At 41.8% G+C, this 71,380-nt stretch overlaps 3 protein-coding genes across 4 annotated transcripts; 1 reads left to right on the top strand and 2 right to left on the bottom strand.

The window, feature by feature from the left end:
• Positions 1-24,471: 24,471 nt before the first annotated feature.
• Positions 24,472-25,853, bottom strand: RNF113A (ring finger protein 113A). The gene has a single exon (XM_046674172.1). The coding sequence runs from the start codon at positions 25,554-25,556 to the stop codon at positions 24,525-24,527; it is 1,032 nt and encodes a 343-aa protein (XP_046530128.1). The 5' UTR covers positions 25,557-25,853; the 3' UTR covers positions 24,472-24,524.
• Positions 25,854-33,421: 7,568 nt separating this feature from the next.
• On the top strand, positions 33,422-48,203 carry AKAP14 (A-kinase anchoring protein 14). 2 transcript variants are annotated; one of them, XM_046673618.1, is made up of 6 exons: positions 33,422-33,549; positions 39,360-39,526; positions 39,616-39,707; positions 44,199-44,378; positions 47,443-47,495; positions 48,041-48,203. In XM_046673618.1, exons 2-6 carry the CDS (start codon positions 39,370-39,372, stop codon positions 48,123-48,125), a joined length of 567 nt encoding a protein of 188 aa, XP_046529574.1. In that variant the 5' UTR covers positions 33,422-33,549; positions 39,360-39,369; the 3' UTR covers positions 48,126-48,203. The 2 variants fall into 2 exon arrangements, with proteins under 2 accessions (XP_046529574.1, XP_046529575.1); XM_046673619.1 differs by lacking the exon at positions 33,422-33,549 and adding an exon at positions 36,086-36,229.
• NKAP (NFKB activating protein) lies at positions 48,199-66,220 on the bottom strand. The gene is made up of 9 exons (XM_046673617.1): positions 65,671-66,220; positions 63,209-63,289; positions 59,509-59,579; positions 59,188-59,328; positions 57,489-57,552; positions 55,642-55,751; positions 55,474-55,549; positions 54,337-54,486; positions 48,199-51,233 (listed from the first exon to the last, which is right to left on the bottom strand). The coding sequence occupies exons 1-9, from the start codon at positions 66,054-66,056 to the stop codon at positions 51,059-51,061; spliced, it is 1,254 nt and encodes a 417-aa protein (XP_046529573.1). The 5' UTR covers positions 66,057-66,220; the 3' UTR covers positions 48,199-51,058.
• Between the last annotated feature and the right edge of the window lie 5,160 nt (positions 66,221-71,380).

Genomic DNA, 71,380 nt, shown 5'->3' with positions numbered 1-71,380 from the left:
GCAATAACAATGAACTGATAATGTCCATCAGCGTGAATGAATCGCAAAATGATTATGCTGAGTGAAAGAATCCAGACAAAGAGAGTACATGCTGTACAATCTCATTTATATCAAATTCTACAAAAAGTAAAATTATGATAGAAAGCAGTTCAGGGGCCAGCCTGGTGGCACAGCGGTTAAGTTCGGGTGCTCCGCTTAGGGGTTTGCCGTTTGAATCCTGAGCGGGGACCTATGCACCGCTCAATAAGCCATGCTGTGGCAAGCGTCACACGTTTAAAGTAGAGGAAGATGGGCATGGATGTGAGTTCAGGGCCAGTCTTCCTCAGCAAAAAGAGGAGGATTGGCAGCAGATGTTAGCTCAGGGCTAATCTTCCTCAAAAAAAAAAATTAATTCTTGACCCAGACCAGCCCTGAATTTACCTAAATCCCAAGCAGACAATTAGGAAAGGAGTTGGATAATTTGTAAAGTATAAAAAAATTATTTCACACAAGTGTCTGCTGATTCTAATGTTTGCTGTGAAGGAAAGGATAATACTTTGTTTTATATATTAGCCAAGTTAAAGATATTTTCGAGAACTTTGAACTCCAATATAAAAAGGAGGATTACATAGTATAATTTTTGAGGTATCTTCCCATCAGTCAAGGATTATAATAAAAGTCGTTAACCAGCTGTTCCCCGTGTCTCCTGGATGACATAAAACAAGAGGTGATGGAAGATATGACACAAGCGACCCAGTTTCATGGGAAACGAAGGTGAATTTCTTAATTAAAAAAACTTTTTAGTTTAAAATCGGTGGCTGAGGCTTGGAAGAGTGACATTAGATTCTGAATGAGAATACCACACTTTTGTAAACTTGTAAGGAAATCAAATAAGCTTTAAAATCCTGAAAATGTATAATTTTCTCAGGGGAATAATTTTACAGGGTATAAAAGTCAAACGAAGAATTGAAAGTTAATCATATTCTCTAATGTGGACTTAGAAAGATCCTGTGTACTGAAAGTGAGATGAAATTTAGACGAAAGAAGACTTACAGACTTTCACAACAAAAACAATCCTGATAAAAGCTCATTTTTGCCCTGTGCTGGGCATGATAGGTGTGATAACTTATTTGGCCCTCACACCAGCCCTATGAAGTAGGTCCCTATTTTTGCAGTGGGTGAAATTAAGACATATGTTGGTGGCTCAGACTCAAAATTACATGGTTAGCAGATAATACAACTGATTCATGAACCTAAATTACATCTCTAAGGCTGGTAGTTAAAAAACATCAACCCAAAATTACATTTATTTTAAAAATACTGGTAAATTCTCAGATGTAACAGTAACGTTAAGAAAATGTTGTTTGTTATATTACAAAAATATGAAGAGATTTTATGTCAAATATTAAAGTACAGTAACACATTAAATAGATATTAAATAGATAAGTAAAGGAAGACAGTTAGAAAGAGTAATAATGGAACTTACAGAAATTCAGGTTTGTGGCATTTGGAGCTATAAAAAAAACCCCAAAGGAAAAAAAAAAGAATATATAAGAAAACAAAAACAGGGGGCCAGTGCCGTGGCCGAGTGGTTAAGTTCGCGTGCTCTGCTTTGGCGACCCAGGGTTTTGACAGTTTTGATCCTGGGCGTGGACATGGCACCGCTCATCAGGCCACGCTGAGGCTGCGTCCCACATGCCACAACTAGAAGGACCTGCAACTAAAATACACAACTATGTAATGGGGGGCTTTGGGAAGAAGGAAAAATAAAAAATAAAATAAAAATATAAAAAAATAAAGAAAACACAAGCATTAAGATCAGAAATGTTTTTTCTTTATGTATGGTAAACAACTACTAAGCAGCAACTTCTAAGGCTAAGGGGGAAAATGGTTCGAAATTAATATTTTCCTAATTTCGAGTAGGCCAGTGTCCCCAAGACAAAAAAAGTTCCAATGTTAAAAGATCTCCTAGTTCACGTTTTCTCTTTATGGACTTTATAGATCCTTTGCCTTTTGGTTGTTTGAAATACTTTAAACCATTGTTCAGATAATCATATGAGTAAAGAATAATGCTGAGTTTAAAAATGAAATCATTGAGCGTCACCAGCTAAGAACAGGGTATTCAAAATAGAAAAGCTTTATCTTGATGATGTTATGATGACTAATTTTAAATTAGTCTTTCTGCTACAATAAAAAAAATCATTTGGATTTTTTTTTCTAAATTTTAAACTCAAAACTTAAAGGTGTTTGCCTAATTAATTCCCCAAATCCTTCTCAGGATGCACACAGAAGCAAAGGTAACAATTACCTATTGAATTTTTGAAGATGAGCATTGAGTTTTCTTACAGCCACCACCTCCCACAAACACACACGTGTGGGCACACAAGTAGAGTCAGAAAGTGTATGAGAGGAGGAGTGTGGCATACAATTATTTGTACCTTCTGTCCACTCTCAATTAAAAGAGAGAAATGGAAGGGCTGGCCTGGTTCCCTAGTGGTTCAGTTTGCAGGCCGCGCTTCGGTGGCCCAGGGTTCGCAGATTTGGATCCTGGGCACGGACCTGCACAGCTCATCAAGCCATACTGTGGTGGCCTCCCACATACAAAATAGAGGAAGATTGGCACAGATGTTAGCTCAGGGACAGTCTTCCTCACAAAAAAAGAGAAAAATGGACAAAGAATATTGAACAGAGAGAAAACATTTTTTTGGAACTAAAATATTCTGTTCATTTATGTACTTTGCTATAGATTACATTTCTCTGTACTAATAAAAAAAAAAAGCTGGAGAATATTTAAGACCCTATTACCTAAATAGGAAACCTTGTTACCTGACTAATCATCTTGAAGGCAAGTTTCTTTTTTTTTAAAGATTTTATTTTTCCTTTTTCTTCCCAAAGCCCCCCAATACACGGTTGTGTATTTTTAGTTGTGGGTCCTTCTAGTTGTGGCATGTGGGATGCTGCCTCAGCACGGCCTGATGAGCAGCACCATGTCGGTGCCCAGGATCCAAACTGCGAAAACCCTGGGCCGCTGCAGCGGAGCACGTGAACTTAACCACTCGGCCATGGGGCCGGCCACCAAAGGCAAGTTTCTAAGTAAGAGTAAATTTAACTATGCTGTGTTCTTTTTCTTCCTTTTTCTTTTTTTCATGAGGAAGATTGACTCTAACACCTGTTGCCAGTCTTCCTCTTTTTACTTGAGGAAGATTCACTCTGAGCTAACATCTGTGTCAGTCTTCCTCTAGTTTTTGTATGTGGGACGCTGCCACAGCATGGCTTGATGGGCAGTGTGTAGGTCTGTGTCCATGATCCAAACCCATGAACCCTGGGCCGCGAAAGCAGAGCACGAGAACTTAACCATTACACCACTGGGTTGGCCCCAACTATGCTGTGTTCTTTATCATGAGCTACAGGAGGCCTCTCTATTGTGCCTCCCTGACATTCAGTATAAGGAGATGAGGACTCTTGTTGTGATATTTTACTAAAGAACCTGTCTTTACCCATCCTGTGTTAAGGCATGTATTCGCTCTAATAGCTCGTAAAACATGTTTTGGAGAATTTCATGGTGTCATAAACATGTCTATTGTAGAAAATAGTTTCAGCTCACAAATTTTATCCATTATTAATTACTCAAGTCATGGCAGACTGGCAAACCACAAGTACATAACAGTAGTGCTTCTGACAGGATTTATTCACAATGCAAGTCTTGATCTTGCATATACTTCCCCTTATTTCATTTAGTTATATTTTTCCTTTAAATCATAATTTACTGTTAACATTCTTATGACAATGTAAATGTTCATAGATGAGACATATAATGTACTGTTATTATGCTTCCTTTCATATATGACATTTTGTTTTTCCTGGCGTTAATGATTATTTTGATTATTTTGTTTGATTGATTTGTTTCCTTGTACCTATTACTGATTTTTCCACCAAACCCCTCCAGAGATGTAAAACCCAACTGGAGAAGGTGAAACAAATCAGGTAGTGTATTAGTTTTTGTTTTTGTTTTTGTTTTCTGTTTGGAGACATGTTGCCTCCTGCCATCTACCCTTCTGGTCCTGTAAGGATTGATTGAGCCTTAGGCCTGCTACCCAGCCTTATCCTGGGACTTCACTTTGCCTTTCTTGAGTTCTCCTATTTACTGGATGTCATTCTACCGGTTTTGCTCATTTGGGTTGTTTCCAATTTTTGGCTCTTCTATAATGTTGCTATGTACGTTCTTGTACCTGTTTCTTCATGCAAGTATTTCTGTTGGGTATATACCTAAAAGTGGAATTGCTGGGTCATAGGTTGTGCATATGTTGAACTTGTAAACTTGGATGGAAAAAAATTACATCTTTATTTTCATTAACTGTTAAATGAACTTTAGCATTCCTTCAATTATGAATGTAGGCAACAAACCATAGCACTGTTAGCACTACTTGGGAGTTTGACTGATAAAAGTCATAGATCTTATCCTAGCACATTATAGTTATTGCACATAACGTGAAATATGTACTGTTTACACTGATGCCTTCAAGTCCTGAATTTTCTGAGTTTCTACAGCACAAATTGACTTATATATATATTTTTTTTTGAAATAAAAAAATTTTTATAGCTTTTTTTTTGGCTTATATCCTTTTGATTTCTCCCATGCATGTACTTAGTTTCATAATTCTTCCATTCAGCTAAGCAAGTTTTATGTCCTTGTGGGTCCATCTATTTTTTAATTATCTATTATCATTTTAGTAGGATCTCTGAATGTTGTGGAAATGAAAACATTTTTATTCTGCCATGTTTCCAAAGTGTTCTATATGGCTTTAAGTTTAAATTGAATCTGTAGTTATGTCTTTTTAAAATATTATTTGTGTATACCCTTGATCTTTTTGATAGAGGTATGTCTATTATATTATTCTTTTCAAAGAACCACCTTTTCTGAGCCAGCCCTGATGGCCTAGTGGTTAAAGTTCAGCGCTCACCACGTTGGCAGGCTGGGTTTGCTTCCCAGTTGTGGAACCACACCACCTGTCTATCAGTTGCCATGCTGTGGTGGCAGCTCACATAGAAGAACTAGAACGATTTACAGCCAGGATATACAACCACACACTGGGGCTTTGGGGAGGAAAAAAAATTAAAAAGAAACAAAAACAGAACCACCTTTTGGTTTTGTTGATCATTTCCATTTTTTGTATATTTGTTTCATTTTATTACATTTTGCTCTTCTCTTTATTATTTTTTTCTGTCTATCTTCTCAGGTTTATTCTACTCTTTCTCTAGCTTCACAAATTGAATTATTTATGCATTACTTTGGAATATTTTTTAAAGTGCATTTAACGCTATAAATTTTCTTCATGATTCCATTTTAGATGCATCTCACATGTTTTTACACGTATTTTGTCATTCAGTTTTAACTTGTTCATGCTTTCCATTAAGATTTTCTCAGTAACTCATTGGCTATTTAGGGTTGTGTTTTAAGTTTTTAGATGTATGTTTTTGTTTGTTTTTATTGTCCTTTTTATGTTGATTTAAAATTTCAACATGCCTGTCTAATTTTTAATAAGTTTAGGGTTCATAAGTAACTTCATCATTCTTTCAAACAGTATATGGAGTTTTCAGTGCTTTAACTCCAAACCTTCATATCGCACCATCTTTTTTGTTGTTGTTGAGGAAGATTTGCTCTGAGCTAATCTGTTGCCAATCTTCCTCTATTTTGCATGTGGGCCGCCACCACAGCATGGCTTGATGATCGGTGCAGGTCTGCACCCGTGATCCCAACCCATGAACCTGGGCCGCTGAAGTGAAACATGCTGGACTCAACTACCACGCCACAGGGCTGGCCCACACTGTCTACTTTTTTATGTTACGGTTGTAAGGTATTTGGGTTTCAGTATTTTATCCTCCCCTTTTTATATTAACAGTTAGTACACGTTTAGATTTTGCAAAGTATTTGGTCATCATTTCTTTTTGCTTTTTTTTCCTTTCTGGGTTCAATTTCTTTCTTGCAAAAATCTTCATTTTAATAGTTATATCAGTGAGGGTCTATGATTACTAAACACCCAAACTCTTTATGTCTAAAAAATGCTTTTATTTCTCTCTCACTCTTAAATGAAAATTTAGCTGGATCCATTTAACTAAGTACCTCACCTCCTTCAAATCTTTACTCCAATGTTATCTTCTTAATGAGGTGACCCTGACAACCCTTTAATAACTTTCACCCCATTTCCTGCCCCAGGCAATCTCAACTCCCTTACCTGTTTTTACCTATTATATAATTCACCTATTTGTTTATTTCCTGTCTTTCTCCACTAGAATGTCAGTTCTGTGGGGGCATGGATTTCTGTCTATTTCATTTGTAATGTATCCCAAGCATTTAGAAAAATCCCTGGCAAATAGAAGGTGCTGCGTTTTTAAAAAATAAATTGCAGTTGCTGAGTTTGTTGAATGAATATAGAATTCTTTTTTTTTTCTTTTGAGGAAGATTAGCCCCAAGCTAACATCCGCCACCAATTCTCCTCATTTTTTCTTGCTGAGAAAGATTGGCCCTGAGCTAACATCCATGCTCATTTTCCTCTACTTTATATGTGGGACGCCTGCCACAGCATGGCTTGATGGGCAGTGCATAGGTCTGCACCTGGGATCCAAACTGCCGAACCCTGGGCTGCCGAAGCAGAGCATGTGAACTTAACCACTGTGCCACCAGGCTGGCCATGAATATAGAATTCTTGATCAACTTTTATTTTTCTTCATCACTTTGAAGATGTTATTCTGTCATATCTGGTATCTGTTTTTGAGAAGGCTGTGGTTATACTTCTATTGTTACTTTGTAGGTAACCTCTCTCTCTTAAGATTTTTTCTTTGTTTTTGATGCTCTGTATTTTTGCTACAATGTGCCTAGGTGTGAATTGTTTTTATTTATCTTGCTAAGTACCTGAAGTTGCTCCTTTAGCTTAAAGACTGACTTTATTTCTAAAAGTATCTGTCATTATCTCTTCAAATATTGTCTGTCTTCCATTCTCTGCTTCTTGAATCCCTATGAGATGTGTGTTGTAATGTCTCATTTTCTCTACCATGTAACCAGGTTTTCTTTCATCTTTTCTATTTCATTGTTTTACTGTGCTGGGTTGCAGGTGATTTCTTGAGATCTGTCTTCCAATTCACTGATTCTTTCCTTGGCTGTGTCTAGTCTAGTGTTCATTTTGTCTATTAATTAAATTTTTTTTTCCAAAATTTAATGATATTATTTTAAAATTTCTATTTGGATATTTTTCAAATCCATCTTTCTTAATGCTTTAATATTTTTGTTTTATGGTTCCTATTCCTTCCTTTTTCCAAAAACTCTTTTAGATTGCTCTGTTACCTCTCGTTCCTCAGGTGTAAATTATCCCATTTGTTGCCTCTTTTGACCCCTCCCCAAGGCAGATAATTTCCTGATGTGGTCTGCAACCTTGGCTGTGAGCCCATCTTCAGTGGGCTTGCTCCCTGTAAAAGTCCCATATGCCTGGATATGAAAATATCCTTACAGAGAAATTTTGTGTTTGCCTCTACTGGGCCCCATGATTTCACCAGTTCAGATCTCTTTTACTGTATTTTTGTTGTTACTATTGCTTGTTTCTCAGCTTGAGGGACCTGCACTTTGCAGGTGTGAGGAATTTAAGCCCTATTCCCAAGCACCTCTGGGCATGATGCATACTTAGTGTTGCACCCACTTTTTGCTTTAGTTTACTCTTGTGCAAACTACCTGGGATTCTGTTTTGCTCCTCAATCCAATTTCCTCTGCTTTTGGTCTTCCTAACTCAATTATTTAGGATTAAGTTTAACTGTGTTTTAAAGTAGATAAAAGTTTATTTTGTTCTGCTATAAATTAAGTCAGAAGATGAAGTCCAAAGTGAGTATGGTGACCTAATGCTCATCAGGGACACAAGCTTGTTCTTTTTTGTTTTTGTTTTTGTTTTGAGGAAGATTAGCCCTGAGCTAACATCTGATGCCAGTCCTCCTCTTTTTACTGAGGAAGACCAGCCCTGAGCTCACATCCATGCCCATCTTCCTCTACTTTATATGTGGGACGCCTACCACAGCATGGCTTGCCAAGCGGTGCCATGTCTGCACCCAGGATCTGAACCAGCAAACCCCAGGCCGCCAAAGCAGAATGTGCGCACTTAACTGCTGCGCCATCGAGCTGGCCCCAAGCTTGTTCTTTATTGTTGCTCTGCCATCCTTAGTGTGAGTCTTCTGCCTCGTAGCTCACAATAGCTGCTTGAGCTCCAGCCACTTGAGCTGCATTTCAGCCAAAAGGAAGGAGGAAGGCAAGAAGAGCATGCCTCTTCTTTTAAAGAACATGTACCACTTCCACTTACATCCCTTAGCTAAGACTTACTCTGTAAGGGAGGTTGGGAAATGTTTTTACTAGGCAGCCATCAGAACTTCTTTTATTCAAGACAAAAGGAGATAAAGGATAATGGGGGAAAGTTAACAGTTTCTATCACACCCATTAAATTGTAAACCACCCTAGAGTGAGGATCCTGCTTTAGACCCTTTATAAAATTCAGTGCTCACAAGGAGCTCAATAAAAATCTCATCATTAATTTATCATTATTAATCATTCATTAATAATGAATGATTAATAATGATGATTAATCCTTTCAGGAAACATTTATTAAGCACCTATTTTATGCCAGGGCCTGTGTTAGGCAGTGCAGCTACAGAAATGAAATGAACACAGGAAACAAAAAACTTCACTTCAAAGAAGTGTTGCTTTAAGCAAGTATTTGAATCATTAACAAAAGTTGTCAGGCAAAGGAGGAGGGGGAGAACATTCCAGGCAAAGGGAATAGGAACTGCTGGCTCATATTCGTAGACCAGTGGTCTCAACAGGGGGCTCTTTTGCCGCCTAGGGAACATTTGGCAGCATCTGGAGAATTTTTTTGGTTGTCACAACCAGGGGACTGCTACCGGCATCTAGTGGGTAGAAGACAGAGATACTGCTAAAAATCTTACAATGTGCAGGTAAACCCCCCACATCAAGGAATTATTGGGACCAAAATCACAATAGTGCTGAGGCTGAGAAATCCTAACCTGGAGTATGGAATGCAAGAGGGGCGGGGGTAGGAGTGTGTAAGATATAAAGCCAGAGAGCTAGGTCTGATCCTAAAGAATCTTGTTTTCCTGCTAAAAAAATTTGTACTTTATCCTGGATATTGGGATGGGGAAATAATTAAAGGAATTTTTTTAAAAAGTTTTTTATTATGGAAATGTTCAGGTGTGCCTAAAAGTAGAGAGAATGGTATAATGAACCCCTATTAAGCAGTCACTCAGTTTCAACAATTATCAGTATTTTTTTATGTGATCTTGGAGAGTGTGTTTATTTAAAACAGCAAGATTTTTGGGATTGGTGTTTAATGATAAGGTTAGTTTATTAGATCAAAGCATTTCATTTTGAGGAAACTAGTGAACTTGCATGATTGTTAGCATTTAAGGAAAAGCTACTTTATTCCCTGGCAGATGAAATGATATGTTAGCTGGAAGTTTCATTCTGTTGTTGGCACTCACATTTACAACTTTTTTTAATTAAAATTTTTTATTTCATTGTGGTAAGAACCCAACATGAGATCTACCCTCTTAACAGATTTTTAAGTGTACAGTACAGTATTGTTAACTATAGGCACAATGTTGTACAGCAGATTTCTAGAACTTATTCATCTTGTATACCCATTGATTAGCAACTCCCCATTTCCCCCTACCCCCAGCCCCTGGAAACCACCATTCTGTTCTCTGCTTCTATGAGTTTGACTATTTTAGATTCGTCATCTAAGTGGAATCATGCAATATTTGTCCTTTGGTTTATTTCACTTAGCATAGTGTCCTAAAGTTTCATCCATGTTGCCATATATTGCAAGATTTCCTTCTTTTTTAAGGCTGAATAATATTTCATTGTATGTATATACATTTTCCTTATCCATTCATCTGTTGATGGACATTTAGATGGTTTCTACATCTTGGCTGCTATGAATAGTGCTGCAGTGAACATGGAAGTACTATCTCATTGAGATTCTGATTTCAATTCTTTTGGATAAATACCCAAAAGTGGGATTGCTGGATTTTATGGTAGTTGTATTTTTAATTTTTTGAAGAACTTCCATACTGTTTTCTTTACAGCTGCACCAACAGTATACAAGTGTTCCAATTTTTCCACATCCTTGCTAACGCTTGTTGTCTTCTTGTTGTTGTTGTTGTTGTTAATAGCCATCCTAACAGGTTTGAGGTGATGTTGTGGTTTTGATTTGCGTTTACCTGATGATTAGTGATGTTGAATATCTTTTCATATATCTGTTGGCCATTCGTATATCTTTGAGACATGTCTAATCAAGTCCTTAGCTCAGTTTTTAATCAGGTTAATAGGTTTTTTTTACTGTTGAGTTGCAGGAATTCTTTACATATTTTGGAGATTAACCTCTTCTCAGATATATTGTTTGCAAATATGTTCTCTCATTCCTTAGATTGCCTTTTCACTCTGTCGATTGTTTCATTTGCTGTGCAGAAGGCTTTTAGTTTGATGTAGTCCCACTTGTTTATTTTTGCTTTTGTTGCCTGTGCTTTTGGTGTCATATTCATGAAATCATTGTCAAGAAATTTTCTCCCTATGTTTTCTTCTAGGAATTTTACAGTTTCAAGTCTTATATTTAAGTCTTCAATCCATTTTGAATTGATTTTTGTGTATGGTGTAAGATAAGGGTCTAATTTCATTCTTTTGCATGTAGATAGCCAGTTTTTCCAAAATCATTTGTTGAAGAGACTATCCATTCCCCATTGTATATTTTTGGCACCTTAATTTAGTAAAGTTTCAGGATACAAAATCAACATATAAAAGTCAGTTGCGTTTCTATACACTAACAACAAACTATCTGAAAAGGAAATTAGGAAAATATTTCCATTTACAGTAGCATCAAAAAATAAACCACTTAGGAATAAACTTAACTAAAGAGGTGAAAGACTTATACAGTGAAAACTGAAAAACACTGATGAAAGAAATTGAAGACACAAACAAATGGAAAGATATCCCATGTTCATGGATTGGAAGAATTAATATTGTTAAAGTGTCCATAATACCCAAAGTGATCCACAGAGTCAATGTAATCCCTATCAAAATCCCAATGGAATTTTTTACAGAAAAAACAAATTCATATGGAACCACAAAGGACCCTGAATAGCCAAAACAATCTTAAGAAAGAACAAAGTCAAAAGAACAATGCCCCATGGCATCTCCATGCCTTTGCCCATGCTGTTCCCGCTACTTGGAAGGTGCTTCCTCCTCTTAGTCAGCCTGCAAAACTCTTACTCATCCCTCAAGACCCCACCCAACTGTCACCACCTTTGTGAAGCTTCCACGTCCCCAGGCAGTGTTAGCCAGGTGACCCTGCAGCATCCTGTACATGCCTCAGTACATGTACATGCATTACACTTTCTGACTTCAAAATATATTGCAAAGCTACAGTATTTAAAACAGTATGGTACTGGCAGACAGATATTAAAAACAATGGAACAGAATAGAAAGCCCAGAAATAATAACAATGATCAATATTTTGCCAATATTTTTTCAACTATCACTGAAGAATTTTAAACAGAAGTCACATGATGACATTTGCATTTTAGAGAGATCTCTGATGGCAGTTCCCAGGATGAATAGAAGGGAGTGTGACAGTGAGGAGAGAGAGCTGAACTAGGGCAGTCTATAATTCCTTACTTCCCATTATCTTTTGAACTCACTTCAGTAAAGTTCACACCCCTACTGGGCCTCAGGATCACACTTGTCAAGGCCCTCCATGGCTTTCCCTTCCTGCTGTCACATCCAGTGGTGAGTTCTGAGTCCTCATCTTACTGGGCCTCTCAGCGGTATTTGACATGGTTGCGACCCTTGCTTGCCTTGGCTTCTGGGACACCAGGCTCTCCTGGTTTCCTTTGGACTCACTAGCCAGTCAGTCGGTCCTCAGCGCCTTTTACTGGCCTCTCTCTCCATCCTCTGGAGTCTGGAGGTTGGAGAGCCGCAGGGCTCAGGCCTTGGACTGCCTCTCTGTGTGTTCACTACTTTGAGGATCTTCTCCGGACTCAGGTCTTTCACTGCCCCCTCTGCATGGACACCTGCTGCTCTGATCCCTCCTCTGGGTTCCAGACAGACAGATGCAGCTGCCTCCTTGATCTCCCCGGGGAGGTCTCAGAGGCCTCTCAAACTTAGCCCGTCCAAATTGAAGTCTTCCTGGGCTTCCCCCAGTCTCCTCCGCAGCCCTTCATGGCATCTCCTTCCTTCAGCTGCGTAGGGAAAACCTTGGGGTCATCCTAGCACCTCACTCTCCTCTCACACCCCAACATGCAGGCTCAGCAAACGCTTCCCACCCCACTTAGAGTGAGCTCTCCACTCCTTGCTGTAGCCCACAGGGCCCTACATGATGGGGTCCTCCTCTCCCTCACCCACCCCATCTCCTATCAACTTCACCCCCCACCTCCTTGTGCTGCTTCTGTCCTCCCCCACCCCACCTGCTTGTTCCTTGATCATGCCAAGCATGCTCCCACCCCAGGGCCTTTGCACCTGCCATGCCCTCTGCCTGGCATGAGCTTTCCCTGTTCATCCACGAGGCTTGCTCCCTCACTTCATTCAGTCCTGCTCAAATGCCGCATGGTCAGGGAGGCCTTCTCTGACCACCCTGTCTAAAACAGCCCCTCTGGGCCCTCTCTCTTCCCATCCCCTGCTTTAATCGTATCCCTTTGCTCTGTGTCGATCTCTTCTCCTAGAATGTAAGCTCCATGGGTTTAGGGACTTGGCTTTTCCACTGCTGTCATCCCCACCACCTAGTGCAGTGTGTGGCACATATATATTGAGTCACAGAATGAATCAAACTGATCACATTGTTCTCCCAGGTTAAAATCCTACAATGCCCCATGGCATCTCCATGCCTTTGCCCATGCTGTTCCCGCTACTTGGAAGGTGCTTCCTCCTCTTAGTCAGCCTGGAAAACTCTTACTCATCCCTCAAGACCCCACCCAACTGTCACCACCTTTGTGAAGCTTCCACGTCCCCAGGCAGTGTTAGCCAGGTGACCCTGCAGCATCCTGTACATGCCTCAGTTAATGCTTGACTCTCACGCAATTTATCTGTGTGTCTTCTTCAGTAAACTGTGAGCTTCCTGAGGGCAGGCGCTGTGTCTTCACATCCTGGATGCCCAGAGCCTAGTCCGGTGATTGCACAGCCTTAAGTATTTGGTCAAGTTTGCTGACTGAATGAATAAATGAACCAACAGATGAGGGTGGAAGGGAGTGGAAAGGAGGGAAAGAGGAAACCATCTCTTTCCCTAGAGGTGTCCTCAGGGTGCCTGGGAGCCCCTTACCAGGGAACTTCTCCTGCTCTCCAGACTAATCCTGATACTCTGCCTCCTAATCCAAACTTTCTAGAAGCAGATGCTACCCTCTCTGCCACAATAACTTAGTTTCCAAACCCTAGAATTAGGACCCATGATCTGACAAGTTTGATTTTGCTTTTATAATGATGAGTTTAATGTTTGTAAAATGCTGGTCACATGTGTCTCAATAAATAGTAGCTGTTGTATGCTGCAGAGAGGTCAATTAAGGTAAACACTAAAAAATGTAATTAGGAGTTGGCTTGTACCTTAGCACAGGTACAAGCCTTTTGCTAAGTCTGGGTAACTTTAGCAAAAGTCATGACAGCAGAGTGGCGTATTTATCAGGATAGGTTAGGCTGTGTTGCAACTACAGACAACACCAGAAATTTCTGACCACCCTGAAGTGGTGTAAGACAACAAGAGTCTCTTTCTCCCTCACCCAAAGTGTATAGCAGGGCCAAGCAACTCTTCCAAACAGCTTCCTTCCATGGGGTGACTTAGCAATTTAACAAGCTTTGGTATTTTAGCTTCACCATCTCAACATGAGGCTTCCAGGTTCACTTCAGCAGGGAAGAGAGAAACTGGAGAACCACGTAGAGCCTTTGTGCAGGCATTGCTTCTGCTCATGTTTCTTTGGTCCGATCTAGTCGTGTGGCCTTGTGTAATGCAAGGGTATTGGGAAGTGTATTCTTCCATGTGCCCCAGAAGGAAGGGGAACAGGATATTGGTCAGCATTAATCATGTCCCTCAGAAATGGTAAGGCCAAAAGAGGGCTTTTTGGTGAGCTAAAGAGGAAATGGGAGGAGAGATTGTCTTCCAGCAGGCAGTATGAGGAGCTCCATGCACCCACCGCTCAGTGCAACTGGAGAAGATTATTAAAAAACAACAGCCACGGGGCTGGCCCCGTGGCCGAGTGGTTAAGTGCATGCGCTCCGCTGCAGGTGGCCCAGTGTTTCATCAGTTCGAATCCTGGGCGCGGACATGGCACTGCTCATCAAACCACGCTGAGGCAGCGTCCCACATGCCACAACTAGAAGGACCCACAACGAAGAATATACAACTATGTACCGGGGGGCTTTGGGGAGAAAAAGGGAAAAAAAAACAAAAAAAACCCAGCCATTTACGGTGTCTGGAAATAATCCTAAGAGTATACACCAAATTAAAAAAATATCTATTCAAGATAATCTACTAAGATTCTATAAGAACAGCAAGAGCCTGTGGTATTTGAACTAAGACCATCGTCTCCCTTTCTCTTCCCAGATCAGTGAGATGGAAGCTCCATTCTAGACTGGTGCATCTAAGAATACAGGGCTCTCTCTATGCAGCTCCTGGTTGGAGGGCTATCTTCCCAGAAGAGGCGGGATATCAGCATTTCTCATCCTGCCTCCCACTGCCTGTTGCTAGGGCTAAGTTCTGGGCTAGTGTGGCTGAGAGGTGGGGGTCCCTTCTTTCACCCATCCCCCTCAGGTGAGATAGAGGCTCTACTTTGAGCATGATGGGGCTGAAAATACTAGGGCCCTGATCACCCTTGCCCTGGCTGGTAAGGTGTTTCCACACTGGCAGAAGCAAGCTAAGAAGACCTGAGGCTACTGCCCCACCCCCACTTAGCACTCAGGTCCTAAAGTGGGGATGTCAGACAGAGAAGCAAGTCATTCACCTCACCCCCCAACTCCATAGTCTTGGTTTGGAGGTTTTTCCTTGGGGGAAAAGGAGGTCACAAAATAGATAGATCCTAATTTCTTCCCAAAGGAACTGACTTCATTTGCAACATAAGATGAGGAAGTTCAAGCTTAGAAGGATATTCTCAAACAGTGGAGGTTGTGGTGAAGGGCCATTGGGAGGCGATTGGTAGATTCAGTGGAGATATAAACTAAATTGTAGGCCAGCTAATCTGCAAGAGAGAACTGCATAAGGAGACAGCTGGGAGGAGCCCTCCTGGGGTCAGAAGGTAAAAGGATAGAAAAAGATATACCATGCAAACAGCAACCACAAGAAAGCTAAAGTAGCTACACTAATATCAGACATAATAGACCTTAGAACAAAAAATGTTATTAGAGATAAAGAGGGACATCCTATAATGATAAAACGGTCAATCCATTAGGAAGATATAACAATTATAAACATACGCACTTAGTAAAAGAACACCAATATACATGAAGGAAAGTCTAACAGAAATGAAGGGAGAAATAGACATTTCAATAATTTTTGGAGACTTCAATACCCCATTTTCAATAATGGATAGAATAACTAGGCAGAAGATTAACGAGGAAATAGAAAAACTGAACAACACTATGAACCAGCTAGACCTAAGAAACACATTCCATCCATAGAACATTACACTCAACAACAGGAGAATGTACATTCTTCTTAAGTGCACATGGAACATTTTCTAGCATGGACCAAATGACGGGCCATAAAACAAACCTCAGTAAATTTTAAAGTATTGAAAGAATACAAAGTATGTTCTCTGGCCACAATGGGATGAAGTTAGAAATCAATAACAGAAGAAAAACTGGAAAATCTACAAATATGTGGAAATTAAACAACACACTCTAAAACAATAAATGAGTCAAAGAAGAAATCAAATGGAAAATTAGAAAATACCTTGAGATGAATGAAAATGAAGATACAACATACCAAAACATATGAAATGCAGAAAAGCAGTGCTTAGAGGGAAATTTATAGCTGTAAATCCTTACATTGAAAAAAGAAGAAAGATCTCAAATTAATAACCTAACCCTTCATTCTTAAGACACTGGAAAAGTGTCTTTTCCAACTTAACCTAAAGCAGGCAGAAGGAAGGGAAGAATAAAGATTAGAGTGGAAATTAATGAAATAGAGAATAGAAAAACAATAGAGAAAATCATCAATGAAACCAAAAGCTGGTTCTTTGAAAAGATCAATAATATTGGCAAACCATTAGCTAGATTGACTAAAAAAACAAAAGCGAGAGGACTCAATTACTGGAATCAAAAGTGAAAGAGGGGACATTACTGCTGACCTTACAGAAATAAAAAGGATTATAAATGAATACCATGAACAAGTGTATGCTAACAAATTAGAAAACTTAGATGAAATGACAAATTTATAGGAACACACAAACTATGGAAACTGACTCAAGAAGAAATATACAATCTGAATAGACCTATAACAAGTAAAGAGATTGAATTAGTAATAAAAATAATACAGAAAAATAGCCCAGGCTCAGATGGCTTCTCTGCTGAATTCTACCAAACATTTAAAGAATTAGTAACAATACTTCACAACCTTCCAAAAAATAGAAGAGGAGTGGACACTTCCCAACTCATTTTATAAGGTCAGTATTACCCTGATATCAAAATTAGACAAAGACTTCACAAGAAAAGAAAATTATAGACCAATCTTTCTTATGAATATGGACGCAAAAATCTTCAACAACATACCAGCAAATTGAACCCAACAACATACAAAAATAATTACACACCAAGACCAAGTGGAATTTATACCAGGAACACAAGGTTGATGTAACATCCAAAAATCAAATAATTTAATACGCTGTATTAGTAGAATAAAAAACAAACCCTCAGAATCATCTCAGTAAACACAGAAAAAGCATTTTATAGAACTCCAATATCCTTTCAGGATAAAACACTTAAACTCAGTATAGACGGGAACTTCCTCAACGTGAAAAAGAGCATCTACAAAAACACAGCTAACAACATACCTAGTGGTCAGAGACTGGATGCTTTCCTCCTAAGAGCAGGACCAAGACAAGGAGGTCTGCTCTCACCACTTCTATTCAGCATAGTACTGGAGGTTCCAGCCATGGCGATTGGTGAAGACAATGACTAAAAGACATCCAGACTAGAAAGGAAGTAAAGCTATCTCTCTTGGCAAATGCAGTGATCATGTGCACAGAAAATCCTAAGGAGTCCAGCATGGTTACAGGCTACCAGATCAAGATAAAAAATCAATCGCATTTCTATACACTTGAAATGAACAATCTGAAAACGAAATTAAGAAAACAATTTTATTTCCAATGGCATAAAAGATAATAAAGTATTAGGAATAAAGCTAATAAAATAAATTTAATACTTACAATCTGAAAACTAAAAAACATTGTTGAAAGAAATTACAGATTAAAATAAGTGGAAAAACATCCTGTGTTCAATTGGAAGATTAATATTAACATTAATTAATATTAAGATGGCAATGCTCCCTAAGTTGATTTGTAGATTCAATGACATCTCTGGCAGAATGCCAGCTGATTTGGTTATAGAAATTGACAAGCTGGTTTGAAAATTCATAAGGAATTGTAAGAGATCCAAAATATCCCAAACTGTAGGAGGATTCACAGTTCTTGACTTTAAAACTTACTACAAAACAACAGTAATAAAGACCTTATGGTACTGGCATAAGGATGGACAGATAGATAAATAGAATAGAAGTGAGAGTCCAGAAATAAACCCATGTGTCTATGTTCAACTGATATTTTACAAGAGTGCTAAGAACATTCAGTTGTCTTTTCAAGAAATGGTGCTGGGTCACTGGATAGTCACAGGCAAAAGAATGACATCGAACCCTTACCTCATGCTGTATACAAAAATTAACTCAAAATGGATCAAAGAGGGGGCCGGCCCCGTGGCCCAGTGGTTTAAGTTCGCGCGCTCCGCTTTGGTGGCCCAGGGTTTCTTTTTTCTTTTTTCCTAAAGATTGGCACCTGGGCTAACAACTGTTGCCAATCTTCCTTTTTTTTTTTTTTAAGGATTGGCGCCTGGGCTAACAACTGTTGCCAATCTTTTTTTTTTTTCTGCTTTATCTCCCCAAACCCCCCCGTACACAGTTGTATATCTTAGCTGTAGGTCCTTCTAGTTGTGGCATGTGGGACACCTCCTCAACGTGGCCTGACCAGCGGTGCCATGTCCGCACCCAGGATCCGAACCCCGGGCCGCCGCAGCAGAGCGTGCGAACCTAACCACTCGGCCACAGAGCCGGCCCCTGGCCCAGGGTTTCGACAGTTCGAATCCTGGTCGTGAACATGGCACCTCTCATCAAGCCATGCTGAGGCAGTGTCCCACATGCCACAACTAGAAGGACCCACAACTAAAAATACACACTATGTACCAGGGCACTTTGGGAGAAAAAGGAAAAATAAAATCTTAAAAAAAAAATGGATCAAAGACCTAAATGTAAGAGCTAAAACTATAAACTCTTGGAAACAGGGGTAAATCTCTGTGACCTTGGATTTATCAATGTATTCTTTGATATGACACCAAAAACATGAATAACAAAAGAAAAATGGATAAATTGTACCTCATCAAAATTAAAACCTTTTGTGCTTCCAAAGAATACCAACAAGGAAGTAAAAAGACAACCCACAGAATGGGATAAAATATTTGCAAATCATATATCTGATAAGTACCCAGAATTTATAAAGAACTCTTACAAGTGAACGACCAAAAGACAAACAACCCAATTGAAAAATGGGTAAAGGGCTTGAACAGACATTTCTCCAAAGATGATATACGAATGGCTAACAAGCTCATGAAAAGATGCTCAATGTCATTAGTCATTAGGGAAGTGCAAATCCAAACCACAGTTAGATACCACCTCACATCTACAAGGATGGCTGTAAAAAAAGGAAAATAAGAAGTGTTGGTGAGGATGTGGAGAAATTGGGACTGTCTTGCATTGCTGGTGGGAATGTAAAATGGTGCAGCTGCTGTGGAAAACAGTTTGCCAGTTCTTCAAAAAGAATAAGGAGCTTTTGCTTCAAAAAGTTAAACATAGCCTTTCCATATGACCCAGCAATTCTACTCCCGGGTGAATACTCAAAAGAATTGAAAACAGGTACTCAAGTAAATATATGTACACTCCTTTTCAGAGCAGCACTATTTACAAGAGCCAAAAGGTGGCAAATGCACAAATGCCCATCAACAGATGAATGGATAATAAACAAGTCGTGGTATATACATACGATGGGATATTATTCAGCCTCAAAAAGGAAGTACTGATGGTACATGCCACAGTGTGGATAAACCTTGAAGACATTAAGTGAAAGAAGCCAGACACAAAGATTACGTATTGTATTGTTCTATTTATATGAAATATCTAGAATAGATATTTCTGCAGATATTTCTAGATAGCTACATCTGCAGAAACAGAATGCAGATTGGTGGTTGTCAGGGGGTGGAGGGAGGAGAGAATGAAGAGCATTTGTTTAAGGGTACAGCGTTTTCTTCTGGGGTGATGAAAATGTTTTGGAATTATATAGAGGTGGTAGTTTCACAACATTGTGAATATATTAAATGCCACTGAATTGTTCACTTTAAACTGATCAATGTTATGTGAATTTTACTTCAGTAAAAAAAAAAAAAACGTTTTAGAAGAAGTTAAACAGAGCATATGACTTAGCATTTCCACCTAGGTATCTCCCCAAGAGAAATGAAAACATATGCCCCCGCAAAAATGTGTACATGAATGTTCATAGCATCGTTTTTCATAATAGCCAAAATGTGGAAACAACCCAAATGTCCATCAACTGATAAGTGGATAAAAAAATAGTATATCCATACAATGGAATATTATTCAGCCATATTAAGGAATGTATTGATACATGCTACAACATGGATGAACCTTGAAAACATGCTAAGTGAAAGCAGGCAGTCACAAAAGACCACATATTATATGATTCCATTGATATGGAATGTCCGGAAAAAGCAAATAGAGAGAGACATAAAGGAGATTAGTGGTTGCCTGGGGTCGGGGGTGAGGGGGGATGATGAAGAGTGACTGCTAATGAGTATGGGTTTCTTTTGGGGGTATTAAAAATGTTCTTGAATTAGATAGTGGTGATGGTTGAACAACCTTGTGAATATACTCAAAGCCCCTCAAGTATATACTTTAAGATTGTGAATGATATATGAATTATATCTAAATAAAGTTGTTATAAAAAAAGAGTAAATGGGAGGTGAAAAAGGAAAGCCTTTAAGTATACATTATTCTTGGTTTGGTGAGAGGGAAGGAGAGAGAAATAGCTAAAGAGGAAGGCTGGGGTCAAGGAAAAAGAGCAATGGAGTGATTACCATAAAAGTCAGCCTAGAGGTTACCTGTGTCTGTGGGAGGGCCGTTGTAATCAGGAGAAGGTACATGAGTGGCTTCTTGAGTGTTGTCAGTTTTGTATTTCGTGACCTGGGTGGTAGTTATGCAGATGTTCCTGTATAATCGCTTGTTATTCTGCAAAGTTGTGTTTTCTGCATTTTTCTGTATGTCCATCTTTCCTTCTCAATATGTGGTACCACCTTCCACCCGGTTGCTCGTGTCAAAAATCTTGGGGTCACCTTGACTCTTTATTTTACGCCCCATATCTAACCCACCAGGAAACCTTGTCAGTTTTACTTTCAAAATACATCCAGAATCTGACTCCTTCTCACCACTACCTGGTTTGAGCCACTGTCATCTCTCACCTGGGCAACGGCAGTAGCCTTCCAACTGACCCATCTGCTTCATCCCTTGACCCTCCTGCCCGGGTTTATTCTCTACCTTGCAACCAGAGTTCCTTTTTTCCCCTTTGGCTTGAAGATATTTCTTAATGAGATATAATCTCATACAATGAAATGCACATTAAGTATACATTCCAGTGAGTTTGGACAAATGTAGACACTTATGTAACAAACATCCCGATTAAGATATAAAGCATTTCCACTATCCCCCAAAAGTTCCAGAAAGGTCCTTTTTAAAGCCAGTGTCAGATCATGTCACTCCTCTGCTCAACACCTCCCAGTGGCTTCCATCTCACTGAGAAGAAAAGCCCGAGTCCTTACAGTAGCTAATAAGGCTGTCCACAGTCTGCCCCTCCCTCCATTACTTACCTAATCCTAGAGTTCTTTCCTTTTCCTTGAGTCCACTCCAATTACACTTCTTCCTCACTGTTCCTAGGACATGTCAGGCACTTTCTGCCTCAGGGCCTTTGCTTGGTGTTCTCTGTCTAGAATGTTCTTCTCTCAGATACCTACTTCATTTAGGTCTCTGCTCAAATATCACCTGATCAGAAGAGGCCCTCCCTGCCCACCCTATTTAGAAGAGCATCCCCCCACACTGCACTCTTATCCTCTTGCTTTGCTTTATTGTTCCTCATAGTACTTACCTCAATCTGATATTACGTATCTGTACATACAAATCTGTTACTGTCTCTCATGTCAGTTCTGTGAGAGCAGGGACTTGAGTGCTTTTGTTATGGCTGTATCTCCAGTGAGCTTAAATCAATGCCTGGCAGGTAGTGGGTACTCAAAAACTATTCAGTGATTGTCCACAGCCTGCAATCTAGTCCCGTTTACCGTACCACCTGGACTAGTGCACCAACCCCCCCAGCTGATCCCCCCGTCTCACGTCTGGCTCCTTCCTTCCCCACGCTGCAGAATTATCTTTTTACAATTCACATCTGGTCATCTCACTCTCTTTCTGAAAACCCTTTGATGATGTCCCTTGGCCCTTCAGATAAAGTCCAGAGTCCTTCACATGACTTGCAAGGTGTCTGCTCTTTGGCCCTGACTGCTTGGCCCGCTCGTCTTTTGCCTCCAGCCATCCTGGACTGCTTTGAGTTCTCAGCTGGAGCCGGTCTCTCACTTCAGGTCGTTTGTATATGCTTCTTTCTGCCTGGGCTCCTCTTCCTCCCACTCCCCTTTCCGGTCTGTTTGAGGGTCATTTTCTAGGGGAGCCTCCTCTCACCTCTCAGACTAGGTTAGCTCCTTCCGAGTCCGGCTGCAATCTCATCTCTGCTGTTTTCTTTTTTTTCCATATTTAATTTTTTTACATTTGTAAGAACAACTGTTTACTTTCCCCCTATGAAATGAAGTTGCACCATTTAATTAAAGGAGATAAAAATAGTTCTGACTTTTAAAAATATAATCATAAACTTGTAAACATGAAAAATACTTTGAGTACACTATCAATTTATGTGCTTTTGTGAAGTTACGATACCTTTTAAGAATCTGCTGAATGTTGTGGATCCCAAGAATAATACTCATTTGCATATATTTTGAATACTCTTAAGTTTCACACACAGGTATGAAAAAATGTATGTGGAGTAGTAGACGAATATCATCTTTCGTCTTTCAGCTCTTTAAGACTTTTTTTTCCTGCTTTTTTCTCTCCAAGTAGCCCCAGTACATAGTTGTATATTCTAGTTGTGGATCCTTCTAGTTGTGGCATGTGGGACGCCGCCTCAGCGTGGCCTGATGAGCGGTGCCATGTCCGCACCCACGATTGGAACCGGGGTGAAACCCTGGGCCACCGAAGCAGAGCGCGTGAACTTAACCACTTGGCCACGGGGCTGGCCCCTAAGACTAACTTCTTGATTTATGCCTTTAATCCCACCCCCTCTCATTTCTAGACACCTTCTAGAGCTTAGTCATCAGCACCATTCTTTTTCTTTCATCTTCTTTGTTTTCTCCTGGACCTTTTCCCTCAGCTTATATAATACATAGCAATTCAATGTATATCTTTTTCCATAAAGCTTTATTACTTTTGAATAACTTTCTTAGTATAAATTCTAAAGAATAGTAAAAAATATATGTAAGAACCATTTTTTATGATTCTTTTGCTACTCGTTGCCATATTTCTTTCCATGACACTTTTTAGAACACTCTCTTCCTTTGCCTTCTGTGGCAGTGTATGCTCCTGTTTTTCTGTCTGCCTCTACAATGTTCTCTTTCTTGTTTCCTATTTGGCTGTTTCTTTGTCCCATCGGTTAATACGGTTTCCTGTGTGATGATTTCTTAAGCCCTTTTCCCAGCAGGCTTCTCATGTATCCTCTCTATACTTTATACATTCTGTTATAGAATGTCTCTCATTGTATCAAGTGAGTTTATGATTCTGAACTCCTCTAAAGCTGGGATTGGGCTAACCCTGAGAGCTCAACCCAGTGCACTTTTTTCCTTGTACTCATTACATTTGTCATTGTTTGATGTCCAGCTCCATGAGGACAAGGGCTGTGTCTGTCTTTTTTTGCTAATATCCCCTATGCCAAACATAGGCCTGACAGAGCAGCTGCTCAAAGAATATCTTTAAATGGATTAATGAATGTGAATAAAAAAACACTCTAACCCACAGTTTATTTTTGTATCTGTTTCCTGGGATCAGCCCAGATTCTAGTCAGATCAATACAAATATACTAATCATTTGGCTGAACTGGCCTCCCTGCCTATCAATCCATCCAATAGCCTGCAACCACAGTAACATAAAAAAAAGTCCGATTGTGTTCCCCTCCCCAAACCTCTGCTATCTCATTACCTACAGAATGTAGCAAAGCTCCTCAGCTTGGATTCAAGGCTTTGGCTCCAATTTCCCTTTTCAGACCTCTCTGGGTTTATTTATTAAGTTCTTATTATATGCCAAGCAGTGGGCTAGTCACTGAGGAATTCACAAACTAGTTGGGACATCCGGTACATAGATTGACTTCAATCGGGCGTGGTCAGCTCTATTACAGAGTCTGTGAGAATAGTTTCAGATAATGGCTTATAAATACTAGGTTTTTGCCCTCTGCAGGTTCACAAGTTCAGTCTAGAACTGCGATATCCAGTACCGTGGCTGCCAGCCACATTTCAAGTGCTTAACAGCTGCATGAAATAGTGGCTATCATATTGGACAGCACGGCACAGACCATTTCAGTCATCCATGGAAGGAGAGTTACCTATAGGTGCTTCAAGGAGAGCAAGGGCAGTTTCCCACACATGCACCCTGTGGTGCCAGCTACCAGTCCCCCAACCCAATTCGCCCACTCAAACCCACCCCCCGACCTTGGCTGGGGTGTGTTTGAAGTAGTACAGGCTCCCAATAGAGATAATGCATGAAAGTACTTTTGTAAACTATTAAGGATACGGAAATGTGCTAGAACAAATAGGTTCAGCTCTTGCTTTCATCACAGCTTTGGTTACTTCAGCAAAGTCTAGCCCTTTTCTCGGACTTCTCCCACCCCCAGGATTTATGCCAAAGGATTGTGAGAAGTATCTGTTACACACAGGCAGCATTTACAAAGTAAAAATTCAGATTATACCTACCTCGATGCTTTTACAAGCTATCCATCCAGGACCCTACTTCACCACCCGCCTTTTCCTCTGTCACTTTCCTTAGAAAGGAAGGACACGAATTGAGATTTCCAAAACAAAATATTTATTTTGAGATTTGAGAATAATGGGAAAACTAAGTAATGGGAATTGGACCCTCATCGGGGTCTTCTGGGAAATCGGAAGCACCACCCTCTTCCGCAGCTCGATGCTTCTCCAGTTTAGCGATCAATTCTTTCGCTGGATTGAAGACGCCATTGGTTTGCTGGTCACAGACATAGCAGCGCGGGGTGGTGCGGAAATGCTGCAGTGCACAGCTCTCGCAGAAATAATGCCTGCACTTGGTGACAACTGGGTTTTGGAAGGTCTGGCGACAGATGAAACACTTGAATGGTATTTCCTCATCATCGCTGCCCACTTCATAGTTTTCGTCCTCATAGACACCATAGCGACCCTCATCAAGCTCACGTTCGATCTGCCACCCATGCTTGTAATCTGAACGATCATGGAGGAATTTGCAGCTGTCTCCGAAGCCGCAGAAGCCAGTCTCCTTGTAGTCCTTACAAATGTCGGGCTGGTAATCCCAGCGCACGGTGGCGCGTAGATGCTCGGGAGCTCGGATGGGGCCTTTCCTCACCATCCCGGAGGACGCATTGCCCATAGACGTATCCTTGGGCTTCATGTATTTCTGATAGTTGTTGATTCCCCGATAGATCTTGTCATCTTCCTTGCCCCTCAGCTCTTCCTGGATCTTCTGGCTGCGCTCAAAGATGGCCTGTGCGTCACGCTCCTTCTCTGTGTCTAGCTCGTAGACAGCAGTCGCCCCCATATCCTCTGGCCCCACGGGTTTCGCCGAGCGGGTGGACTTATAGACCACGCCGAGAGTCTCGGGCTCCTTCTCCTCCTCTTCCTCGCTGCTCAAGTCCCCGTAAGCCGCCTTCTGTTTACCACTGCCACGGGTCTTCCGCATCATCGGATTGTGGGTCGCCCTCTTTTCCGGGCGAACCACAGTGCTGCCTTCTTCGCCGCTGCTGCTGCTGCTGTCTCCGCGCTCTTGGTCGCGGACTGGGCGCTTTCTGCGACCTGCAGCTCCTTTCCGCCCAGGCTTTTTGAAGAGGAAGGTGCACACCTGCTCTGTCATCTTTCCTGGAGAAAGTTGCTCTGCCATTTTGGAGTCCCGAGCTCCGAAACGGCTGCGGCGTGGTGGGTCGCGCGGGGCCTGTTCACGTCACTTCGCGGCGAGCGCTCGGCGGCGAGTCGCAGCAAAATAAGCTGCGGAAAGAGGACTGCGGGAGCGCGGGAGGGCGAGAGCGCGAGCATGCGCCACTCTTGAGCCCTGCCGGACTCCGTCGCTTCCTCCAGAGGCGTACGTGACCCCGCGCCGCTCGCGGGCTGCCGCGGAGCTTACCGGGAAGGGACCGAAGCTGGGTCACCTTTAAGACGCCTGGAGGGAAGCGTCTGGCGCGGGGGACCGTCCCGCGATGTGGTTCGAGATTCTCCCCGGGATGGCCGTCATGGCCGTGTGCTTGCTCATCCCCGGAGTGGCCACCGCCCGCATCCACAGGTTCACTAACGGGGGCAAGGTGAGGCAGCTTCCCCGGCCCGGCGGCTGACTCGGCGGACTGGAGTTACCAACTGGGCGGTGGGGCAGGGAGCCGGCCGACTCCGGAGCCTCTCCGGGACGGGGAGCACTGAGGGCGGCCTTCCCGTTTCTTCGTGTTGCCAAAAAGCAGAGGCTTGCGGAATGAAGCCCAACGCAGAGCACATTCTACTCCAGCAAGAAGTTGCTGGGTGAAGAGTGGGCAAGAGGGCAGAGTAGAGATTCGGGGGCTGGAAGGTAGGAGATTCGAAGAGGTAGGTCCAAACTCTTAGGCAGAGGGAGGCATCAATTAGTCTTGTCCCCGCTCGCTCGACCTCCAGTCTCCTTTCTTGCTGGATTTTGACTTTAATTTCTCGCCTCCACGTCTCGGTAGCTTCTCGGTTTTTACTTCTTCCCCACCCTTAATTAGGTTTTTACCTTGACATTTTTTTATCCCCCGCTTTCTCTTGCAATCCTTTAGGAATTTACCGCAAGCTCCTGTTATTCACATCAGGATTGTAATTTTCCTCTCTTCCTAGTACTTCACATCATCTCTGGAATACAGAGCATAACGTATTTATTTTCTGCTTTTGTGATTGTCCTTCATGTGTGATCTACCGCTTTTTCTGCTCATCAGGGTCCCAAAAGGAAACAGTCATGTCTTTAAAAAAAAAAAAAAACGTAAGGAGGAAAGGAAAAAAATGATGCTGGTTAAAATGGAAAGTGTAAGAACTCATGGTTACCATCTTAATTGTAAAATTTAGTGGTCCGATGTTATTTAGGATTATTGTCTTATTGTTAATTTGTTTTTTATTTCAGTGATGATTCCATTTTCCTATAATGTCACTTATTAAAGTTCTAGTATCCCTCTATTGGGTCACTTATCTTTATAAACTGCAATAATAATTTCTTTTAATTGTAGGAAAAAAGAGTTGCCCATTATTCATATCAGTGGAGTTTGATGGAAAGAGATAGGCGCGTCTCTGGAGTGAATCGTTATTATGTGTCAAAGGTAAGATGGCTCTGATGCTAGCCATCTGTCAGGGACGTGGGTTCTGGTAATAGTTTGCCAAAAGTCTTACAGTGCTAATTTAATTTGCATTTTCTTGTCTACTAGTGAGGTTGAGTAGCCTTTTACATATTTAATATTTGTATTTCCTTTTCTGTGGATTGTTTGCCTATATCCTTTGCTACTTTTTGATTTATAGGGGTTCTTTGTATATTATGGATATTAATGTTTTATATGTGGCAAATATTTTTCCCAGTCTGCTGTTTGTCTTTTTCAACGTATGATGTCTTTCATCAGTTTTTAATTTGATGTTCAGTTTACCATATTTTATCCTTCTGGACTTGGGGTTTTATGTCTTGCTTACAAATGACTTTACTACTCAAGATGATAAAAATGCATTCTTACAAATTTTCCAAATACTGTTACAGTTTCTTTTTTCTTTTCTGTTTTTACATTTAGTGTTTTGACCCTTCTACAGGTCGTTTTGGGGCATAATGTGAAACCAGGATTTAACTTTACTTTTTTCCGATAGCCAGTTGTCACAATTATCCATTTATAGAACAGTCCATTTTTTTATTTGAAATACCACTCTAGTAAATTTCCATATACACATGGGCCTGTTTCATCAATGCACTCTTCTGTAATCCATTGGTTTACCAATTCCTGCACCAATGCCATATATAAAGAATTACTGTAATTTTATATTTGATTGAATCATATGAAATTGTTTTTTTTTAGGTTAAAAATGGCCAAGTAGTAGCATTTTCATATGGTTCAACCTAATAGTATGTTCTTATATCTTGTAGGAGTTTGTCCTCATTATTCTTTGAAAATGTTTTAGTTACTTTTTTATATTTTCTCCTTGCTCATTCATTCTTCACAGTGAACCTAGGTAAATATTCCATTTTATAGATGAGAAAACAGAGGGTCTGAGTGACTAGATAACACGAAAGGGCTCAGCCTAGGTGGTGTGCCTCTCAGTATAGTGCTATTTGAGAATCTAATCTAATGAAGGTGATGCTAGAGATCTACAAATCGAGAGCAGTATTTCTCAAGTATGGTCCAAGAATAACTGTCAGGATCACCTGGCATATGAGATACAATGCAGATTCCTAGGCCCTTGGCCAGACCAAATGAATTAAAGTTTCTACAAGGTGGCAATTTTAATTCCTCTCAAGGTGATTCTTTCTAAAATAGTAAACAAATATCTGGACTGTGTTATTTTAACACCTGGAAGACATGTCATCACTGATTAATGTTTTACTGTATAGTTTCTCAAGTATTTGGTTGTGAACTGAGTAAGATAGAGTGGGTCTTCTGAATCAATAGTGTCATGCTTACAGGGCAAGAGTTCTGGAGTTGCGGGGGTCCCTGAACTTGAATTCTGGCTCTGCTGCTTCCTTACTGACTTGAGCAAGAGACATTAAACCTCTCTGAGCCTCTATTTCTTCATGTGTAAAACAGTGGAATGAGGCTAGTAGTATCTTCCTCATGTTGGCTGTCATTTTATAGAACAGTTTTACTATGCTGTCCCCTGACTCTCTGAGGATGCTTTATAGAAGGATCCACATGGTAACTATCTAGTTGCTTGACTTTAGTTCTGTTATGGGGGGGGTCTTTTTACATAAAGTGATGTGTTTGCTGCTGTCAGAAAAAGAAAACCAGAAATCATTATAGGTGATTTTCTTTTCGCTTTAGTGATTATAAAATTCAGTCCAGTTTATTTTTAGAGTTAGAGCAGTGTAGGATGTGCAGGTCCTTTCTTTAATAACAGAGAATGCCATTTAGTGACACTGGAAATAACACATGTACATCTTTGATGGGAGAAGAATTCTCACATTTTCCTTTTTAAACTGTTTTTCAGGGTTTGGAGAACATTGATTAAGGAAGCATTTTCCCGATTGATGAAAAATAACTCAGTTATGCTCATCTACCCCTGCTAGAAGGTTATGCAGTGTATTGTGTGTTATGTAGTATCTAATAAAAATAAAAGAAAAAAGTAAAACCAAAAGTTTTCTTTATATTTTTTCATAGTACTACACAAGATGAAGCAGTCTACCCAATGTAGCTTTATCACTTTAAAAAAACTGGAAGGCAACTGAGGCTTGTAAAACTACAGACACAATGTACACCAGGCACCTATCACTGTTCCCAATGCCTAATGTGTCATAAATGGTAGTTGGTACTATTGTAATAGATACTAATATACTAAAAACCGTTGCTGCTTCAGAGATTGCCAGGAGAATACAGAAAGAGAAGTACTTTTTTTCTAGTTCCTTTTCTGGGTGAATCCTATAGTGGTTAAAATTCCAGTTAGGATGCTTTAAAACTGAGATTGCACCTTCAACTTTCATTCATTCTGTATCTAACACACAGTCTTCGCTTAAGTGTTGACTTCTGTTTTAGTGCAGAGCAGCAGCAACAGTCATGTTTGTGAAAATGAGTGTACTGACGGCTTGAAATACAGAGTTGCATGTTCAACACTAAAGGTAACCAAATAATGTGAGGATCTGAACAGGTAACTGCTGTAAAGGCGGTGATAGTCCATGTGTACACATCCACACCCCAGATGACCACCGGACCTATAGGTGAGAAAACGAAATTGTTTTTCACCTCCATTCTTTATCTAGCATAACATTTGATCTGCTGATGACCCTTATCACACCCGTACTCTGTGGTTTCCGTCAACTGCATCTGAGAGGGCAAGACTTAGAGGGGAAGGAGGTGGCAGTCACACTTAGAGTAATATTCTATATTGTGCCACCCTGTGAGGATGAAATTGTTCAAGGAAAGCCGTGGTCAAGACTACAAACTTAGTACAACCTCTAGTCTACACTGAGTGCTGCACAGGCCTCGTTTGGTTGATCGTTAAGAGAACTGTCTCTAGAAAGGAAGAAAGAGGGCGGTGAGTACAGATAGGGATACGGAGGACTTAGTGACAACGTACTAAATCTACCAATGTTTCAGGTCTGTTACCTCTCCACTGTGCCTCTAGGCAGGGATCGTCCACTGAGTTTGCCTCCTTAGGTGAGTGTCAGGGCTGTACAGTTGGGGGCTACAAAATGACAGGTAGACCTCGCGTCAGCTTCAGCATTCGGGTCCGAGGTCTTCACCTCCCTTTTCTGTGGCACCTGCTGTGAAATTTAGCTTTATTTTTATACTCTACTGCCCGGGAGTGAACCAGATGAAAACACTTTGAAGCTAAAAGATTATAGTGGTGCTTCATAGCCTGCATTTCTCTGATTCTTTGCAAGTGCAATTAGCCAGAAGGGTTTTCATAAAGCAGCTCTGAAAGATGTGGTCCAGCCACTGACCTCGGGCCCGGAGGTTGCCTCACTTAAGGCCAGTTGAAATGATGCTTGGGAAATGATGCCACTCATTTGGTTTTATTCCCTGTCTTTAATTTTTAAATAGAGATTGTATTCACCAAAAATGCCCCAAAATCTAACAACATAAGGTATTCAGTGAAAAGACTTGTTCTAATCACCTGTCCAGCACCTTCCCTGTTGTCACACCACCCCGAAGAATCTATGCACATATAAATACAAACGTGTTCTGTCTTCCGTGATGGTAACATCTGACACACGGTTTACCTTTAACTCACTTGTTTGGAAGAATGGTTCTTGTTTGAAATTACATCCACCAGGCTGCCATAGTTATTTCTAGGGTCAAATGAAATAGTCAATAGGAAAAGACTGAAAAAGGTTAGAGGAAGCCATACACATTCACAAGGGGGAGGAAGAGATGGCCCTGCCCTTTGTTTGGGAAATATTTTTAAGTGAAATATTTATGAAAAAAGAACATTCTAGAATCAGCAGTTCCAACTTATAGGACCTTAGACATTGATTCCAAGTTTTGATTCCTCAGATGAGGAAACAAAGGGTCAGGGATGGGAAGCAGTTGCTTAGCTAGCTAGTGACAGAACTAGGTCCAGGATCTTGGTGTTTTGACTCCCAACTTAGTGTACTTTTAACTGTTCTTTGTGGTTCACTTAAACACTGCTGAGTAAATGCTACATGCCAGGCACTGTGCCGTAAATGTGAATAAGACACAGCCTTGCCCCTAAGGAGCTCACAGTCAGTAGGGGTGACAGTTAATTACAGGATGGGGTGATGAGTGCTATGACAGAAGTTGGAGGTGGGGCTTGACCTAGCCGCCTGTTGCAGGGAAGGGGGAAGGGCTTAGAGTCAGTTTCCAGGTGCTGCCCACACCAAGCCAAGGCTTGAAGGTTGGGTAGGATTTACAAGGTAACTGAGGGGAGGACATTCCACGCAAAGAAAACAACATGAGTGTGGGGACACAAACTAGCATGGCTGTGTGGGAAACATCTACAAGCAGTTGTGCAGAACTAGAGCAAAGAGTGCGAGGCAGGAAGGAGAGGGAAAAGGGACTGGAGAGGTTGGCAGGGCCCGGAATATGAAGGGGCTGGTCTATCTCCCTCAGGGTGCTGGACTTCCTCCCCAGGGCAGGGAGCAGGAGAGTGAGGTGGTGACTTGCATACATCGGCCTGGCTGCTCTGTAGAGAACGCACTGAAAGTGGTTCTCAACCAGGGTGAGTTTGTCCCCCAGGGCACATTTGGAAAATTTGGGCACGTTTTTTCATCCCCACAGCAGGGGGAGTTAGGGGAGGTGATCCTGACATCTAGTGGGTAGAGGCCAGCAATGCTTCTAAACGTCCTACAACGCACAGCACTGGCCTCTCCCAGGACAGTTTTAGGTAGCCCAAGATGTCCATAGTGCTGATTGAGAAACCCTGAAAACAGTAGCAGGATCTCCATCAAGGAATACACCAGGAAGTGGGTTTTTTAAAAATTCCTACTTAGGGGCTGGCCCCATGGCCAAGTGGTTAAGTTTGCACGCTCTGCTTCAGCGGCCCAGGGTTTTGCTGGTTCGAATCCTGGGCGCAGACATGGCACCGCTCGTCAGGTCATGCTGAGGCGGCGTCCCACACGCCACAACTAGAAGGACCCACAACTGAAAATACACAACTATGTACTGGGGGGCTTTGGGAGAAAAAGGAAAAATAAAATCTTTAAAATTCCTACTTATTCAGGAGTATACGGGAGCAATCCCCCTTCTTCCTCCCGCTCCTGGTTCTTTTTCATTAAAGTTCAGATTCCAGTAGAAAAAAGGGGGGGAAGACAGTGGAAACACTGAGCATTATTGCCACAAGAAAACAAAAACCTTTTCCAAGTGTTTAAGAGTTTCTTTGGTATACCTTGCCTATCTCCCTGTGTGCTACCTACAACATGGCCGGGGAGTGTCTCTTTCATTCAGTAGATAGATTTTTCCTTCCAGGCCTAATACCCTTTGTTTCTAGAGGCCAGAAAACAGCACAGCCCCCAGAAGCCCACTCTCCTCTTTTATGTCTAAGACCCTAGTGTTTGGGGTGGGGTGGGTCAGATCTCCAGGGCAACCCTGGAGATTTCATCCAGTGTAAGAGCGGCCCAGTGTAGTTAAGACTGTGGATCAGAAGATCAAGGCATGGCATCAGAAGTCCAGCCATCTGGGAACAGCTCTGCCATAATACTTTTGTTCTGAGCAAGGCACTGTTCACTGAGTCACTTACCCTGTGGCAGACCTGCATGCTCAGGGATGGCTGGAATGTTCTGGGAGGTCTTTGTGACGTCATGACTCTCAGGGATCTGTCCATCTGGGACTGACCAGCACAGTACTCAGGGTTTGTGGCCTTTACTGTTGGAGAAGGGGCCTTGCTACATTTGACTTGCTAGTTATCTTTTCCTGTGAGCACCCCTTATCTTCCTAGCTGGCCGATAAGTGCATTGAGGGTGGGAACCTTGTCTTACTCAGCTTCACTTCCCCACAGTGCCCGTCACCTGTGCACTTTGCAGATACTTCAACACATGTGCTGGCTGACTGGGTTCCCCTGAAAAGAGAATGTCAGCATTTAGCCAGAGCTTCATCACTGAGAGCGGACAGTCTTGCGAGGCATAGGCAGAGAGGAGGCAAGAGAAGGGAGGAAAGAGGGGGAAAGAATAAGATAACTAAGGGAAGGGGGTGACAGGTAAACATAAGGGTACAAGGGGTGAAGAGGGCAGAAACTGAGAGGGAATGAACCAGACTGAAGGGACACAGAGGGTAAAGGATATAATTCAAGGCCCAGGGTGTGGAGTCCTGAAGAGAGGGCCCTCAACTTTAGCTCTGGCCGGTCTTCCTTGTGCTGTGACGTCAACCACCCCTGCCCCCGGGGCCTCATCCCCGATTGTCCTCAATTTAGGAAGAAGCGAACAGGGTGGAGACCGGTATGGGTCTCCAATGCAGTTGTCCCTAGTGAGCACCATATCCTTGCTACAAATTCGCCCCCACTTCCCACCGGCGGGGCGAGTGAGGCGCCCGCCTGCCTCCCGCGGCGGTCGGTCCAGCCCCCAGGCGGGCGGCGCGGGGCCCGTCACATAGCCCGCCCCTCGGTCTCCCGGGGAGCGGGCAGACGCGATGCCCCCTCCCGGTGGCCTCTCCTGCGTCCTCGGCGACCGAGGCGTCCTCGGCCTGCTCCTGAAGGGTCCCCGACTTCCGCTGCGGCGCGTCTCTGAGCACAGGCTCCACGCCTTGCAGGTGACCCGGCTCGGCCACAAGCGAGGGCTTGGGCTTCGGGAGGCGGCACCCCGCCGCTGGGGGAGGCTCCAGGCGAGGCGGGGCGGGGCGGGGCGGGGCGGGGCGGGGCGGGGGGCGGCGAGGGGGGACCTGGGCTGGGGGCTTCCCAGCCTGCCCAGTCTCTTCCTTTCCTAAGCAAGGAGGGGCTGGGCCTGCAGAGCCTCTGGCCAGCTCCTCCTCCCCGACCCCACCTGCTCCTCTCCTAGCTTCCCTCCATCTCCGGGCTTCCAAGCCACTTCTCCACGCTTCCCTGCCCCGGGGAGAGCGGAAGCATCCAAGCAGGGCGCGGTTTGGAAGAACCTGCCCTCAGTACTGCCTGAGGGTTCAAAAGGCCTCTCAATCTGGACAGCCCCCAGGCCAGAATTTGTCGCTTCAATGAGGGGCTTGGCTGGGGGGGAGGAGGTAAAGTTCTGGCCCCCGGAGTTTAAGCTCCTCTTTCAAAGAAGAGCCTTTCTAATCTGCTGGGAAATCTCTCCTGGCTCCCCCCAGGGAAACATTTTGCCTACAAGGAGTTTCTCATCGCTTGCCTGCATGTCTCCCTCCCCTGCACAATTAAGAATCCCACCCCGCCCTCCCAGGCAGGTCCTCACCCCAGGCCTCTCACCAGTGGCCCCAGGGCTTCTTAGCAGAGGTCTCGCTGCCCTTGCCCACAAAAGCTTGACACAAACGAAGTTGGAGCTCTGCCTTTTTGGAATGCAGCTACTGTGGGCCTACTGCTTCCAGCTTCCCCCGACTCTCCCCCAGCGAACCCAGGAGAAGGGCAAGGCTGTGCATCAGACCTGAAGCCAGTCATCATCATCACTAGTATTTGTAGCTCTGGAGCCTGCGTGCTCACCAATGACACACAAGTCCTCCTCTTGGCTTGGCTGCTGGGTATTGGGCCTAAACAGTGGGAGCTCAAGACACACCTGCCCCTGTTGTCCCCATTGGGGAGGTGGCGGGCTCTTTCTGACTCCTCTTCTTTTTTTTTTTCAGATTTTATTTTTTTCCTTTTTCTCCCCAAAACCCCCAGTACATAGTTGTATATTCTTCGTTGTGGGTCCTTCTAGTTGTGGCATGTGGGACGCTGCCTCAGCGTGGTTTGATGAGCAGTGCCATGTCCGCCCCCAGGATTCAAACCAACGAAACACTGGGCCATCTGCAGCGGAGCGCGCGAACTTAACCACTTGGCCACGGGGCCAGCCCACTCTTCTTTTTGATTCTGTCTGTTGCAGTTAGTCTCTTCCCCATCATGATCCTGGAGCTAATGTTTATTGAGCACGTAGAGTGTGCCTGTCCTTGTTCTGAGTGCTCTACATGAATCGCCTCATTTCATCTTCTTACCAGTCTTATGAAGTGACTCCTCTTAAGATCCCCATTGTACACATGAAGCTCAGACAGGTGAAAGAACCTGCCTAAAGTCACAAAGCCATTATGTGGCACAGCAGGGATTTCAAACCTGCTGTCTATGATCAGAGTCTCTGTCCCTCCTACGAAGCCTCGCTCCCTTCCACCCTTCTCCCTTCCCAATCCGCTTCCCCTCCCTCATTCCACCATCTCAGCAGCAGGCTCTGTGTGCGGGACCTGGATGCGTGTGGTGTCTTCCAGGTAGCGAGCTCAGCATTTCACCCTGGATAAAGAGGACACTTAGCAAAGCACTGTCTTGTCTTTGGTGGCATTGAGACCAATTGTCTCAGGGTGAGAAACCATCCACTCCAGATACAAAGCACAGTGTTTAAGGGCAGGAGTTCTGAGACTTAGGCTCTTCGTAGATTAATAAAGTTAATAAAATAAAACTGGGTCCTAACGTAAGGCCAGCAACTTTTGATTTCACCATTTAAAAGAACACTATTTATACTACAATTAATAATAATACCAGAAATAATATCTAACCATTATAGAGTTTATGATGTATCAGGCGCTGTTTTCAGTCTTTACATGAGTTTTCTGATTTGGTCCTCATAAAAAAACCTATTCTGTAGGCATGATTCCCATTTTATAGACAAGGAAACATAAATGTTAAGTAAATTGTTCCTGAGTCTGTGCTGATAACCATTATAGTATAAGATCATTCTTGATTCATAAAAGACATCTTGGAGAACAATCAAGCACAGAAGGGAGGTCCTAACCTCAGAATTTGGCAATAAATAAGTAAAAAGCTCAGTCAACGGGGTCAGACAGCTCTGGGTTTGAGTTTGAGGCAACTTTCTTAACACTCTCTGTGCTTCACTTTGTTCAGCTGTAATGAAAATAGGAATACCTGCCTCAGGGGGCTGTTGTGAGGAGTAAATGACTTGACACACACTGAGCCCTTCACACAGTGACTGGCACATAATAAGGACCCCATACACATCAGCTGCAACTTTATTATTACTATTCCTCCTGGCACGGCCCTGCAAGCTCATCTCTTGCTGGAAAGAAGCTGAGTATGGACACCACAGGTGGTCCTGTTAATGAGGTCAGATTGTTGTCATGACCGACTATCCCTCTCTGTCACTAACAGAAGTCAGAAATATTTGGGCTTTGCTCCCCATTGGTTGAAACTGGTGTTGCCCTGGCAGCGCTTGTAAACATTCCGTCTGGGAATCTGGGGAAGAGCTGCGGAAAGACTCTGAGGCTTCCCCTGGCTACTACTGCTCCAAACAAGGATCTGATCAGTCAGGTATCGGGGTTGTTAAGGGTGGGAGGGCTCCACAAAAAGGACCTACAGTGGTTCTCCCCATTCATCACCGAGACCCCACACTTCACCACACCCCGGACCCTTCCCACCCATTCTGCCCATCTGGCCTCTCATTAGGAAGGGAAGGGGAGAAAAAGAACTAAGAGGCCAGTCGGAGGGAGGACAAAGAGTGATTTGTCCCCGGGGATATGTGAGGATAAGACCTGAGCTGCTTGCTGAGCCCTGCTCCCCACGTCCCCTCTCCTGGTGGAGCACAGGGCTCTCCCAGGGAAGTCCTCTGGAGGTCCTTGCATGGATAAAGCTCCCACCTCATTTGCTTGCTGTTGGAGGTCACAGATTTAGCTTCCAATCAATTCATCAATAGGCAGTTTGCTGAAAGCCAAGTCACCCAATGGGCCATTTTCTGAAGGATCAAGTTGCTGTGTGGTTAACTCACCATAGCCTACTGAATTTACCAATTTACTAAAAAACTCTGTTGTTGTCTTTAATTACAGAGTTTACAGCAAATTGCTTTGGCCAAATTGGCATGGCCCTTGGGCTGGGGGGAGCCAGTTCTCTAGGGTCAAGGACAGCCTGGGAAGATTCCATTTGCCCAGCAGATGACCCTGCCCCCCGCCCCGGGTGCAGCAACAGGGAACTGAGGCAGGGCAAACTGAGCTTAAAGTGCTGATATGAAGACCCAAATGAATACAAGTCAGCACTATCGCCGGAATGTTTAAAGGCTTTCAAACCATTCCTGGACTGACGCCATGGGAACTAGGTTGCCTTGGGCAACACCCACCACACCCTGGGACCAACAATGATGTCGAGAGAAAGGGAACAAAAGGTGAACCTTCTCTTTTGTTTTTGAGGAAGATCAGCCCTTAGCTAACATCTGCCAATCTTCCTCTTTTTTGCTGAGGAAGACTGGCCCTGAGCTAACATCCGTGCCCATCTTCCTCTACTTTATATGTGGGACGCCTGCCACGGCATGGCTTGCCAGGCGGTGCCATGTCCACACCTGGGGTCTGAACTGGCAAACCCCAGGCCACTGAAGTGGAAGGTGCGCACTTAACCGCTGCGCCACTGGCTGGCCCCCAAGGGTGAACCTTCTTGAAAGAGGCTCACAGAAAGAGCAAGCACATTCTGGACTCCAGATGGGAATGTGAGAACAGGGCACCACGATCCTTTGTGACTTTTGAAGGGAGGAGAGCAGTGTAGTTAAGAGCAGGGGCTGTGGAGCCGGACAGTCTGGGTGTGAGCTTGGCTTCCTCGTTTCACGTGATCACAAGAGTCCCTCTCTTTATGACTCAGGGTCCCAGCAGGGAACTGTTGGTCTATGAAAATTAGCATAGGTAGAGAAGGGTTGAGTAAAGGGAATATTTACAAAGGTGTGGGCAGACAGTAGGGGAACAAGGGCAAGTGCAGCTCCCCGGGTCTAGCAACGGTGGGGCCACAGGGCCGAGGGGAGAGAATGGTTACCCTTACCAGACTGCCAAGTTGTGAGAGGGCTGCCCTGGGAGAAGCAGGGGCCTTCTTCACGCAGCCAGCCACAGGTGACCCTGTAGGGAGAGATCCCTGTGGGGAATATATACCTCGACCTCACTCTCCTCCCTTCAGCCTGGTCTCCCCATTGTGTGAAACCTCCTGGAAGCCTGAAGGCATGGGAGAGCCACTGATGCGGTCCAGTCAGGTCAGCCTTCCAGGGCAGAGAGCAGGGGAGATGGGAGAGAGGGGATCTGGAAGGGCAAATGGAAGGCATCCAGTGGATGATCCCATAGGGCTGTGCAGAAGTTAAATGCAACGAGGCACATTAAACACCTCAAAATGGGGAGTTGCTAGTTATAGGAAAATAAATAGGTCCCTTTGGCAAGAGATAGCTACTTTCACACAGCACCCTCAATGCAAGGATTGCCCGCAAGAGATTTATAACTGTGCTAGAAGTAAGTGATTCCTCACAAGTGAAGAGGCTTAAGTATAGCAGGGAAAGAGAATCCAAGATTCAAGGGAAACAATGTAAAAAAGATGGAAAATGTGCAAAAGGCTCCTAGCTGTGTGATGAACCCTTGTTCACAACCCTGGTAACTCTAATTTTCACAATCTCAATAGATGTTAAAGGCACTTGGAAAATTTTAGCTATCATTTGTGATAAACATCTTACTAAAATAGGAGCAGACAAATATCTTTTTTTTCATTTTTAAAATTATTTATTTATTTTTTTGAGGAAGATTAGCCCTGAGCTAACATCTGCTGCCAGTCCTCCTCTTTTTGCTGAGGAAGACTGGCCCTGAGCTAACATCCGTGCCCATCTTCCTCTACTTTATATGTGGGACGCCTGCCACAGCATGGCTTGCCAAGCAGTGCGTAGGTCCACACATGGGATCTGAGCAGGCGAACCCCGGGCCAGCGAAGCGGAAAGTGCGAACTTAACTGCTGCGCCACCAGGTGGCCCCCCGACAAATATTTTCTTGACGTGACAAATCTTAAGGCATAAACCAGCATCATACTTAATGGAGTAACACCAGAAAGCATGCCCATTGACGTCAGACACAAAAGAAGGATGCTCATTATCTCCACTTTCACTTAACATTTTTCTGGAAGTGTTAACCAAAGCTAGTACTTCTACATTTCAGAAAAAGGTGCAGTAAAAAATAATAGTTTCTGATGGATAATATAGTCATATACTTGAAAAATCCAAGAGAAAAAACTGAAAAACCAACCCCTCCTATGCTGTATTGCCGATAATCATTTGAATTCACTTTATCCTTAAAGAGCCACGTGCCGTCCGTCACCTAAAGCAGGGACTGGGGTATGAGATACTATTAAAGCCTCAACTAGTAGTCAATGTCGTTAGACTCCAGAAGTTAGAACTCATTCTACTGGATCTTGATTGAAGTCTTCATGGTCATGAGAATCGGAAAATTCCTGGTTTTCAGGAAAAGTAGATCTTAGCAGCTAGGCACAAAGGCTAAACCGTGAGGCCTCACTCCCACCCCAACTCCTCATCGCCCCCATAGGGGCAACAACAGTTTCCTGTCTTGTGATTTTTCAAGAGATAGTCTGTACTCGTACGAGGGCGTACACACGCACACGTGCACAAGTTAAAGGCAACTTACTGAGTTTCTTTTTCCAGGCAAAAGAAAATGAAACCGAAAAAAAGAGTCAGATTTCAGGACATAGAGGATGTGAAGAAAAGTCCTGCAAGACAGGTGCCAGCTAGAGAAGACAAAAGCAAGGTGACTGAACTCGCGCTAGCTTTAGTTACGAAGGCCATCGCTGCTGCTGTTAAGACTGTGGAAGGTAGTAATCCTGTTTAGACGCCTAAAGGATTGTCTCATTACGTAATGCCACACGGCCAGGCAACTGACACATTCACAACTTGTTTGCAGACACTGATTACCCCATCAAAAACATCAAGTGGATCACACATGGTGAATTCACAGCAGAAAGGGGGCGGAGACAAATTGCGCAATTCGTTTCGGTAAGTTTGTTGACCGCTCCAGTTTGGCACACAAGGGTGAAAAACAATAAAAAGGCTCTTCTTGGATGAAAAGTTTCAAGTCTAGGAACCCTAGGAGATGATACCAAAAGGTGACTAGAGTAAGTAAACATTGTCTTCATCTGGGTTCCAAAATCAAGATGGGATAGTCTTTGACGGTGAAAAGTACAATCGTATTTCTCAATGTTGTATCATTCTGACTTTATATTTCCCTAGGAAATTCTGATATTCCAAGTTAAGCAATTTTCCCATGTTGCTGCATTAAATGGGGGGCCTAGTGGTCTAGGCAGGGAGCTGCTCCTGCAAAACAGGAGTTCTCCATCACCAACATGTGAATGTTCATATAAACAGAGGGATGTGGCTAGATCCAAAGTCTTTGACTTAGCACTGGAAGGTACTGCCCGCATACTAAGATGTACATGACGATGAACTCCTCTTTCTTTTCCTCCTGTGCCTGCCTCTGACCCATTTGTGTGGCTTATCCTGGCAGCTCTGGGGAGAGGGCCTTGGGATGTTTTGAATAACTGGTAGGGTGGATAAAGAAGAATGGCTTGAAATCCCTTCTCATTGTACTTCCATGGAACAGAGACCAGTTGAAACTGGTGGAGGCAGATCCCCCCACCTCTGTCTCTGTTCCTCTGGCCAGCCCATCAAGGCCTACAGCCCCAAGGGCACTTTCCTAGGCCCTAGGAAGCCTGATCAGGTGGGAACAAGGGAAGGTCAGGGATTTCTGGCTCCACATCCTCTCTCTGTGCTCTAGTGGGCACAACTCACCATTCCCATTACAAGAGGTATCTAGAGCATAACGCAGATGAATGGGGCAAAGTACTAGTTACTATTGGGCCTTGTTGCTCTGGAGCATACTTCCATTTGGGTTTGGACAAAAGCCCCTGCCTGCTGTACCCAGGGTTTATGAATCAGACTGGAATGGGACACAGAACAAGGAGGAAAATGTTCCCATGCAAATCTTACTGGTTATTTTGAGCAAAAGGCAAAAGTAAGTCCTGACAATGGCCTACAGGGCCCCACATGATCTGAGTCCCCTCCTCCCTCCCTACTTGCTGCTCAGACTCTATCACCTACTACCTTTTCTCCTTCACCTTGCTCACTCCGGCCACATTACCTCCTTGCTGTTCAATTGCCAGGCATGCTCCCACCTCAGGGCCTTTGCACTAGCTGTTCCTTCTGCTTGGAACTCTCTCCCCTGAGACCTATTATCATGGTTCATGTCTTACTTCTCTCCAGGTCTTTGTTAAGATGCCACCTGCTCATTGAGGTCTTTCCTTGCCACCTCATCTAAAATTGCAACCCTCTCTCCTTCTCTGATTTATTTTTCTCTCAGTACTTAGCTGTACCTAAGATACTAGATTTTACTTCATTTCCCTATTGCCTTCCTTCTTCAACCAGATCATACGGTCCATGAGGGCAGAGACTTCTGTATTTTTTTGTTTTTCGTTTTGTTTTGATTTTGGTTTGTTTTTATTATTATTATTATTATTATTATTATTATTATTTAGAGCAAGATCAGCCCTGAGCTAACATCTGCTGCCAATCCTCCTCTTTTTGCTGAAGAAGACTGTCCCTGAGCTAACATCTGGGGCGGAGACTTTTGTTCCTTGCTCTGTCCCCAGCCCCTAGAAAGGTCAGGTACGCAGTAGATGCTCTAAAAATATATGTTGAATACATGAACAGATTTAGTCTCTCCATACCATTATTTCTTCACAGATGAAAAGCTAGGTCAAAGTATTTGTCTGACCTACTTTGTAGGGCTGTCGTGTGGATAGAAATGATCAGAAAGTAGAAGGTGACTGAAAAGCTAAAAGCTCTATATAACTGCCGACATAAATCACCCTGGACCTAGCGCCACTAATGCGGCGAGCCCTAGAAGTGAGTGGACCACTTAAGTGCCAGGCATTTCTTTTTTTCATTTTTTAAAGATTTTTAAAATTTTTTTCCTTTTTCTCCCCAAAGACCCCCGGTACATAGTTGTATATTCTTCGTTGTGGGTCCTTCTAGTTGTGGCATGTGGGACGCTGCCTCAGCGTGGTTTGATGAGCAGTGCCATGTCCGCGCCCAGGATTCGAACCAACGAAACACTGGGCCGCCTGCAGCGGAGCCCGCGAACTTAACCACTCGGCCACGGGGCCAGCCCCATGCCAGGCATTTCTCATGGAGAGCTTTCTCAAGCTTATTGCAGATTTCCAGAAGTCCACCGTACACCAGAGGATGGCACTGCTAAGCACTTCACATGCATTATCTCATTTAATCCTCACAACAAACCTGTGTGTGTAAAATCAGTGCACCCATTTTACAGATGAGGAACCTTGAGGCTCAGAGAGGTTGGACAATTTGTCCAAAGTCTTTCTGATTAAGCAGCAAAGTAAAGTTTTGACCATAGGTCTGTCTGATGTATTTTTTCCACCATAGTTGGAGAGGTACTTTTTGATGAGAAAAATAATACAGAGTTTTACTATCAATGAAAAATGCAAATTCAAAATATTTTAAGGTATTGCAATGTGAATAAGAATGATTAAACCTGGTGTCAGAAGGCCTGTGTGTTTGTGGGGAGGGAATAGGTACACTTATACATTGCCAGTGGGCACACTAATAGGTTTCTTCTCTTCAGGAACACAATCCGGCAAGAAGAATATACAAATAAGTTCTTTATAAGAGAAAAACTGGAAAATCCTCAATGCCTAACACACAGATAAAATTATTTTTATAATAATAAAATAAGACATCATTATAAAAAAACCCAGTGAGTGAAAAGACACAACGCAGAAAATGAAAGTTCCCCTTCCATCCCCACAATACCCAGTTCTACTCCCTCAAAGGTCACTTACCATTGATAACAGTTTTGCGCATATACTTCCAGGGGCCTGTTGATTTTGAGCATCCAATAATATGTAATTGGCTAAGCCATCCACGGTAGAATAGCACAACGAGATACTGTTTCCTGGAAGCGAGTATATGAAGCAATGTAACGTAAAAATCACAAAACACAAGGATAACGCACACTCACTGGAGCTACAGAAAAGGTGGTTGCCCGCGCGGTGATAAAAATGGGAAGAGATTGGCCTGATGGAGATAGTTGAATTTAATGTGTCTAAGGCTGTCTTAGTTCACAAAAGGAAAAAGAAACGCTAAGAAGCCAAGTTGAGAAGAAGGAAATCTTAGAATTGAGGCCTCCAGTCGGGTGGAGAGCACGCTGAGCTGGCTGCTCCGGGGCCCTGGGTCCTAGCCCCAGCTGTTGTTTGAACTGTCCCTTCCCATAGGCCCCAGTATCCTCATATACAAAGTGAGGGACTTCCTTAGATGGTCTCTAGGGACCATTCCAATGCTACAGTCTGTGATTCTGTGACAGACTAAATATTAGGGCTGAAAAAGTATATCGAGTAATATAGAAAGGTTGGAAAAAAAGGGCATGCTCCAATGGGCCTCAAGGGGTTTCCTGTCGGCCTCTTTCGTTAAAAGGAATAATGATCTAGGTAAGAAGACACAGTCCCTAATCTCAAGGAATCTGGAGTCTGGTGCTCCTCTCTGGCTGACTAAAACAATCGACTGGGTGCAAGTTTGAAATAAAGTAAGCTGAGGCAAAAGGACAGCCTACTATTTTTTTCTAAGGAGGGCCTGAAGCCTTTTTACCGTCTCCGCTCACACTCCCTCCCCAATCCCTGGGATCGTTAGACGGCCCCACTGCCTTCCTTCTGGGCACCTCCATCTTGATTCAGAGGCTTTTTGGATTCAGAAGCTTCCCGTGCGCCAGGAGCCAGCTTGGGGGGCCTCAGCTGAATTGAACTTATTCAATACCTAGAGCATCCAAGGTCCGTGCTAAGAGTCAGGGCTGCACCATGACTTCTGTGGGCCGTAGGCATTAGGAAGATCGTGTTTTGGAGGGGAAGCTTCTCTGAGGGTGTAGACAGGGATCTGGATGATCCTGTTGCCTGCCTCATTCCTTTTGTGATCTTGTTTTCTTTACATGCCACCTATGGCTGCAATGAAGTGAGCCTGATTTTCAAAACCAGCTTGTGAAATCAGCCTCCTTACTTTCTAGTCCCACCTTCGGGTCTCCCAGAGTGCAGTGAGCAGAACACAGGTTCAAATCACTTTCTAGTTATTTTCCAATTAACCAAACTTGCTTCCCAAGTAAGGGTGTGGAAGGAGGTCAGTGTGTACGTGTGTGCGGTGTGGATGTACACAGAGGCATCTGAGCAGGCGCCTCAGCATCCCAAAGCCCCATCTCAAGTGATGTTCGCGGTATTCCCTCGTTTCATTTCAGCTCCACCTTTACTCTCCTCCGCCATGCAGATAACTAAGAGTTGACTCTAGTTTGAATTCCAATCAAAAATGTTAGAAATGGACTCCAGAAGCAGGGCTGTGATGCCTACTGTTGTGCGCTGCCTTTATCTAGAGGATGTGAACAGAAGTGTGCTTTTCTTTCTCTGTGTGCTTGTTCTTCTTTCTGCGAAACAGACTTGGGAGTGTCAGCCGCGCTGGGTGCACTACACAGATTTTAGAGAGAGGCGAGACTTGATTCACAGCTTCCACTACATCTACTGTGTACGCTGGAGCGCCCCAACTGCTCAGAAACCCCTCCTACAAGTCAGTGTCGCCGCCCGCTTCACCATCAAGATCAACAAGAACAAGCCTCCGGTAAGCTCTCCCTCTTCTGCCCTGCTCCCTTCGATGCGACCAATGAGAATGGAGACTTCTCTTGTCAAGGTCACCGATGACCCCTTTGTGTACAATAGTCATATTTCTCTCCTCATCTTGCTCGGCCCAGCTGCACATGTGCCAAAGCTCATCACTCCCTCCTCCGTGAAGCATTCCATTTGTCTTCCAGAACAACATACTCTCCTGGTTTTCCTCCTCCCTCACTGACCATTCCTTCTCATTCTCTACTACTTTCTCCTCCTCCCACCAACCTCTTCATCTTGGAATGTCCCAAAACTCAGGCCTTGGACCTCTTCTCTGTATTCACTTCCCTGATGATCTTATCCAGTCTCCTAGCTTTAAGCGCTACCTCCAGCTTATGATTCCCAAATCTATCTCCAGCCCAGACCTCTGCCACTTGGATGTTTAATACACATCTCACTTCTTGTATCCAAAACTGAACTTCTGATTTGCCCTTCCCAGCCCGACCTCCCTGCAGTCCTCCTCATCTCACCTGATGGCCAGAATCCTTGGTGTCACTCTCGACTCTCTTGCATCCCTCATCCGATCCAATCGGAAATCCTGTTGGCCCTACCTTCAAAACTAGGTCCTGAATCCAACAATTTCTTACTGTTCTACTTCTACCACCCTGGTCCAAGACACCATCATCTCTCATGAAGATTATTTCAGGGGACTGGGCCTGTGGCCGAGTGGTTAAGTTCACGCACTCCGTTTCAGTGGCCCGGGGTTTCACTGGTTCGGATCCTGGGCACGACATGGCACGGCTCATCAAGCCACGCTGAGGCGGTGTCCCACATGCCACAACCAGAGGCACCTACAACTAGAATGTACAACTATGTGATGGGGGGCTTTAGGGAGAAGAAAAAGAGGAAGAAGGAAAAAAAGGGAGATTGGCAACAGATGTTAGCTCAGGTGCCAATCTCTAAAAAAAAAAAAAAATTATTTCAGTAGCCTTCTAACAAGTCTCTCTGCTTCCACCCTTGCCCTCATCATGTGTCTTTTCAATATAGCAGCCAGCCAGAGTGAGCCTTGTAAAATGTAAAATGAATTTATGTCACTCCTCTGTTTAAAGCGTACTTCCCAAACTTCAAAGTGCATGCACATTACTTGGGGATCTTGTTAAAAGGAAGGTTCTGATTCAGCAGGTCTGGAGTGGGGTTTGAGATTCTGCCTTACTACGAAGCTCCCAGGTGATGCTGATGCTGCAGGTCCAGAAACTACATTTTGACTAGTGAGGGCCCACAAAGCCTTGTGTGATCTGGTCCCTTGCTATTTCTGCTTCCTACTATTCTTCCTCCCTCACCTACTCTGCTCCGGCAGCTCTGTTCTTGGTGCTCTTTAATAATCCTGGCAGAGTCTGCCCCAGGGCCTTTGCACTTGCTGTTCTCTCTGACTGGAACACTCTCCCCTAGCTATGTGCATGGCCTGCTCTCTTACCTCCTACATGGCACTTTCTATCACACCCACCATGCATTTGCTTTCTCCATAATACTTTATCATCTTCTGATAGCCTCTATATTATCTCGCTGTCTGCTCCCTCTACCAGACTGTCTACTCCACGAAGGCAGGGATTTTTGCCTTGCTGTAAAACAAGACCTGGCAAATAGTAGGCACTCAATAAATTCTTGAAGGAATGACTGCTTGTAGCCTCTAGGTAGACGGTGAAGATGAAATACATCGATAGCTGGTGTGAAAGGAGTCAAAATAACATCCATGAATGCAGGATTAGGGTTCTCAGAGGCCAGGGATGGTACCAAGCATAATGCCTAGAACATAGCAGACATACAAATGTTATTTGTCCTCTGCCTTCCATCCTTCCACAGGAGTTATCTGAGGCTCTGCCTGACTCTAAGGCTTTATATATGCCCACACAGTGAACCAACTATGTCCTGTATTCATTCTACCCTAGTACAAACTTATCTTTTCAGAAAGTTTGGAACCTGGAGTAATCTAAAGAGATAAAATATGTGGAGCTCTCACTTTTCCTGGTCATATATCCCACCATCAGCTGTCTTGCTAACCAGTAAGGTTAGAGATCAGAAAGTAAGGCTGTGGAGGTAAGCAAGACCATGACCGGAGACCATACAGAGAAAGGGCTTGGGAGACAGGCTCTTGCTCAGAATTCCAAGTATAATTTTGGAGTGGTGAATGTGTGGGGGCCACTGAGACAATATTACAACCTACATTTTTTTTTGTGAGGAAGATTAGCCCTGAGCTAACATCTGCTGCCAATCCTCCTCTTTTTGCTGAGGAAGACTGGCCCTGAGCTAACATCCGTGCCCATCTTCCTCTACTTTATATGTGGGACGCCTACCACAGCATGGCCTGCCAAGTGGTGCCATGTCTGCACCTGGGATCCGAACGAGCAAGCCCCAGGCCGCAGAAGCGGAATGTGCGCACTTAACCGCTGCACCACCGGGCCGGCCCCTACAACCTACATTTTTATGCTGCTTTAAAAATTTTTTGGGCTAGCCCTGGTTGCCTAGTGGTTAAGTTCAGCACGCTCCACTTTGGTGGCCTGGGTTCGGATCGCAGACACCGACCTACACCACTCGTCTGTTGGTGGCCATGCTGTAGCAGCAGCCCACATGAAAAAGAAAAAAGAAGAGGAAGACTGGCAAGGGATGTTAGCTCAGGGTGAATCTTCCTCAGCAAAAAAAAAAAAAAAAAAAAAAGTTTTTGAACCTTGTTACCTCTTTTATTTCATTCTTATGCCTTTCCTAAGAGGTCAAGTAGGTACTATCAGTTGAGTAAACTGGAACACGTAAAGGGAAATGACTTACGCTCCTATTAATGAGGAGCATAAGCCTTTCCTGTCTTGTTTCTAATATCGTGGAGATTCTTAAGGTTATCTGTTGCCAAGAAGATCTGTTGGGGAACAGAGGTTTGAAGTGACAAAGAACTAATACCTATAGACTCCGAAATCATAAAGAAAATGAATTCTAGAAACTTAAGAATATACATATGGACAAGTATAGGGACAGAAGGAATTATGAGTTGCTATGATTGCTCTAGGCTGACAGTTGTCCTGTTTCTCTCTTAGGATGCACCTATTGATGTCTCTTATGTCTTTGAGGGCCAATCACTAGTTCACAGGTAATGAACACTTGGAGACTTATTTTAAAAGGGTGGTGGAAAAAAGGTCATGACACTGCAGGAACCCAGCAGGCTATAGCCACAGATAATTGCCATAATGGTCACTTCTCCTTTTTGGACCACCTAGCCCATTAGGATGGGCTAAAAGTAGGATTCTGCCATCATTCAAGAAGTTTTTCTTTTTAGTGTTTTGTTTTTCAGTCATCAGAAACTTGAGGATTAGTTGCTGGACTACAGTTGGGCAAAGTGGGTCATGTCTATTATTTCTATGGGAAACTTCACAATCACATGCAAATAACTCATGTATAATAATCCTTTTCATCTGTATAGCAGCTCTCTTCAAGAATCTTTACTTAAGAGCTCATTAATCCTTTTATTGATTGGGCCTAAGGAATAGACAGAGAAAACCTTCGCACCCCCCCACCCCCACCCCAAAAGGCTTTTTGCTCACTAGGAATGTAAGAGAAAAACAGGAATCAATCTCTGGCTCAATGTTTTGTTTGATTTTAAAAGCTTTTGATGTGTTTGTTTTTCTTCCTCTGCAGACCAGGAACGAATCGCCCTCGAGAAAAATGGCTAAGGGACATGGTTGAAGCCAAAAATATTGTAATAGAGTCAACTGGTCTCTAATTCAATTGTGTCTGGTGCTTACAGAATGTTTTAGGATTGTATTTCTAATCGGAATGTATTAAAAATACGATACTGCACATCAAACCACAGAATATTTATTGAATAATAAACTTGTGCATTCATTCGTTTTCCATTTAGCAACTGCCATCACGTTAGCAGAGTAAGCAGTGAGTTGTTCCCTCTTTTTGTAAAGTTTCTTCCATCACTATCTGCATCACTCAGAGTCTTACAGGCACAGAAGCTGAGTTTAGAGAGTTGCTAAAATTCACCTGTCAGACCAAACTGAGGTTGGTACTCAGCTGCTTGCTCCCCCATTTGAGCCTAATTCTCCAGCCCAGATGCACCTCTTTATGCGCGTAACCGAGGGACAGAAAAATGACAACAGTTCTACAGCTCATAATATAGCAGTCTGAAGGTTTCCCTACTCACAGACCCCTTCATTAATTGCAAGTTAAGCCTCACTGTTAAACAATACAGTAAACGCTGAGACCGGGCATGCTGCCTGCCACAACACAGCATCACAACTGGATGGCAGCAGGGCAGCTTGAGGACTGGGGGCAATGAAACAGGCACGGGTTCAATCACCACCCTCACTTAGTTCTTGTCTTCTTCCCATCCTCACACCAGATCATCACTTGTTCCTACCATCCCTGTGAGGCTGTCTTGCCTGGTTGCAAAGTTTCAAAACAGCAAAGACAAAATTACGTTACAAGTGATTACCTACAGGTAGGTCAGAATGTGTCTTTACGGAGACAAGCACTGGAAGGGAACACAGAATACTAAAGACAATCGACACGCTAAGACTGTGGGTAATTTTTTCTGTCTTCTCTTTTCAACATTTGTGCAATAAATAAAAATGGAGGGGAAATCTTAGCAGAGCAACAGGCAAAGGACGTGGGAAACTAGATAAGTCTCCTCGGAGAATAAAACATATATTTCAAATACAACAGCCCTCCTGTTTGACCCATGGCTCAGGTGACTAAACACAGTTGGAAGCAGTAACTCTCATGAGCTGAAAAGAAAATACTTCTAGCCCTTCTATTCTTCCCTCCTCTTTCCCAAAGAATACGCTACTGAAGCTGTTCTTTGGCAGATCTTTCCGGAACAAACCCTGACGAAGGAAATGGTAAAGTTCTGAGATAAATTAATATATTTTCTTCCATTTACTCAACAAGCGTTTGTTGAGCATCTACTCTGTGGAGGAGACAGGAGAACACAATGAAAATCCACAATATTCATTTATCACAAAATTGTTGCATTTAAACTACCTTGCCTACTGAAAACGAGAGAAGAAATTCATTCAGTCTCTAGTTTAGGAATCAGTAACAAAAAATAATGTTCTTAGAGAACAGCATTTTTCAATGGGGATTATAAATTTAGGTTTTATTACACAGGGAAGTAGATGGATTATGACTCTCAAATTCGGGACCTAGTTTCTTTTTAACGTTTGGAAACAACAGATTTATTAGGGGAGGCAGCAATGATGAGAAATAGAAATTACTTTGAATTCAGGGGTCATAAATGTCGCTACATGCCAATTGGCTGTTTAATTAGTTGTGGATTAAAGGTAGACATTTTCCTAGAACATATGTTAAATAGTAAAACTCTTGATCTATACTTAAAATATGACTGCCTTATTTTAAAACTTTGAAAAAAACCACCTTAAACTATTATAAGGAGAGAGGGTATTTTATAACAGGAGAGTCAGAATTTCCTCATCACACAGGTGATTTAAATTTATCCTGGGCACGTGATAACAATGCAATTCAAAACCACCTTAACAAAAACAGCCAAAACTTCCACTGTCCCCGCCCCCTTCACTCTTGTGGCCTAACAACTAAAACTGAACAAAATAAGGGAAGGAAGAAGACCATGATCTCGGAGTCTCAGAATTCTCCATTTCTTCAAAACGTAAAAGTCAACAGTAGCCATAAAAAAGTGATAAAGTGAGGGGGTTCTATACAAAGTTAAACTGAATGATAGATGCAAAAAATAAACCAAAAGGTTTAACAATGTTTAAAACGAAATCTGCTTATTACATAAAGGACAGACTTAAAAATGTTTAATATCATTTTAGCTTCATCTTTATAAAACAGCTAAGTTAAAATAATGGTTCATTATATTTTTCCCTATTAAACTCCTGGTCACAGTTGACTCCCATTCATTTCTAGTATGCAAACATGATCTAAGCACAGCTTAGATGGGAATAACGTACTTACATTGGCACAACAGTAGACTTTCCAATATTTTGTAATTTCAAGGAACCATTTTTAAGTAACCTATTAAGAATTTTAAAAACTAACATTCACATTTTCAATTCAGTGAGTCCGTGGGTTAGTTTGCTTTTTGGTTTGTTTGTTGGTTTTGGGATGGAGGTAGGGACTAAAACCAAAACACATTATTTCCAGGGCAGACTATATATGATACAAGCCAATCTTCAAATTCCAGATTAACTTTTTTCAGCAATGCCTTCATTTTGTTAACAAAAGTGGCCTCCTGTATGTTTCTGTCAAGTCCATTTATAACACATTCAACGTAGAGGAATGATAATTTCCCACAAGTTCGGCTGGGGTGGGGTTGGGGGGCGGGCATCACGTAGAGCTGATAGGAGCCTGGTCGCACGGTGTGAGAGTTCGGTTTCTCACATCTCACTGACACTTTCTCTCAATGCCACTCCCCCAATATAGTAGGATTGCATTCACAATTTGGATTTATAAACCAGAAATTCATATTGGTCAATCCAAAATAACCCGAAGAACTTGCTCAAGTTACATCAATGAGCAGCTTTTTATTGAAGGACTGAAAAAATTAAATAGAAGGCACAGTAGCACTGTAAAGCTTTTTCAGATCATCATAATCCTTTTGTACGTATATATGGAACCAAGACTTCCTTTCCTGTTGTTAAAAATGTCTGCTGAACAATCAGAAAATCCTTATTTGTCATCTTTCCCTTTAGTTTTCCTGTATACCATCTCTCGAAAACTGGCCAGAATCTTGTTTTCTCTCTTTCGTCTCTCCTCCTGGTTAAAGGATGCAAGGGCTCTCTTCTCGTCAGCACTGTAGATCTGGTTCTCTTTCCGCAGTCGCACAGCCTCCATTCGGCGATGCCTGGAGATAATTTTATTTTTAGCTTAATTTCTCAGTAATTATTCTCATATACTTCCTCACTAATCCTTTCTTAATACAGAGTAGTCTATTTAAAAAACTGACAAGCAGAAACTTTTTATAATGGGTTAGATTTTCAAAAGATCATTCGTTTCATCTGCTGATGTGTCCTTTATTCATTTTTTATTCATTTCTAGTATTCAAATAATGATCTCTGAGGTTCTGTCAACATGGTGAATGTTATTAATTTCAAATACTAAGGGCATAAGTCTAGTTCTGTTGTTTCCAGTAAAACAAAGAGAAATGGTCAAATTATTAAACTTCCTAGGTGGTGTGTGCTTTTGTTGAATTGATAGTAGGATAGATGAAAGACTTAAGTTGTCCTCTATCAGGCGGAACTTCTTCAAGTTTCTAATTTATCATACAACCAAAAGAACCAAGTCTAAATCTACAATTGAATTTTTTGGTGAGTTTTGTGAGTGGATTTAACTTCCTTAGAATCTAGCAGCAGCTCAAAGAAAAGAAAGAAGGGATTTAGCCCAAGGGCCAAATCAGGAAAGTACAGGGGCAGGGGCAGAGGGGAACTATTTCATCATCTTCAAAAGGTCTGCTTATTTAGAGGGAAAACTTTCCTCTAAATGAAAACCTGCCTTTTATGTATATGTAACCAATCCTACACAATCAGTTCAAGATGAAGCTTGAGCTATGTCTAGAAAAAGAGAAAACTGAGTAAGGAGAAGAGGGTAGAATCATTTCAAATTTGTTGGAAGGTGGGGGAGTGGCAGGATGGAGAGTCAATGTATGACAAGGAGATAGAAATGGCAATGTATTTAGGTTGCTCAGGGTACTGTGAGTAGAGCAGTTTATCTGGACCAGGAAGTGCTATGTGAATGATGCTGTAATAAACATCTACGTACATGTCTCCTGGTACATGGAAGATTTTCTTTGAAGTATGGAGGTATGGAGTTGCTGGGTCATAAAGTATATGAATGCTCAACCTTCCAAGATGATGTCAGACTATTTTCCAAAGTGGTTGTACCAATTTACACCACGACTAGCAACATTTAAGAGATTCTGTAGATCCACATCGTCTCAAATGCTTGGTATTGTTACAACTCTGAACTTTTGTCTACCGATGGGTGTAAAATGGTATTTCAGTATGTTCTTAATTTCCATTTCCAATGATAATGAACATCTTTTTATGTATGTGTAGGCCATATATATTTCCTCTTCTGACAAATGCCTGTTTGTGTCATTTTCCCACTTTTCTTTTGGGTTGCTTATAGGTATTCTTTAAATATTCTCAATACTAACTCTTTATCAGTTATGTATATTGCAAGATCTCCTTCCAGCTTGGAACTTGTCTTTTTACTTATTTTAAGATGTCTTTTGATGAACAAAAGTTCTTACCTTTAACCTAGGCAAATTTATCAATATTTTATTTTATGGTTAGTGCTTTTTTTTTGTCTTCTTTAAGAAACGCTTCCCCACCCCAAGATCTAACAGATATCTGCTCATGTTTTATACTAAGAGTGTTAAAGTTGTTTTCGACATTTACGTCCTGAATCTAGCTGCACTGATTTTTAAATATGGTGATATAGGGTTCTACTTTCATCTTTTTCCATATGGATAACCACTTTTTTCCTGTTCCGTTTACTGAATAATTCCTTCTTTCCCCACTGATCTGACATGCCATCTCTTTCATATACCAAAGTTCCATACATGTATGGCTCTGACCCTGGGCTCTGGATTTTACTCCACTGAATAATTCATTTGTTCCCTCACACTTTCTAAAGTGCTGTAAGCTTCATAATAAGTCCTCACATCTGGTAGGGCAAATCTTATCTTCCTGCTCTTCTTTAGAAGTGACCTGGTTATTCTTGGCCACCATCCAATATAAATATAAATTTTAGAACCACCTTATTAAGTTTCATGGAAAACTCTGTTGTGAGTTTGATTGGAACTGCACTGAATCTACAGATCAATTTGGGAAGAACTGACAGCTTTATAATATTGCCTTCCAATCCATGAACATGGTATTTCTCCATTTATTTAGGTCTTCTTTAATGTCTCTTAATAAAGTTTTATAGTTTTCCCTGTAGAGGTCTTCAATATCTTTTGTTAAGATTTATTCCTAAGTCCTTCATATTCTCTGCTACTATTAAAAATGTTGTTTTTGAAATTTAATTACATTTTCTAGTAGTTTGTTGCTGGTCCATAGAAAGGCAATTGATTTTTGTGTATTAACCTTATATACAGCCATTTGTTAAACCCTCCTATTGTTTATAATTCATCTGAAGATTCTTTAGGATTTTCTGTGTAAACATTCACATCATTCACAAAAACTGACAGTGTTACATCCTCCTTTCCAATCCTCTGCCTTTGATTTCTTTTTTCTCTTACTGTGCTGGCCCTCAGATATAATGCTTTCAAATGTCAGTCCTCAGAATTCCAAGATTCTGGAGGTGCTTCAGGGGTTCTACAAGTATTTGCCTCCAATCTCATTTAAAAATATTTACCTACTTTTAAAGGTTTATAAAGTTTAAAAAATCCAAAATTCAGTTTGATCTTGGTACTGATGCCTTATTAGTTCATTCTCATCGTTCTTTTTGGTACTTTCCTTTCTCTTCCCTAATTTTATATTCATTTCCCCATGTTGAACCTGATGTCTGTCATAATCTCTGTTCTTCATTCTCAGAATCCACAGAGAACTGAAGGCAAACTCAGAAACTAGGAAGCACTGTCTCATGAAAATCCTTTCCTAACTACCAGAATGTCACATTCCTCCTGGGGCAGTGATAAATAGCTGAATTTAACTATATCCTCCAGATGATAAACTATCTGTACCAAAAGATGAACTAGGAAAGGACACTGGAAAGACTGATTCTTTAAAGTTGGAGATATAGCTGAGTTTGAGTTTGAGGCTGTCAACTAAAATTGACAACCACATTTATACCAATAAAACCAATATTAAACCAATATTTATACTCTACTTTTCATTAGGAATGATCACTTAATGAAAATCAACCACCAAAATATAATTCTGATAGTGAAAAAGAAGGAAAAGATCTAATCATGGAAACTGACCTCAATGCCAAGAACATACCTGCTACCACTCATTACATAACCCGAGCATTCAAATGATGCAATTTCTTCACTTGTCAAGCCAATTTCACCTCTTCGTGGGATACGTTTTCCAGCTTTTACATATTCAGCCATAGCTGCACCTTCACCAGGTAACAGAGCATGGCCATAGCTACAAAGTAATTCAGAATTCAGAAAAGGTTCACTGTAAAAAGCACATCATCTAAAGAGATCACAAAAAAACATTTTCTCTCAGAAAAAGGCAGGAACAACAGTTACTGAGTAGCAGCATGCTGGGAAGCCCAATATGAAATTAATTAGTGAACACTGCACTATGACCTATATAACTACCCCAGAAACGCAGAGATACTCTGGAAGAACAAAAGAATTGATGTGAGTGAGTACATATTCATGGTTTACATTTAGGGATCAATTTATCCCTACAGATATTGCCTTTACTGCTTTTGCCTCCAGTGAATTCCTTTTGCCTTTAAACAAACAAAAAAAGTAAAGAAATAATATATCTCAAAATAGCATTGACTTTTTAGACCTATCACCAATAATAATGGTAACAATTATCTACAGTAACAATTATCTATTTAACTTTCATTCAAGGGCACTTTAAAAACTACCATCCCTTCATTCAATTCATTGAATGCTTCTTGAATACCTATTAAATTCAAAGCTGGTAATACAAAACTAATCTCTCTTCCTGTGTAATTTACATATTAATAACGATATAACTGCAATACAACATAGATTACATAATACATTGCACAAAAGAAATAGAAAATGCTATGAAGAACAAAGGATTAAAGGGGTAGGAATCACATCTACTTATGGAGGGGAGGTATTGGGAATCACACATGCCCCCTCTTTTTGAAAATGGCTTTGAAGGATGTAAAGATTTTAACAGGAAGAAATTGGGGTTGGGGAGAAACCAGGGCTGGGAAAACAAGGGAGGGCATGTCGGAGGAAGAAATAAAGTGAACAAGGCACGATGTGGGAAAGTACCCAGTAAATACAAGGAAGTTTTAGTTCAGCTCAGTTGGAACCTGGGATATAAATAAGGGATTAGAGAGACAGAAGCGTGGAAAGGTAAGTTAGGGCCACACTTTGGGGAAGGTACTGTAGGTACTGTAAATACACTGTTACTTACTTCAGAGGTTTATCATCTTGAGAGGCAAGTGTTTTTGGTGCCTCTGGGCCAATCAAATCTGAGGGTTCTTCAGGCTCTGCACAAAAGATGTTTAGAGACATATTCACATTTTGACTAACTGGTTAATTTAATGTTTGTTCTGAGTCAAAGTCTATCCGAAGAACCTACTTGATCGGTCCTTCCAGGGATTCTCCAGAAACTCTTCTTGGGAATCTTTAGAGCTTGAATCACTGGAATCTTTTCTGCTCTTCTTAGACTTCTTTTTCTTGTATTTCTTCCTGTAATGATTATAATTGGATACAAATGAACTTAATACTCCCATGTTAAAGGGCACATTATTTTTTCAAGGCAATGAAAGACTGCATTAAAATGATCTGACTTCTCAGCTTATTCAAACTTGTTACAGAAGAATTTTAATTAAAAAATATTCTCACTTATTTAACCAATCATGTTTCGCTATAAAAAAGATCCCTAAAGGGAACAATGAAATACTATTCTCATGTTGTAGAAAGGTAACAGAAATAAAGCAGTTTAAAAAACAGCTCTTACCAATTTGAACATAAATAATTTTAAGTGTAATGGATTAATATACATCAAATATGTTTGAATTCTTGGGTTTATAACGATACTAAAAAAATCCAACTCATTATTTTGAAAACTCATAAAACAAAAAAGTAGGGGCCAGCCCCGGTGCTGAGTGGTTAAGTTCGTGCACTCCACTTCTGCAACCCAGGGTTTCACCAGTTTGCATCCTGGGCGTGGACATGGTACCACTCATTAGGCCATACTGAGGCAGCGTCCCACATAGTAGAACTAGAAGGACCTACAACTACAATATACAACTATGTACTGGGGGGCTTTGGGGAGAAGAAGAAAAAAAAAAGATTGGCAACAGCTGTTAGCTCAGGGCCAATCTTTAAAAACAACAACAACAAAAGTAAGCAATTATCCTGCCCTTCCTAGGCAAACTGTACTTCAGGGTAACCAAATAATTGATGCGGGTAGGTTTGTCTTATAGAATTATTGTAGCTAATAAGTGAAGAAAGCCAGAATTAGACTATCACTATTTTGCAATTCCTAATGAAATAAGGGACCTAGGCAATGAACATGCATGGCTGTTAATACGACAAAAAGAGACAAGTAGACATTATCTGCCTCCTGGTGGAAATACGTAGTACCACTTAGGAAGTATTCCTGCCAAAAACTCAAATCTGAACTTCGTCAAGTCTCTAGATCTAACTATCAATCCACAGGAAATACAAAGGACAGAGAACACGTTAAAAGGACACCTCAAGGACATAATCAGCACAATCCACACTGCAGGAAACTCCCAAGGACAAACGAATTAGTTTCTTCAACAAATAAATTACATGAGCAAAAGGGAAGGAGAACTTATCAATTTAAAGAGATGTAAGAGACATCAACCAATCACAATTTATGGACATTATTTGGATACTGATTTGAAAAAACTGCACAAAAAACCCCTGTGAGTTAAGGTATTATCGAGTTGAGGATTGTTATTGATAACAGTATTGTGGGTTATGATTTTTTTTTTTAAAAGAAGAATGCCTAGGGGGCTGGCCTGGTGGCGTAGAGGTTAAGTTCACGCATTCCACTTCAGCAGCCCAGGATCGTGGGCGTGGACCTAGCACTGCTCATCAAGCCACACCGTGGTGGCATCCCACATAAAGTAGAAGAAGATTGGCATGGATGTTAGTTCAGTGACAATCTTCCTCAAGCAAAAAGAGGAAGATTGGCAATGGATGTTAGCTCGGGGTCAAACCTCCTTACACATACACAAAAAGAGAATGCCTAGTTTTTAGAGAAATGTGCTGGCTTATGGATTAAATAATATCTGGGATTGGTTCAAAATAATGGGGTGACAGTGGAGACTGCCCACGAGTTGATAATTGTTAAAGTTGGGTGATGGTTATATGGGGGGTCATTATACTATTTTATGTAATTTTATATATATTTGAACTTTTTCATGATAAAAGTTGAAGGAAAAAACTGACGATCTGTGTTTCTTCTTCTTTTCCTTTTTCTTTGCTTTCTTTGCTCTCCTTTTTGTATCTTCATCTGTAAATTAGAGCACATTACAATTAAAAAAATTTTAACTCTAAAACCCCAATACTTTCGAGTAGATAAATATCCTATTACTGCCCTATTTGTTGTTACAGAGAAACTAATTCATTCAAACATTTATTGTTACTTGTCAGGAAATGTGGTAGGCACTAGAAATTAAAGTCACGCTCAGTATTTGGTGATAGAGGGTAGGATTATTCATTTTATTGCGTGAGATAACAGTATTGTGATTAAGTTGGAAAATGTTCTTACTTTTTATAGCTGCATACAGAAATCTTTAGGGTGGCAGTGTGATATTTATAATTTACTTTGAATATCTCAGCAAAGAACCCATATTTGAAACAAATATGTCATCATACTAACAACTATTAAAATCTAGGTGATATGTATGTGGTATTATACTATTCCCTTTACTTTCCTGAATGTTTGAATCTTTTCATGATGAAAAGAGAAAAAAATCTGTGTGTCGGGGAGGATGCTCTCCAGGAGCTCAGGCTTAAGGAGGAGACAGAGGTGGAGAGAGAATTAGAATCCGGAGTGAGAGACGGAGGTGCGGGGTGCTCTGGGTATACAGAGGAGTCTCAAAATCAGGCCGATTTGGGGAGGGTGGTTGAGGAATGGTGGACCAGGAAAAGGTGACTCAAGCTAGTTTTCTTTGAAGCAGTTTTACTACGAAAGTAACACGTGCCCGCCGCTGAATGAGTAAGCCGAGCCGCACGCAGGGAGAGACGACACTGTAGGCAGACCGGCTCTTGGCACCAAGTAAGAGTCAAGAGAAGGAAGATGGCAGACTGAGGAAACAGAAGCCGTTCTCAGGCTACAGAGGACGCTGTGAGAGGGAGGCACAGGGTACATGTGATTAGAGGGGGATCAGTCAGGTCTGACCTTTACCCTGAGGCGGCCGAAGGATTTTAAGCAGGGGCTGACATGCTCAGGTGTGTGCTTTAAGAAAGTTCAGTCTTCCAGCAATGAGGAAGAAAAGCGACCACGGGGGCCAGGAAACCCAGGTGACATCAGAGGAAGGGGCCCCTTTGTGTGATGTGTCCCCAGAGGAGGTACCCTGTCAGTCATCAGCCAGGAGAAGGCACAAAGAGGTGGCTTTTGTGATGCGCCAGCCCACAGGCCGTGTCTTCCATAAATGAGCTGCCAGCCTGAAGGGGGTCCTTTAGGGTGTGCCTTTTTGAAAATTGCACAAAGGTGCCCAAGGAGTGTGAGAATTACACAAAAGAACCCTTCCACGGGGCTGATGCAGGCTTGTACGACTCGGTTTGGCACCACGCGTCTTGCAGACCAACCCCAACTTAGTTTGGTGCCACAGGCCTTGTACAACTACACACAACCAATCTGGAGTGACCCTGCTTAGACTGAATCCCACCAGTGTGACCTGGAGTGTGGTACTTATAACCTGCTCTGCACCTCCATTTCCCCGTCTCTAAGATGGAGCCTACAGTTACTGTGTGCGTTAAATAGAGAACGAGTATCAGCACTCAGCGGGTGCCTGGCACGAAGTCAGTGACTGTTCAAAAACTCTTGGCTATTACTATTGTTTTTAAGAACCTTCTTCTAAGATAAGCTTTAAGAAGTACAACTAGTTTTGAAGCAAGGCTCGCAGAAGGATGGTTTTCTTACCGCTGGAGTCTGTTTCAGAATCAGAGTCACTGTCACTATCTTCGGAATACTTCTTGTGTTTTCTTTTAGAAGATTTTTTCTTTCTTCTTTTCCTAGATCTTTCTTTTGAATGACTAGATTTCTTCTTCTTCTTCTTTTCCTCTACATAAAATACAAATAAAAAAGTAATTTCTAAAGAAGTATTTCTGAGTATCAATTTTATTGTATTTGAAATACTGAAAAGGAATAGATGATAGGCAATTTGAGTAAAGGCGAAGTCTAATATTCAACTATTTATAAACTTTAACTTCTCAATAAAAAGTTCCGTATTTATAAAAATACCTTCTGAAGAGGAAGCTGAAGTGGTGCTTTTCTTCGGTTCTTCATCCTCTACCGGTGTGTGTTCATCAGAGCTGAATTTAAAGAAAATGCTTGTAAGAATCAGAAAAGTGATGAAATATGGACCCTAGAGTATAAAAATATGGAATTAAAATTTTTCAGTAGCAAATTGATTGTCCAAGGACCATTAAAAGCGATACTGGAGCGCTTCTGTAAGAGTCCAGTTCAAGATTCTGCCACCTTCGTGATAACAGAATCATTTACTCTTGCATATGCCTTTACAGTTTACAAAGCGCCATTCAAACTGACAGCAGCATGGAGGATTTATATGTTCCGAAGAGACCAAAGGACAAAAGTAAGCAAAGAGGAACCAGAAGGAGAGATGAAAGAAACTGGAGACAAGAAGGCTGAGGGCAGACTTCAGTCACAATTTTACTCCACGTGTGTAACGGACATACAGTAGAGCAGCAAGTGTTCCGTTTCCCCAGAGCAGAAAGAACTTAACACTCTGCAGTATAAAGAGACCTCACTCTGTTGTAGAGAATCCTGAAAATGAGTATTATTAAAATTCTCTAATCGTTTAGAAAGGGAATTCCTCTGTCATAGAATCTTTTCCTCTGAAGAGCACAGCTAGAATAATTTAGGTGTTGCCTAGAAAATTATTTTTAGGATTCCTTCCAATTCTAATTCTTTGAGTTCAGATTCTTCAAGCATTTTCCAAAGGTATCTATAAGAACAAGTTTCAGCCCCTCAACATAATCAAGGCCATATATGACAAGCCCACAGCTGACATCATATTCAATGGTGAAAAGCTGAGAGCTTTTCCTTCAAGAGCAGGAACAAGACAAAAATGCTCACTCTCACCACTTTTATTCAACAGAGTATTGGAAGTCCTAGCCAGAGCAATTAGGCGAGAAAAAGAAATAAAAGGCATCCAAATTGGAAAGGAAGAAGAAAACTGTTACTATTTGTAGATGACATATTATATATAGAAAATCCTAAAGATTCCACAAAAAAAACTGTTAGAACTAATAAATGAATTCAGTAAAGTTGCAGGATAAAAAAACAATATACAGAAATCTGCTGCATTTCTATACAATAATAATGAACTACTGGAAAGATCAATTAAGAAAACAATCCCATTTATAATTGCATCAAAAAGAATAAAATACCTACAAATAAATTTAAGCAAGGAAGTGAAAGACCTGTATGCTAAAAACTATAAGACACTGATGAAAGAAACTGAGAAGACACAAATAGAAAGATTTTCCATACTCATGAATTGGAAGAATTAATATTGTTAAAATATGCATACTACCCAAAGCAAGCTACAGATTCAATGAAATCTCTATAAAAATTCCAATGGCATTTTTCACAGAAATAGAACAAATAATCCTAAAATTTATCTGGAACCACAAAAGATTCCAAATAGCCAAAGCAATCTTGAGAAAGAAGAACAAAGCTGGAGGCATCACACTCCCTGATTTCAAAATATACTACAAAGCTATAATAACCAAAACAGCATGGTACTGGCACAAAAACAGACACACAGATCAATGGACAGAATTGAGAGCCCAGAAATAAATCCATACATATATGGTCAATTAATTTATGACAAAGGGGTCAAGAATATACAATGGGGAAAGGACAGTCTCTTTAATAACAGGTGTTGGGAAAACCAGACAGCCACATGCAAAAGAATGAAACTGGACCACTATCTTACATCACACACAAAAATGTACTCAAAATCAATTAAAGACTTGAACGTAAGACCTGAAATCATAAAACTCCTAGAAGAAAACATAGGCAGTATTTTTTGCATTTGACACCCCAAAAGAAAAGGCAACAAAAGCAAAAATCAACAAGTGGGACTACATCAAACTAGAAAGCTTCTGCACAGGAAAGGAAACCATCAATAAAATGAAAAGGCAATCTACAGAATGGGAGAAAATATTTGCAAATCATGTATCTGATAAGAGGTTAATATCTAAAATATATAAAGAACTCACACAATTCAATAGCCAAAAAAGGAAACAATCCAATTAAAAAATGGGCAGAGGAGCTAAACAGACATTTTTCCAAAGAAGACATACAGAAGGCCAACAGGTACATGAAAAGATACTCAACATCACTAATCGTCAGGGAAATGCAAATCAAAACCAAAATGAGATATCACCTCACACCTGAAAGAATAACTATTATCAAAAAGACAAGAAATAACAATTGTCGGCCAGGATGTGAAGAAAAGGGAACTCTTGTGCACAGTGGTGGGAATGTAAACTGGTGCAGCCACTATGAAAAACAGTACAGAGGTTTCCTCAAAAGATTAAATATAGAACTACCATATGATCAGCAATTTCACTTCTGGGTATTTATCCAAAAACACAAACACTAACTTAAAAAGATATACACACCCCCATGTTCATCAAAGCATAAAAATGAATGAAATCTTGCCATTTGTGACAACATGGATAGACCTTGAGGGCATTACGCTAAGTGAAATAAGTCAGACAGAGAAAGACAAACACCATATGATCTCACTTATACGTGAAATCTTAAAGGAAAAAAAACCCAAGCTCATAGATACAAAGAACAGGTTGGTGGTTGCCAGAGAATGGTGGGTGGGGGGGGTGCGTGAAATGGATGAAGGTGGTCAGAAGGTACAAACTTCTAGTTATGAGAGAAATAAGTCGTGGGGATGTAATGTACAGCATGGCAACTATAGTTAATAATACTGTATTGCGTATCTGAAAGTTGCTAAGAGAGGAAATCTTAAAAGTCCTCATCACACACACAAAACTTTTATAACTATGTATGGTGACGGATGTTAACTAGACTCTTTGCGGTGATCATTTCACCATATATACAAATATCAAATTATTATATTGTCACCTGAAACTAATAGAATGTTGTATGTCAATTATACTTTAATAAAAAAATTGTAAACATTTCTAAAAATTAAAAATAAAAAAGGACAAGTTTCAGATAACAATGCTTTATCAGCCTGTCACAAATGACAGGTTTCCCTGTCAAGCACACTATCTCAACTAACCTCAAGGAGACAAAGAAATAGAGGAGAGGGAAGAAGCAGCTAACAATTAGCGCTAAAGAGAAAAAAAATAAGGAAAAAAAAAGCATTAAGCCTTTAGATAGTATTGGATACAGGAAAACTAAACAAAACCATATCGGTATATTCATTAAAAAAAATCCTTTTGTAATACTAACATTGGACATGCAGTCTGCTACTGGGTTGGGAAAAAATAATTCAAAATAATATAAATGCATTACTTAAGACTGAACTTCCTATGAACAGGAAATTAGCACCCCAAGAATTATAATTTAAAGACAACAATTAGCAAGCTAAAAATCCACTAGTAACAGGTTTTAATCCTTAGGTACGTTCCATGTTTTTAAAACTTAAGGGGTAGAACTGCGTAAATCACAAGAAAGAGATGGATGGTTATTAGTCTTTGGGTGGTGAACATGATGTAATCCATACAGAAATCGAATGGTAACGATGTACACCTGAAATTTATATAATGTTATAAACCAATATTACCTCAATAAAAAAAATGAGGAACATTAAAAAAAAGAAAGAATAAAAAACATGAGCTGTACTTAAAGTTCTTTGCTTAACAAAATTTTGACAATAGACTCTGGATTTAAACATTATATTTAAAAAATATTTTTTTTAATCACTTACTCTGGTTCTGGATTTTTTGGAGAAAGTCCCCATACTTCAGGAGCTCCTAATTCTCCAATTCTCTCTCTCTCACTTAATCTCCTGGAAGACAGAAGCATGTAAATTATAACTCCATGACTAAATTCTGTTTCCTAAATATATAATCAAATTCAAAGGAGTCCAGTTAAGTCCTATTTTCCCTTTACATTTTAAACAAATTAATAAAAACTTGGTTTAAACGTAAACTTAACACTTACGATCTATCAGAACAACACTTATGTTCTGATCATACTATCAAACGGTACAGATTACAGACAGCCAGAGAGGCCGGGCCAGAAACGCAGCCCGGGAGGCTGGCCAGTGCATCCCTTCTGCCGCATGCAGGACAAAGCTCCTAACTGCTCATTTCACCTTCCCCAGTATGTGACAGAAACAGTTTCACGTGTGGAAATCACTTCATTTGTTTACACACATTTATGAAAGTAAACAGAAGTCTTTATTTTTGATTTGGTCAAATCTTCCATTTTCAGAAACTCAGGAACTAATGAAGAAAATAAAAATGAAGCATTAGAAGCAGAAAACAAAGGGAGCTCTGAAAATGAAAGAAAAGTTTTATTGGACAAAAATTGTACTCACTGAGACACGGGTTTGTTTTTTGTTTTCTCTTTAATTCCTCTTTGGAAAAGGAGTACATTCTCTACTCTTGAAGGACACTAAAATTCTTTTTCTTGTTTTATGTTTGCGATTTCTTCTTTTAATTTTTGCTATTACTCATAAACAAACAAACCACAAAAACTAAGGCTCAATTCCTCAAAGTTTAGCTGCTTGTGACTCCACTTATTTTTCAAAAAACCTTACAAAGTAAATATAATTGGTTTGATTGTCTGAATAAACTACTTTTTTACTTCTTTATTCAGAGGGAAAGGTATTATAATCATGCAGAATCAGATTCAGGTTTCCCACTTGGAAGAAACAGCCAATCTAAAAGGGGCCATCCTTAGGACGGAAGCTGGAATATATGCACACAGGGAAGAATGCCTGACAGGCTGCAGAGAGCAAGTAGTTCAGTTCTCCTTCCTGCTGCCACCCGGCTTCATGTGTACTCTCAAGATAAATCACTTATCTTCTAAATGGACGAATGTAAATTTCACCCAAGAAGTTCCAACATCTTTTGGTGAAGACTGTCCACTAAGAAGCTGGTTGCTTTTTGATTGACACAGCCTGGGGGGGAACTTTGGAAACATTGAATCTGGAGAGGTAGGTCTCCAACCTAACTCAGGCCTGTTTTCACTGTTGCTGCTCCCACGCACGAAACCCTAATAGCTGACACTTAAAGACTATTTATTAGGGCCCAGGCACTAAATCATCACAACTCTAAAAGCCTTCCTGCTAATTGTATCCCCTTTTAAATTGGGAAGAAATGAAGCTCAGAGAGGTTAAGTAATTTGCCCAAAGTCACGCAACTATTAAGTAGCAAAGCACGGCCTCAAAACTCGGGCAGTCTGATTCCGGAGCCTGTCCTCTTCATCACTGTGCTTTACGACTTCCCACTCCTGGAAGAAAACGATTCATGAAGACCTCTCTCAGCGGTTCGAACCTTAACCTGCCCCTCAATGCTTCTAACAATACTTTTAAATTCCTTGTTTTTTTAAACACACAGTGTCTCTAAAGCACTTAGTACAGTGCCTGACACATCATTTAACACTCAATAAGCATTAGATATTAAGGCTTACACAGCAATAATTATAACCCTTTTCCTTTCTCCTTCTTAAACTAGCCATGTTTCTACTTCAATACTCTCATTCGAGGCGACCCGATCTCACCCTGACCTCATTTTTCACGGTCAAGATTGAGACCTCTTAACAAGACCTTTATCAACACAGCCTAACCTCCAGTTTAGCCGGTCACTTTTCCTACATTCATTCAATCATCTTGTCTCAAGAGGTTCTTCTTCTCTCCAATTTAAACCCTTAATCTCAACCTTTCCCAACTCGTTACAAAGCATTTCCGTTTACATACCGTGTTATCATCTCAAACTTGTCTGATCATTCAACAAGCAATGGTTGCGCGCCTACAAAGTGCTAGGCACTGTGAATTTTGTGATCAATAAAATAGGGCTCCTCCTGTCCAAGAGCTCAGTCTAGTGGGGAATGAAAACATGCTCACGAATGACAACGAGACAAGCAAGGAAATGCTGTAATTCGGTAGGTCTGAGGCTCTTGGCCATGTCCGATACAAGCCAGGAGGCAGAAGGGGGTGGCGGGAGACCAGAGGCACTGCATGAAGGGGCTCGAGGATGAGTGGAATCCTAAGGGAAGAAAAGGGCGAACACGGTGTTGTCGTGGGTGGATTGAAGGAAGGGATGAAAATGGGCGCAGGCAGGCGGAGAAAGAAATGCGAAGAGTCAGAAGCGGGATGAACGATAAATCGCACTCGGATGGCAGGTGGGCTCGTGCAAGAGAAGATGCGGCCGTGTCACTCACTTCTGCCGTAGACTCTCCTCCCTCTCCTTGTCCAGGAGGCTAGGCCACGGCTTGTCGCTCCCGTAGGGGCGTGAGTAGCCGCCATAATACGCGGACGAGGAGGCAGAAGGGAAGGGGGTGCCCCGCGGCGCAGAGGGCCGCTCTCGGGAGCGCGAGCGCGAGCGCGATCTGTAGGACTGGTTTCGGGAGCCTTGGCTGAGGCCGACCAGCTGGTGGCTGAGGCCGTTCCGATCCCCGGACCGAGAACAAGAGTGCGAGCGGGAGCGGCGGCCCCGCGGGGAGCGGGCGGATTTGCTGGGCTTAGGGCTCCTCGACGAACTGCGACGCTTCCCCCCAGAGCCCGAGGCCTCCCCCTCTGGGCTGCGCGAGTCAGACACCGGAGCCATCCCTGCTGCCGGGTCCCCCGCGGGGCGGGAGGAGGGGCGCTCTCGCGAGCCTGGGAAGATCTCGGCGCCTTAGCTCCCGGGACCCCAGGCCGCGCCACTACCCAAACCTGGGAAAGCTTGGGAACAGTTCCGGGTAAGTCGACAAATCCCGTCCCCAACCAAGGAGGGCCTTCTGCCGACAGGACGGGATGTGTGTATCGGTATAAAGGAGCCGGTGAGGCAACCGAGTCCGCGCATTCTTCCGGTTCCGAGTGAAGCTGCTCGGTTGAAATACTTGAAGGAAAGGACGACACACGGCGACATGACGTATTTCACTGAGCAGCCGTATAAACAACAAAACCTATGTAATTTTATATACGTATATGTTTGTATGTATATGTATGTATGTAGGAGTACACACACACACACAATTTTTTCTTTCCAATCCCAAGCAAAATAAGGAGAGTTTATCAAATTGATGGTGAGCTATGATGTCTAAGCCCCATATTGCCCAGTTAGCTTAGAGGGCACAAATTCTGTGTTAGTGACTTGAGCCTGATACACTCCAATTAAGTTCGCAACCCAGAGAAAAACTGCGTATTTATCCTCCAGCCACCTATCGCCACCAATGTGCTCCAGCAAAAGGAATTTGTAACCTCCTCCTCATCCAGCCCCTTAAACTGGTCCCATCATATGCTACTTCAGCAATACACGGTTAATGGTCATTATTTCTATTCATTTTATACTGTTTTTAAATGAAAGACCATTCGAACACTAATTCTGACTGATTTTTGAAGGCACGAAATTCTGAATCCAGTGTACTAGTAGCTAGATGGTCTCTGGGCCTTTCTGCCTAAGAGATAACTTATTAGACAGTGAAAACTAATGCCATTGATATTGGAAATCTCCTTTTTTGGAATTTAAGGGAAAGATCTATGGCATAATGTTAAATGGAAAAAGTGGACTATGCTATTGGATATCTTCTATTTTAAAACAACTGGTCATGGGGTGAGGACCAAGAACTGAATTGAGTAAGAGAAGTTATGTGATTTGGGATGGGAAGTTTGGGAAATTTCTAATAAAAGTTTTCAGTGGAAAACCTATGCCTAACTTTTGTGACACTAGGCTGTACACTTTTGCATCAATTGCCTATAAAAGCCAACTTTGCAATAGTGCTTGGCCTACCTACCCAGTGGCTGGTAGGAAAGCACTTTAGTTCCAATGAGAAAACCCCTACCCCTGCACCTCTGATTGGCATGATACTCTTCTTGCTCAATTTCCTTGGAGCAGCCTCTGTTTCTTGAAGAGGAAGTGAGGTGGAAGCCAGAACACACAGGCAGGTACGGGCAGTCCGTGGAGTTGGGCAGAGGTTGAGTCCTGTGGAAGCCCAGCCCAGCCAAGACAAGGAATCATTCATACTTACGTTGATCCATTCTTTACAGGAATTAATTTGTCTGTGTGTTACGGGCTTCCATTAACTACTTCTATGCAATTGATGTTGCCTGGACAGGTGCACAGCTGCCACCCAGAGCACTAAGGCAGGGTCTGGGTTGTGGAAATGGGGGTTGAGGTATTGAGAGTTAGGGGGACTCTTTTGTGGTCTGTGTTTGTTTGAATTTGTAGCTGCTTCACAATTATACCAACAATTGTTTTAGAAGTTGCAAGACTAAAACAAAGTTTTTAATCACTGTTTTGAAAGGATTTATGGGCTCAAAACCTGAACTACATACTTTTAAAAAATAACCGTCTTCCCAAATACTTCTTGGTTGATACAAACTTGTGATCTCTAGCAACTCTACTGGAATGCTGGCTTTTTCAGTACCTTTAACACATGGCTCACCAGGATTTCTTCTCTGATGATGCATTGATATCCCATTTATAGGGAGTTTGTTGATATTAGGCCTCTAGATGTATGGAAAATTCCTCAAAATCTTGGGTCAGCCAATATGAATTTCACATTGGAAAAACTGTGCCATAAATGGAAAATTATTTCTAATTTACCTCACTGGGAGGAGCTGTTCCTGCCAACAGGTAGAAATGTGGCTGAAGCTTGTGGGAGTATTCTGATGACCAAAAATAACACAGAATGAAATGAGTGATGTGACCATTCCAGGATGCATGTGAGGTAAAGATTGTGTGTGTGTGTGTGTGTGTGTGTGTGTGTACAAAAGATAGAGAGAGGAAAGAGTGAATAATGTACTGCTCAGCGCGTGACTTGGATGAAGAATTTGAGTGCTTTGCTGCTCACCAGGCCCCTAGGGGAATAGGATGTTGGCCAACTATGCTAGAGGCTAATACTGAGCGTGAGGAGGCTCATCCTTAATATCTGAGGGAGGTGGAGCATTAGGAAGCTCCAAAATCTGGCAAATAACCCAGCTCCCAAAGCACAGCCAATGGTTGCGGTGTCACAGATTCCAAATAAAATTGAAGAACCATAAATTCACATCTACGTGTGAAAGAGGAAAAAAGGGAAAGAAGGTCGAATACAGAGATAAAGAAGATACAGCCGTCTGCTCCTACATTGCTTAACTCCAATCTACTGATGTTCTTTATTTATGGCATTTAGGGTACAAAGCTTTCATTGTGATGATATTAAAAGATGAACGTGTTGCACACTGGCTATTCCTTTAAGGACAAATATTAAATATGGAACTGTGGCATTTGATTTCCTCAGGCTGTTCCCTTCTTCTCTTCTGCCTGCTTCTCCTTCTCCATCTCCCCCTTCCTCCTTTTGCTTTAAAAATCAAAGAACAGGAGTCCCTCAGAATGCAGTTTTGCAAAATGTAACCGTCACTACATACTTTTACATCTATTATCGGATAAACCACACCAATAAACCAAAAACCCAAAGTCAGTGCATCTTGAAAACATTGGATTCAAACATGTGGAGATGCTAGCAATATTCACACTTTGATCTTGTCTTGCTTTAGAAAAAATTAGTAGACTTTATTTTTTAGAGCAGTTTTAGGTTTCCAGAAAAATTGAGCAGAAAGTCCAGAGAGTTCTTATATACTCCCCCCCACCACGCCTGCCCTCATAGTTTCCCCTGTTATTAACATTTTGCATTGGTGTTGGTACATTTGTTACAATTGATGAACCAATATCAATACATTATAATTAACTAAAGCCTATAGTTTATGTTAGAGTTCACTCTTTGTGTTGTGTTTTCTATGGATTTTGTCAAATGCATAATATCCTATATCTACCATTATAGTATCATACAGAATAATTTCACTGTCCTGAAAATCCCCAGTGCTCCACCTATTCATCCTTCCTCCCCTGCCCTCTTCCTCTCCTCCCCGACTCCTAGAAACCACTTATCTTTTCATTGTCACTAAAGTTGTACCTCTTCTAGAATGTCATATAGTTGGAATCAGACTAGCTTCTTCCACTTAGCAGTATGTATTTAAGATTTCTCCATGTCTTTTCATAGCTTGATGACTCATTTCTTTTTATCACTGAATAATATTCCATGTGTCATGGATGTATCACAGTTTATCTATTCATCTATTGAAGGACATCATGGTTGCTTCCAGGTTTTGGTGATTATGAATAAAGCTACTGTAAACATTCACGTGTAAGTTTTTCAAAGATTTTATTTTTTTTCCTTTTTCTCCCCAAAGCCCCCGGTACATAGTTGTATATTCTTCGTTGTGGGTTCTTCTAGTTGTGGTATGTGGGACGCTGCCTCAGCGTGGTCTGACGAGCAGTGCCATGTCCGCGCCCAGGATTCGAACCAACGAAACACTGGGCCGCCTGCAGCGGAGCGCGCGAACTTAACCACTCGGCCACGGGGCCAGACCCTCACGTGTAAGTTTTTGTGTGACATAAATTGCCAACTTACTTGGGTAAATACCCAGAGGTGGGATTGTTGGATCTTAAAGTAAGAGGGTGTTTAGTTTTTTAAGAAAGTGCCAAATTGTCTTCCAATGTGGCTGAGCCATTTTGCATTCCCACCAGCAATGAATGAGAGTTCTTGTTGCTCCACACCCTTGTCGGCATTTGGTGTTGTCAGTGTTTTAGATTTTAGCCATTCTAATAGGTGTGTATTGGTATCTTGTTGTTTTTGTCTTCAATTTCCAAATTATATTTGATGTTGAGCATCTTTTCATATGCTTATTTGCCAACTTTATATCTTCTTTGGTGAGGTATCTGTTCAAATCTTTTGCCCACTTTTTTTTGTGTGTGAGGAAGATTGGCCCTGAGGCAACATCTGTTACCAATCTTCCTCTTTTTGCTTGAGGAAGATTGTCGCTGAGCTAACATCTATGCCAATCTTCCTCTATCTTGTATGGGATGCCGCCACAGCATGGCTTGACAAGTGGTGCTATGTCTGTGCCCAAGATCCAAACCTGTGAGCTGCAGGCCGCTGAAGCAGAGCACACGAACTTAACCACTACACCACAGGGCCGGCCCACTTTGCCTCCTTTTTAATTGGGTTGTTTTCTTACTGTTGAGTTTTAAGATTTTTTTTGCATATTGTGGATACAAGTCTTTTATCAGATACATGTTTTGCAAACATTTTCTTCCAGTCTGTGGCTTGTCTTTTCATTCTCTTAACAATGTCTTTTGCAGAGCACACATTTTTTTATTGTAATGAAGTCCAATCAATTTTTCTTTCATTGATTGTGCTGTGGGTGTTGCATCTAAAAAGCCACTGCCAAACCCGAGGTTACTTAGATTTTCTCTTATGACATCTAGAAGTTTTATAGTTTTGTGTTTTACATTTAGGTCTATGATCCATTTTAAGTTAATTTTTGTGAAAGGTGTAAGATTCATTTTTTTTTTGGCATGTGGATATCTAGTTCTGCCAGCACCATTTGTTGAGAAGACTATCCTTGGGGCCGGCCCCATAGCCGAGTGGTTAAGTTCGCACTCCACTTTTGTGGCCCAGGGTTCGGATCCTGGGTGCGGATATAGCACCGCTTGTCAGGCCATGCTGAGGCGGCATTCCACATAGCACAACCAGAGGCACTCACAACTAGAATATACAACTATATACCAGGGGGCTTTAGGGAGAAAAAAAAAAAAGATTGGCAAAAGATGTTAGCGCAAGTGCCAATCTTTAAAAAAAAAAAAAAGAAAAGACTATCCTTTCTCCGTTGGATTGCCTTTGCTCCTTTGTCAAAGATCAGTTGATTATATTTACGTGAGTCTGTTCTGGGCTCTCTATTCTGTTGCATTGATCTATTTGTTTATTCTTTTGATGATACCACACTGTCTTGATTACTGTAGCTTTATAGTGAGTCTTGAAGTTGGGTAGTGTCAGTCTTCTGGCTTTGATCTTCTTCAGTATGAATTTGGCTATTCTGGGTCTTTTGCCTTTCCATATAAACTTTAGGATC

Source organism: Equus quagga, chromosome 10 (genome assembly GCF_021613505.1).
Source record: "Equus quagga isolate Etosha38 chromosome 10, UCLA_HA_Equagga_1.0, whole genome shotgun sequence".
NCBI classification, from domain to species: Eukaryota; Metazoa; Chordata; class Mammalia; order Perissodactyla; family Equidae; genus Equus; species Equus quagga.
The sequence above is the reverse complement of the archived record's forward strand: the minus strand, read 5'-3'. Positions and strand labels throughout refer to the sequence as shown.

Bases quoted from the DNA above. Each gene is read 5' to 3' on its own strand.
- RNF113A (XM_046674172.1), bottom strand. From the start codon at position 25,556: ATGGCAGAGCAACTTTCTCCAGGAAAGATGACAGAGCAGGTGTGCACC.
- AKAP14 (XM_046673618.1), top strand. From the start codon at position 39,370: ATGAAACCGAAAAAAAGAGTCAGATTTCAGGACATAGAGGATGTGAAG. The intron at 39,527-39,615 runs GTAGTAATCCTG...ACTTGTTTGCAG, and splicing joins TGCTGTTAAGACTGTGGAAG to ACACTGATTACCCCATCAAA. The intron at 39,708-44,198 runs GTAAGTTTGTTG...TCTGCGAAACAG, and splicing joins AAATTGCGCAATTCGTTTCG to ACTTGGGAGTGTCAGCCGCG.
- NKAP (XM_046673617.1), bottom strand. From the start codon at position 66,056: ATGGCTCCGGTGTCTGACTCGCGCAGCCCAGAGGGGGAGGCCTCGGGC. The intron at 63,290-65,670 runs GTGAGTGACACG...TCTGTCTTCCAG, and splicing joins GAGGAGAGTCTACGGCAGAA to GAGATTAAGTGAGAGAGAGA. The intron at 59,329-59,508 runs GTATTTTTATAA...TATTTTATGTAG, and splicing joins TTCAGCTTCCTCTTCAGAAG to AGGAAAAGAAGAAGAAGAAG.